The sequence below is a fragment of the Cervus canadensis genome, chromosome 27 (assembly GCF_019320065.1).
Source record: "Cervus canadensis isolate Bull #8, Minnesota chromosome 27, ASM1932006v1, whole genome shotgun sequence".
In the NCBI taxonomy this organism is placed as follows: domain Eukaryota; kingdom Metazoa; phylum Chordata; class Mammalia; order Artiodactyla; family Cervidae; genus Cervus; species Cervus canadensis.
The window spans coordinates 40979866-41051954 of NC_057412.1; the positions used below are offsets into that span (position 1 = coordinate 40979866).

The window sequence follows — 72089 nt, forward strand, 5'->3', positions numbered from 1 at the left end:
GGCAAACTTCTGGAGATGGTAAGGGACAGGGAGGCCTGGCGTGCTGCAGTCCAGGGGGTCACAGAGTTGGACATGACTGGGCGGCGGAACAACAACATCATTGTGTTGGTTTCTACCAAACATCAACGTGAATCAGCCACAGGTTTGCCTATCCAAGCTTCAGTTTGATGAAGTGAGTGTTGTAGAGAATAGGGAAAATACATAGCTGTTTGAGGGTTGAAAAAGTCAGCTTAAATGTGTCCTCTTCTGTAAACCCTCTTCTACTCTGCCAGGAACTGAACTCTAATTACAACCGACTATAATTGCAGAGGTGGGTATGCATTCATTCATTCTTTCCATTGAGGATGGAGAAGGGTAGGGAAGATGGGTCCGTGGGCAGGAGAGGGTCAGAGTAACAGCAGCAGAGACACCAGCTGACCGTGACTCAGATGGTGGATTCGTTTGCTCGAGCTGCTGTGGCTTAAACAACAGAAATCATTTGTTTTGTAGTTCTGGAGACTAAAAGATCAAATTAAAGGCATTAACAGCATTGGTTCCTCCTGAGGGCTGGGAAAGAAGGTTCTGTCCCCATCCTCTTTCTTTGGCTAGTAGATGGCCATTTTCTCCCTTTATATCTTCTTCCCTCAAAGCATACTTGTGTCCAAATTTCCTCTTCCTATAGAGATTGGATTAGGGACACTTTGATGACCTCACTTTGACTTGATCACTGCTGTAATGACCCTATCTCCAATTATGGTCATGTTCTGAGGTACTGGAGTTTAGGACTTCAGTATGTGAATTTTGAGAGGAATACAATTCAGCCCATAGCAGATGGGTTGTAAGGCTGGGCTTCAGTGCTTTTCAAAATTCACACTGTGCCAGTAATACCCACTCACCAACTGTCACTGGCAGAAGTGTGGGCTCCTTAAAGAAGCACCAGTACTGGAATCACGTGTGGGCATCACTGTCAGGTCTCTAGACAGCTGGGAGAGCCTGCTGCTCTACCCTTGCTTTTGTTCTTGTTGTTCAATCTCTAGGTCACGTCTGACTGTTTTTGACTCTATGGATTGTAGCACATCAGGCTCCCCTCTCCTCCACTATCTCCCAGAGCTTGCTGAAATTGATGTCCATTGAGTTGATGATGTTATCTAACCATCTCATTCTCTGCCACCCCCTTCTCCTTTTGCTGTCAACCTTTCCCAGCATCAGGGCCTTTCCCAATGAGTCAGCTCTTCACATCAGGTGGCCAAGGTATTGGAGTTTTAGATTCAGCATCAGTCCCTCCAATGAACACCCAGGACTGATCTCCTTTAGCATGGACTGGTTTGATCTCCTTGCAGTCCAAGGAACTCTCAAAAGTCTTCTCCAACACCACAATTCAAAAGCATCAATTCTCCAGCACTCAGCCTTCTTTATGGAAAAACTCTCACATCTGTACATGACTACTGGAAAAACCATAGCTTTTACTATATGGACCTTTGTTGGCAAATGGTATCTATGCTTTTTAATGCACTTTCTAGGTTTTTCATAGCTTTCCTTCCAAGGAACAAGCATCTTTTAATTTCATGACTGCAGTCACCATCTGCAGTGATTTTGGAGCCCCAAAATATAAAATCTGTTACTGTTTCCACTTTTCCCCCTTATATTTGCCATCACCTTCCTCTTGAGAAATCTTTATGCAGGTCAAGAAGCAACAGTTAGAACTGGATGTAGAACAACAGACTGGTTCCAAATCAGGAAAGGAGTATGTCAAGGCTGCATTTTGTCACCTCCTTTTATTTAACTTATATGCAGAATACATCATGAGAAATGTTGGACTGGATGAAGCACAAGCTGGAATCAAAATTGCCGGGAGAAACATCAATAACCTCAGATATGCAGATGACGCCACACTTATGGCAGAAAGCAAAGAAGAACTAAAGAGCATCTTGATGAAAGTGAAAGAGGAGAGTGAAAAAGCTGGCTTAAAGCTCAACATTCAGTAAACTAAGATCATGGCATCTGGTCCCAGCACTTCATGGCAAATAGATGGGGAAACAATGGAAACAGTGACAGACTTTATTTCTGGGCTCCAAATCACTGCAGATGGTGACTGCAGCCATAAAATTAAAAGATGCTTACTCCTTGGAAGGAAAGTTATGACCAACCTAGACAGCATATTAAAAAGCAGAGACATTACTTTGCCAACAAAGGTCTGTCTAGTCAAAGCTATAGTTTTTCCATTAGTCATGTATGGATATGAGAGTTGGACTATAAAGAGAGCTGAGCACAGAAGAATTGATGCTTTTGAACTGTGGTGTTGGAGAAGACTTTTGAGAGTCCCTTGGACAGCAAGGAGATCCAACCAGTCCATCCTAAAGGAAATCAGTCCTGAGTATTCATTGGAAGGATTGATGCTGAAGCTAAAACTCCAATACTTTGGCCACCTGATGCGAAGAACTAACTCATTGGAAAAGACCCTGATGCTGGGAAAGATTGAAGGTAGAAGGAGAAGGGGATGACAGAAGATGAGATGGTTGGATGGCATCACCGACTCAATGGATGTGAGTTTGAGTAAGCTCTGGGAGTTGGTGACAGACAGGGAATCCTGGTGTGCTGTAGTCCATGGGGTTGCAAAGAGTCGGACACGACTGAGCGACTGAAATGAACTGAACTGAACTGATTTGCCATGAAGTGATGGGACCAGATGCCATGATTTTAGTTTTTTGAATGTTGAGCTTCAAGCTAGCTTTTTCACTCTCCTCTTTCACCTTCATCAAGAGGCTCTTTAGTTTCTCTTTACTTTCTGTCATTAGAGTGGTATCATCTGCCTATCTGAGGTTGTGGGTATTTCTCCTGGCAATCTTGAGTCCAGTTTGTGATTCTACCTCTGCTAGAGGCTCCTAACAAAAAGAGGAATCTAAGCTATAGGTGACCCTCCAGGTCCACTGCCTTCCTGACTTTTCTGGTTTTTGTTTTTTTCTTTGTTTTCCCCCCTCCCTAATTTTTGCTTGTCAGGACATTTGCACTTTGACTCTTTTAGCTATCCCCTCCCTTTCTCCTTTATTGCCCTGAGTTATCTCTCTTCCTCATAACACCAATCATTTTTTGCATGATCCCATTCAGTGAAGGATGAGGAAATAGCAAGCAGACTGTGTTCCTTTTATTAGGTGATTCAAACTGTTTTCTGCCTGATTAACCTCAAAAATCCTTTAAAAATTGAGGATATCTAACAGAACCTTGAGAGAAGGAATTGTGGTTTTTTTAGAAGAGTTTTTGATTAAAGTTCTTGGCTGAAGAAGAAAAGAAGCAAGTTGTCTTTCACCCAGACGTTGGTTTGTGATTTGGATTCCCCATGGCTTCCAGCCACGCTTGTAACCTCAGGGTGCTGGTGGCCGTCGTGTGTGGCCTGCTGACTGCCCTTGTTGTGGGACTGGGCTTCTGGAGGCTGGTGATCAGGATCCAGAGAGGTAATGTTGTCCTGCTGTTTTTAACTCAGAGCAAGAGAAGGCTTTGAGCCTCTGTGCTGCCACCTGACATACCAGTACTAGGCTGCCCGCCGTTTATGAAATATAAAAGACAAGGGTTAATTTATGGCTAGTATATGGTTGTAGATACTTGAATATGTGAGTGCATGTGTGTGTGTGTGTGTGTAAGTGTGCAAGTGATGAACAACACAGTTGAATTGGCCTCTTCATGCTCCTTTAACCTGATTAAATGAATAGGAGAGTAATAATTAAGATCATTAGTAGCACATGTTTAGATTTGTTATGCTAAATCCAAGGAAGGAAAATGGACTTCCCTGCTAGCTCAGCTGGTAAAGAATCTGCCTGCAATGCGGGTGACCTAGGTTCGATCCCTGGGAAGATCCCCTGGAGAAAGGAACGGCTACCCACTCCAGTAGAACTGCCTGGAGAATTCACTGGCAGAAGAATCTGGTGGCTACAGTCCATGTTGCAAAGAGTCAGACAGGCCTGAGTAACTTTTCACTTTCATTTTCTTCCAAGGAAGAAAAATAGTTTTGGACACACACATATGCACATAATTAAATATATGCAGAATGAAAGTTCATTTCAAGAAGAAAGTTTAGGAATGTTCTCACTAGGACTGTAAATAAAATGACCATTTTTTCACACAAAGTTCCCACTTTTCAGGTGTTGAAAGCTACTTAGAAATTAAGGTCATTTAGAAAACAATTTTCCTGTTTAGTCAATAGATATTTGTTAGTCACCTGTTACACGGTAGAGCTGACCCTGAGAGAGGGAGGTGAAGGGCAGCAGTGTTAAGCAAAGAATGATGTTAAAGGAAAGCCCTAGAACCTCATAACAGAGACTTTCCGTAATCCTAATGCTAGTCCTTTTCCATAAAGGGATTCAAAGCTGGATGTTCTGAGAATTCCCTTTTATTTAAAAAGAGATAGAGAGACAGAGGTGGTTTCTAACGAAACGGTGGGTGAGGACAGAAGATTTCAGGGAGAAGGTTGGGGGACCCACTAGGAACACAGGGCATCCCTGCAAAGATCCACTGTTCAGAGCAAAAGGAGCCGTGAATGTTGGCTGCTTATGGAGTGATAGCTGGGGATAGATTTGGTGTTTCTCCCCCAAAGACCATATTTAGAGAACACAGAATTGGTAGGGTTTAGAGAACAAGAAAAAGAAAATTTATCAGAACAAAGACAGTAAAATTTAAACTTGATGAAGATTTGTTTAAGGTTTGTAAAATAATTTGAGGTTTTAAAAAAAATATGAACTGCAGGTTTTATCCCATTAAGGCTACTAAATTTATAAGACCTTATCTAAAGGATATACTTTTAAGAACTGCCTCCCTTCCTTCCCTCCTACCTCCCTTCCTTCCTCCTTCCCTTCTTTTCTTCCTTTATAAGATATCTACTTTTAAAGGGAAATTTGTGGTGACTTATAAAGACCACAGCTATAATAGAACCATTAAAACAAGGACCAAAGTACAAAAACACTACAAGGAAGAGGACAAGACTGGGTATAGAAAGTAAATGAAAATCAAATGAGTTGCTAAAAACAAATACAAAACATATCCCTGTATTTCCTGAGGACTAAGAGTGAAAAAGTTGGCTTAAAGCTCAACATTCAGAAAACTAAGATTATGGCATCTGGTCCCATCACCTCATGGGAAATAGATGGGGAGACAGTGGAAACAGTGTCAGACTTTATTTTTTTGGGGCTCCAAAATCAATGCACATGGTGATTACAGCCATGAAATTAAAAGACACTTACTCCCTGGAAGGAAAGTTATGACCAACCTAGACAGCATATTAAAAAGCAGAGACATTACTTTGCCAACAAAGGTCCGTCTGGTCAAGGCTATGGTTTTTCCAGTAGTCATGTATGGATGTGAGAGTTGGACTGTGAAGAAAGCTGAGCACTGAAAAATTGATGCTTTTGAACTGTGGTGTTGGAGAAGACTCTTGAGAGTCCCTTGGGCTGCAAGGAAATCCAACCAGTCCATCCTAAAGAAGATCAGTCCTGGGTGTTCATTGGAAGGACTGATGTTGAAGCTGGAACTCCAGTACTTTGGCCACCTCATGCGAAGAGTTGACTCATTGGAAAAGACCCTGATGCTGGGAGGGATTGGGGGCAGGAGGAGAAGGGGACGACAGAGGATGAGATGGCTGGATGGCATCACGGACTCGATGGGCATGAGTTTGAGTAAATTCTGGGAGCTGGTGATGGACAGGGAGGCCTGGCGTGCTGCGATTCATGGGGTCACAAAGAGTTGGACACGACTGAGTGACTGAACTGAACTGAAGACCAAAAATGCATGATAATAAGTAACAAAGATCCAAGTAACATAATAACAGAGAACCCATGTTTACCAATAAAAGCGTACCAGCTCTTCAGAAAAGACAAACATTTCCTTGCTCTAGCAGATTTTTTTTTTAAGGTGGCTTTTTATGTAAGGTACATCCCTCAGTTTTGGGTAAACCCAGTGGAAAAGAAGGGGGTTATCATCTAAAGAGAATGATTGAAATACTGGTACTGTTTGCTGTTATTGTTTTGCCTTGTACACGATATTTGGACATTGCCTTAGTTAGAAGTTCTGCTTCCTCCACTTCACTCCTTTCCTCTCCACTCCTCCGCCACCTCTTTCTATCCTGTCCCATTCCATCTCATGGAAGTATCGAATGCTCTCACTTTAGTCCCTTTACTGGGTATAGAGATGAATTGTTGTTTTTGTTATTTTAAATTTTTGGCTGCACTGGATCATCATTGTGACGTGTGGGCTCAGTTACCTTGCAGCATGTGGGATCTTACTTCCCTGGCCAGGGATTGAACCAATGAATCCTGCATTGGAAGGTGGATTCTTAACCACTGGACCACCAGGAAAATCCCAAGATGAGTTGTTTTCAAACTTGTTTTTTTTAAGGGGAACGTCTTGGATATCTCTGAGAAACTGATGAAAACTGTGAATGTCTTACCTAGAAAAAATAAACATATACAATTTGGGGTATATTAACTTTATCACATTCAAAATTTATTTTCAATATAAACAGAATATGTTTCCATGGTTTTTGTTTAATATAATGTTTAAGCAATTATGTCTCTCTCAGTTTTATTTTTCATGAAAAAGTAATGGCCTCTGTGAAAAAGTAGAAAAAAATTTAAATTCTGCTGTAAGTAAATTTCAGTTAGGAGTTGCTGTTGCTTGGTTATAGAATGAACTTTAATGTATGTATTTCACTATTATAAAACTTACAGTTAAATTTTTTTACTGCAGTATGCCAAAAACTTCACATACCTTCTCTCATTTAATTCTGACAAGTATCTTTGAGGGAGTTTTTTTTTTTTTTTAATATCCATGTTAAAGATACTTGGCTCTGTTGTTGTTTAGTTGCTAAGCCATGTCCAGCTCTTTTGCAACCACATGGACTGTAACCCACCAGGCTCCTCTGTCCATGGAATTTCCCAGGGAAGAACACTGGAGTAGGTAGCCATCTCCTTCTCCAGAGGATTTTCCCAGCCCCGGGATCAAAGCCGAGTCTCCTGCTTGGCAGGTGGATTCTTTACCACGGAGCCACCTGGAAAGCCCTGGCTTTCATTTCACTCAAGTACATATTTGCTCAAGAGGCAATGATAACAAATAATAATACTTGATAATAAATCAAACTCAGATGACTGTTTGTAGAGGACAGACTCCATTTTGTGGTTAAAAAAAAGTCCAGAGAAGTGTTTTCAGTATGGAGGAAATTGGTTTTTAGGCAGCTATACTTTCATTTAGTTTTAATCCTGCTGTTGTACACCTCTGTTCTGCTCCTTTTCCAATCTCCCTTCTTGCTCCCTCATATAATCACTTTTTAAATCAAGAAAATAATTCCTATGAAAGGGGGGGAAGAAATTTTTTTGAGGAAGAAATTTTCTTATGTAATTGGCTGATGGGCATGCATTGTTTTAACATCAGGATTAGTGATGTTTAAATTGCTGATCCCATTTTACAAGTCACTTTCTAAAATTAAGAGACCGGAATCTTGGTTTAGTGAAGTTTTCCTTGATTTTTGAATTCTGAATTTAACTCCACCCATGGGTCTTTGATGACACATATTATTGAAGAACATCTGTTGTATAACATGGTGAATAAGAGTGTGTACATAATAGCTGTGGAAAAATTACATGAGTCGGGGAAAAAAAGTTGTGCAGCCAGACTGCCTGGTTCTTGCTAAGTAAACTGGAGCAAGTTTCAACATTTCTGTACCTCCATTCTCCTATTAGTTATATTATAAATATAATAAACATATAAACCCCACCTTACAGGGCTGTTATGAGGATTAGTTAATACATTTGCAAGTTAAAGATGATATCTAGTACACTATAGGCACTCAAATTTTCCATGTATATATTTTTAGATAATTTAGTGCAGTTTTCTCCACTCCCTGATATGTACCTTGAATAGATGCCCTTGATCTAGTTTGGACCTTTGGATTGAAACTCAGCTTATCAAGTTGGAGCTGCAGTGAATTTAACCATAAATTTCAACTGGCTAGCTCAAAATAGAAACAGAAACAGTTCTAAGAACTGCCATAGTTCCCTGCACTTGTTTTTCAATATTTATACTTCACTAGACCATAGGGGAAATTTTTATTCAATCATTTAACTAGTTTATTAGAATATGTAACCAGGTAGTTAATGTTGAACAAATTTCACCTTAAAGGCTATACTTTTTGTATATTATTTAAGTTTTTTAGTTTTTTTTCCCCCCACTGTGGAGTAAGCTTTCATAAACATTGTCCTCTCATTTAAGAACAGACTTTATCTTCACCCAAATATTTCAAATTCCTGGTGTGGGACAAATGACAGATCCCTGGATTTTTAAATCCCTAAAGACTCTGAGCTAGACACTAGAGTTTCCTGATGGAATTTCTTGGACTAACAAAAGATATTTTTATTCCCCCACTTACTCAAACTAGACTTTTCAAAATAGATTCTAACTTTGTCTAGTTTAGGAGAAGAAATTGACTTCATATTTTCCCTTTGGAATTTTAAGTATTTTTTTGCTACTTCTTCAAGCAGCATGAAATGTTGAATGTCACATATGTCCAGTATTTAATTTTCCCTGATGTGCAGTAAAGGCATTAAAAATAGGGCTAGAATTTCTGGAAGTATTACTTATTACAACTTAAAAGAATGTGAGGAAATATTACTATCTCACTGGAGTTATTAAAGAAAATTATAGAAGAAAAGTACTACTATGAAGTAGCATTCTTTTTTATTTCACAATTTTATCTATTTTAGTTTTGGCCGTGCAGGGTCTTCATTGCTGGGTGGTGTTTCTCTAGTGGCAACGCTTGGGTTTCTCAGTGCATTGGCTTCTCTCTTGTGGAGCGCGGGCTCTAGGGCAGGCAGGTTTAGTAGACGCAGCGCTTGGACTCAGTAGTCATGGGTCCTGGGCTCTAGAGCACAATCTCAAAAACTGTGGCATATGGGCTTAGTTGCCCGGTAGTATATGGGTCTTTCCTGGACCAGGGGTCAAACCTATGTCTCCTGCATTGCAGGTGGATTCTTTACTGCTGAACACCTGGGAAGCCCAACCCTGTGCCTATATCAAATAACACAGACTCATAATATATAAAACAAAACAGTCAAGCTTATTCAGATAAATTTACAACTGGGTTGGTTGAAAGTAATGCTTTCTTGTTAGAAACTGATAGATCAAGCAGAGACAATCAATAAAGGTTCATAAATTTGAAAACTATATCTAACAAACCGGACAGTAGATTTTACATATTTGAATTGCCAGAAAAAATGTCAATTTATTATTTTCAGAAGAAAGTCTTACTGAGTACCAAAGAATCAATCTCATAGATTATGTTCTGTGACTACAATGCAATACAATTAGAAGGTAACATATAAACTAACCAAGAAAATTCAAATAAATGTTGAAAAAACTGTTTTAAATAATTCAAAGAAGAAATCAAATGAAAATTACAAAATACTCAAAAATTCAGTGGAGGCACTCTCTATAACAACTGTGTGCACAGCTAAAAATATAGCTGGAATCAAACATTAAATATTAATTAATATGTGAGCCATCTAGAAAGATGGTATAGATGAACCTGTTAACAGGGCAAGAATAGAGAGGCAGACTATAGAACACACATTAAAAGATGCTTACTCCTTGGAAGGAAAGTTATGACCAACCTGGACAGCATATTAAAAAGCAGAGGCATTACTTTGTCAACAAAGGTCTGTCTAGTCAAGGCTGTGGTTTTTCCAGTAGTCATGTATGGATGTGAGAGTTGGACTATAAAGAAAGCTGAGCACAGAAGAACTGATGCTTTTGAACTGTGGTGTTGGAGAAGAGTCTTGAGAGTCTCTTGGACTGCAAGGAGATCCAACCAGTCCATCCTAGAGGAGATCAGTCCTGGGTGTTCACTGGAAGGACTGATGCTGAAGCTGCAAGTCCAATATTTTGGCCACCTCATGCGAAGAGCTGACTCACTGGAAAAGACCCTGATGTTGGGAAAGACTGAGGGCAGGAGAAGGGGATGACAGAGGATGAGATGGTTGGATGGCATCACCGACTTAGTGGACATGAGTTTGGATAGACTCCGGGAGTTGGCGAAGGACTGGGAGGTCTGGCGTGCTGCGGTTCATGGGGTCGCAAAGAGTCGGACACGACTGAGTGACTGAACTGAACTGAACTGATGAAGACACAGAGGATGTAGGAGAGGGTGGGCCCAATTCAGAGAGTAGCATTGACACGTACACCACCATGTGTAAAATAGCTAGTGGGAAGCTGCCGCATAACACACCCAGGTGAGCTGGGCTTGGTGCTCTGTGGTGACCTAGAGGGATAGGATGGGGAGGGAGGGGACGGAGCCTCAAAATGGAGGGCAATGGATGTATGTATACAGCTGATTCACATTGTTCTACCGCAGAAACAACCCTGTAAAGCAATCATATTCCAATAAAATAAAAATACAGTTAGAATGACATAGCTTTAGGTATATGTTAAAAATCAAGACAGTGAAATAATAAGCATTCTAACTTTAGAAGTTAAAAAAAGAGTAAATTCTAAAACTGTGTGTGGCAGTAATGAAAATAAGGACAAATTAATAGAAGGGAAATCAAAGAAACAAGAGCTGAGATGAACAAAACCAGAAGCTAGTTTTCTGGAAAGATGAATTTTAAGAAAAAAGATACATTTCCAGCGAGATTCCTTCAGAGCAGGTCTAACCCTCGCGCGCCTCTCTGCTTCCGGGTCCTCAGAAGCCCCGCCCCGCCGCCTGGGCCTGAGGCTCCCTGTCTCGTCACCCACTCTGGGGCCCGCCATGCTGCTCCGGCTTCCCTGCTGTGAGGGGAGGCTGTTCACAGTGTGGGGTGAGAAGAGGATGCGGGAGTGGCCTGGAGTGTCCGCCTGTGTGAGCGCAAGGCCCCCTGAACGTGGGGCCGGACGGACATGAGGCGCGAAGGGGTACCTTCCAGCCACCGGCCCTCTGAGGTGGGGCCCCGAGGAACCCATGGTTTCTAAATTCAGACCTGGGTCTTCAGTCCTCGTGAAGGTATGTTTATCACGGCATTAGAATAGGTTTTCTGTTTACTTTTATATAAATGGTAGGTAGGTCTTCGTTGTACCTTGTCCCAGACCTCGCCTAGGGTTGTGTTGCTGGCGAAAAGACAAATTAGTACTGTTATGCCCGATGTCCGAATCCCCGAGCGGGAAGAGAGAGAAGGCTTCCAAGACAATGCAACTCGCAAAAAGGGAAGTTTATTACTGTCTCGAGCCAGGGCTTTCTGCCACAAACATCACAGTGGTGCAGGGTCAGAAAGCGCCGAGCTCAAGCTTGTTACACAGATTTATAAGATATGCAAAAGCGGTTAGTAGCTGGCTTAAGCGGATTGGTTACATGTTTGCAAAGTAATTCTATCAGTACAGACTTTCGCGGGCTTTTCAGCTCTCCCTTTGTTCTTACTGGGCGCATATTGATTGGCTGGCTCCAGGTTACCTGGTGGGGGTAGGGAATCTTACCATTTCGGGGGAAGCTAAAACTTAGGTCCAGGCCGCCCGTCATGGTATTAACCCTGGCAGCCTCACAAGTACCACCCCTGTGGCGAGATGGTAATAACTGTCAGGATGCGACTGTGTACTCTTTGGCTTAGAAATTTCATGTCTGGAAATTTATTCTACAAATGGATTTGTACAACGGGCAAAGTACAATGTGTAGAATGCAATTTTGAAGCAACAACTGAAAACAACAAAATTGTCATCGGTAAAGGGTTAAGTAAGTTAGGGCACAATCAGATAATGGAATATAACGCAGCTGTAAAGGAAGATGGGGAAGTTCTCTGAACCACGTGAAAAGATTTTTGACATTCACTAAGTGTAAGAGCAAGCTACAGAAAATGGGGGAAAAAATGACTATAGATTCATATTTGCTTATCCTTGTGGAAAGAAAGATTGGAAAAAATGAGTAGAAATTGTTACTTGTGTATATTTGTGGATGGGGATAAGTGTTATTTTTATATTTCAACTCTGAAATATTAGCTATTAAAATAAGACAGTGCTTTGAAAGAAAAAGAAGACCACAGGAACTAGTGAGGAAACTCATAAGCAAATACCATGGAAAACTTTATCCTACTTTGGTAGGATACTTTGGTCATGTGGCAGTTTTCTTAAAGAAATGTACTCCAAAATGAAGAGACAAAACCAGAATAGAACTGTAACCATTGAAAGTTATTAGGTTTTTTTAAAATTAAGGAACTACATGCAAATGCTACACACTGACTATCTTAGATATAATTATAAACTGTGACGGGGAAGAATAATGTTTTGTGTAGGTGGGGGGTGAAGAAATATTAATATAAAGGAATTCAAAGGGTTTCAGCTCTTTCTGGAAAGTTTCACTGCTCATACACAGTCTATGGAATTCTCCAGGCCAGAATACTGGAGTGGGTAGCCTTTCCTTTCTCCAGGAGATCTTCCCAACCCAGGCCTCCCACATTGCAGGCGGATTTTTTACCAGCTGAACCACAGGGAAGCCCAAGAGTACTGGAGTGGGAAGCCTATCCCTTCTCCAGGGGATCTTCCTGACCCAGGAATCAAACCAGGGTCTCCTGCATTGCAGGTGGATTCTTTACCAACTGAACTATCAGGGAAGCCCTAATGTCTGAAGCAAATCTGAGAGAAAGTTATTCTTTTAAACCAGGATATGGTAGTTAGAGATGTCTTCTTATTTTCTGTACCTTGCATATTTTAAATATTTTATAATTTAAAAAAATTTTCACGTTTCCTTGGTTACACAGAGAAGTTTGTCACACAACAGTTACAGTTAAATTTCTCTTGCTAGATTGTAAGCTGTTTGAGATCAGAATCCATATCTCTTTAAAAAAAAAAAAACTAATTGACTATTTTTACTTTTATTATTTTTTAATTTATTTATTTTAATTGGAGGCTAATTACTTTACAATATTGTAGTGGTTTTTAGAGCAGTTTTAGGTTTACAGAAAAATTAGGCAGAAAGTACAGAGAATTCCCATTTACTGTCTCTCTCTCTCATCACCCCTCCCCCTCTATAGTTTCCTTCATTAATATCTTACACTGAAGTGTTGCTTTTGTTACAATATGCAAGCCAATGTTGATACATGATTATTAATATATAGGTTACATTATGGTTCACTCTTCCTGTTGTAGTGTTGTATGGATTTTCACAAATACATGATGACATATAGTCACTGTTACAGGATCATACAGCATAGTTCACTGTCCTGAAAATCCAGTTCACTCCACCTATTCATCCTACCCTCCCTTCCCCAACCCCTGATTTATTTACTGGCTCTATAGTTTTGGCTTTTCCAGAATGATATATTTGGAATCATACTGTATGTAGACTGGCTCCTTTCACTTAGCTAAATGTATTTAAGATTCCTCCATATCTTTTGTGGGCTTCATAGATCATTTCTTTTTATGGCTGAATAATATGCCATTGTATGGATATGCTACAGGTGTTTTCTTTTTAATCTATTCATGAAGGTCGTCTAGTTTGCTTCCAGTTTTAGGTGATTATATATACCGCTGTTATAAACGTTCAAGTACAGCTTTATGTGTGGGGGCAAGTTTTCACTTATTTGGGTGAATGCCTGGGAGCATCCTAAAGTTTGCAATATACATTTAGGATTAATCTAAATTCACTTTCTAGTAATAAAATATAGTCCCATGGGTAATGCCAGCACTTTATAGCAGATCTTCCCAATTCCTCATTCTCTTTCTTTATAACATTTGTCATTCATTTCATTTATCCATAAGCTTTAATCATCTCATGTATCATTACTACTATTACTTTGAACAAACTGTTATCAGATTGATTAAGAATAAAAAACACCTGAAAGACTTATTTTACCTTCATTTATTCCTTCTCTAATTCTCTTCTGATGTAGATCTGAGTTTCTGACCTGTATCATTTCCTTCTTTCTGAATAAATTTCCTTTAACATTTCTTGCAAGGCAAGTCTTCTGGTGACGAACTCCCTAAATTTTTCTGTCTGAGAATGTCTTTCTACTTTACTTTTAAAGGATAATTATTTGGATGCAAAATTCTTTGTTGTTTTCGTTCAGCACTAAATATTTAACTCTACTCTTTTTTGCTTGCATGATTTCTGAGGAGAGTTCTAGGATAATTTTTATACTTATTGCTTTATAGGTATTTTTCTCCCTTTTGACTTCTTCTGAAATGATCTTTTTGTCTTTGACTTTTTGCTGTTTGAATAGGAGGTGCCTAAGTGTAGGGTTTTGTTTTATTTTTAACTTTTATCTGAGTGAGTGTGTTCTCTCACTCTGAGATTGCTGATTCTGTGATTTGGTGTCTGTCATTTATTTTGGAATATTCTCAGCCATCAAAACTTGAAATATCTTCTCAGTTCTTTTTGCCTTTTCCTCTCTCTCTGTTGGGTTTCCCTCACAGCTCAGTCGGTAAAAATCTGTTTGCAATGCAGCAGACCTGGATTCGATTCTTGGGTTGGGAAGATTCCCCGGAAAAGGAAATGGCAACCCACTCCAGTATTCTTGCCTGGAGAACCCCATGAACAGAGCAGCCTGGCAGGCTACCGTCCGTGGGGTTGCAAAGTCAGACATGACTTAGCAACTAAACCACCACCACTCCTTCTCCTATTCCCATTATGTATATGTTATACCTTTTGTCCCACAGTTCTTAGATATTCTATTTTTAACAGTTTTTCTTTTCTCTTTTTAGTTTGGGAAGCCTCTACTGAATTCTTCAAGCTCACTGATTCTTATCAGTCTGCTGATGAACCCAGCAAAGGAATTCTTCATTTCTGTTAGTGTTTTTTGATTACAGCATTTCTTTTTGACTCTTGCTTAGAGTTTCCATTTATCTGCTTATATTACCTCCTTGTTCTTAAAGATTGTCCATTTTTTCGTTAAAGCTCTTAGTATATTAATCATAATTATCTTTAATTCCTGGTCTGATAATTCCAGAATCTCTGCTATCTATAAATCTGGTTCTGATGGTTGACTTGTCGTTTTTTGCCTGTCAGCATGCCCTGTAATTTTTAGTTGAGAATCAGACATGATGTATTAGGTAAAAGAAATTGAGGTGCCTTTAGTGTGAGGTTTTATGTTAGGCTGTGTTTTCTATTTATGGTAGCTGTAGGTGTTCCTTGCCCGTCAGTCATCCCATCCCTACTTCCCACCCTTTAGGCAAACACTGTTCTGATTGTATCAGCGTAGATTAGTTGTTACCCTTGAACGTCATAAAAAGAACCATATAAGATTTACTCTTTTATGTCTGAATACTTTTGTTAACATGTTTTTAAGATTCATTGATGTTGTGTATCTTTTTATTACTAAACAACTAATAGTCTATTGTATGGATATACTACAATTCATTTATTCAGTCTGCTATTGATGGTGGTTTCCTTTTTTTTTTTTTCCTTTTGACTACAATAAATAAAACTTCTGAGTGATTTCCCTGGCAGTCTGGTGGTTAGGACTGCATGGGACTTGGATTGATCCTTGGTCAGGCAACTAAAATCCTGCAAGCCACAGTGCGGCCAAAAAATAAAAAAAATTTTTAAAACCTGCAAACATCCGAGACTGGGTTCCCTGGGAAACAAATTCTGAGTTGAAGATTTTAGTTTTACTATATTAAATTTTTCAGCAGGTGTTGTAGGGATCAGGACTCATGGGGAATGACAGGCAGGATTGGGTGAAAGGAGAAATTGAACTGCAACACAGCTAAAGTTGATCTGGCCCTTCAGAGTTGTCCTCTGTGTATTAGTTATCTTGTTGTAGAAGAAATTACCCCAAAACCTAGTGGCTTAAAACCACAATTATTTATTATCTGTCAGAATTCAGAATTTGGAAGCAGCCTGCCTGCATAGTTCTGGGTTAGGATGTCTCATAAAGTTGCCCTCAGATGGTGGCTGGCTTTGGGGTCACCTGAATGCTTCTTCACCCGCGTGCAGTGCCTGGGCTGGGATGGGAAGACTCAGAAAGTTGAAAAAGCTGAAGCTCCTCCAGCATCCCTGTCTCTTGTAGTTCCCCACTTGATATCTCCAGCATGGAGGCTTCAGAGTAGCCAGGCTTCTTACACGTCTCTTGTAGTCTCAAGGCTTCTAAAGCATATCCCTCTGAGTGAGAAGGAGCTAGGTGGAGGCCAAACCACTTTTTATGATCCCACCTGGAAGTCACACAGCACATTTCTCCCACTTTATTAGTCAAGACAGACACAAAATTTCACTGGATCCAAGAAGAGAACACATACCTGCTTCTCAATGGAGAAGTGTCATCACTACAAGAAGAGTGAATGAGATGGAATATGTAGTACAGCTGTCTTTGGAAAATACTTTCTTTGAGGCATTGAGGCTGGGGAATGAGACTTCATTCCCTAGCATTGACTAGTCATGGCGTGTGTCACAAGGCTCTTGTATGAGCTGATTCTCTTCAGTTGAGGGCAATTCCTAGAAAAGGATTCAGCTATTTTCTTAGTTGCCAACATCCCTCAAAGCTGGGGGTAGCTCAGTCGGTAAAGAATCTGCCTGCAGTGCAAGAGACCCGAGTTCGGTCCCTAGGTTGGGAAGATGCCTTGGAGAAGGAAATGACAACCTACTCCAGTATCCTTGCCTGGAAAATCTCATGGACAGAGGAGCCTGGTGGGCTGCAGTCCCTGGGGTCGCAAAGAGTAGGGCATGACTGAGCGACTAACACTTGGTTACTTACTTACTCAAAGCTGGAGGAGTGAGTGCTTCAGTCCTAAAGGTGGCATACAATTTACTGCAGGTATTAGAAACATTCTAGTCTCTTTGTGAACATATGTTTCTGTTTATTTTGCATATTTATGTAGGCATTGAATTTCTCATCATATGTATGTGTGTCTTTATTTAGCTTTATGTTAGTACCAAACAGCTTTCCAAAATGGTCATACCATTTGAAATTCTTAGCAGCAGTTTGCTAAAGTTCCAGTTGTTTCACATCCTTAACAATATTTGGCATCATCCTTTTGTAATTTTGGCCATTCTAGTGGGGTGTGAGATGATATTTCACTGCGGTTTTAACTTGCATTTCTCTGATGACTAATATGCTGATCACTTTCATGTGATTAGTGCCCTTCCGTATATCTTCTTTTATGAAGTATGTATTCAAGCCTTTTACCCACTTAAAAAAGTGGGTTGTTTGTGTTACTAATAATGTGTACTGTCTACAATTTACAGTCCTAATTTATAGTTATAGCAACACTTTCTTTGACAGAGAATTACTGCAAATATTTTTTCCCCAGCCTGTAGTTTCTGTTTTTATTATCTTAATGGTGTATTTTGATGAGCAGTATTTTGTTTTAAGTACAATTTATCAATATTTTTTTTTCCTTCTATGTTTAGTGCTTTTTATGTCCTCTTTAAATAAATATCTTTGTCCTAAAGTTGTAAAGATATTCATCTCCTATTTTCTCAATGAAGCTTTGTAGTTTTAGCCTTTGTGTCTCAGGTCCATCTCATATTGTGTTTTTTAAAAAATATTAATTTTTATTTATTTTCGGCGGTGCTGGATCTTCCTTGCTGTTCAGGCTTTTCCCTAGTTGCAGCGAGCTGGGCTGCTCTCTAGTTGTGATGGGTGGGCTTCACGTTGTGGTAGCTTCCCTCATTGCAGAGCACAGGTTCTAGAGCTCGCAGGCTTCAATCGCTGTGGCTCCCTGACTCTAGAAAACAAGCTCAGTAGCTGTGGTGCCTGGGCTTAGTTGCTCTGCAGCATGTGAGATCTTCCTGGATCAGGGATGGAACTTGTGTCTCCTGCATTGGCAGGCGAATTGTTTCCCACCAAACCACCAGGGAAGCCCTGACATTGTGTTTTGAGCGTGGTATATCATCCAGTTAGTCTAGCACTATTTGTTGAAACGTTTTTCCTTTTCCAACCAGATTGCCTTGGAATCTTTTCAAAGAATCAACCAACTATATGTATCTTATCTATTTCTAAACTGTTTATTCTATTTCGGTGGTGTGTTTGGCTGTTTTTATGATGATCTCATAATGTTTTGATTGCTATAGCTGTAAAGTAAGTCATAAAATGAGTAATGACCCAACTCTTTGTTTTTGTTGTTTTAGTTTTTTTTAGAGTTTAGTTGATGTACAGTGTTGTGTTAGTTTCAGATATACAGCCAAGTGAATCAGTTACATACAACCACTTTTTTTTAAAAGATTCTTTTCCCATATAGGCCATTACAGAGTATTGAGTACAGTTCCCTGTTTCTTTTGGCTTTTCCAGGTCTTTTACATTTCCATAATATTAAAAAAATTTTATTTGACTGCACTGGATCTTACTTGCTACAGGTGGGATCTAAGTTCCCTGACCAGGGATTGAACCCAGGCCCCCTGCATTGGGAGTGCAGAGTCTTAACTATTGGACCACCAGGGACCAGCCCTCCATAACATCTTGAGTTTGTCAATTTCTACAAAAAAGGTTCTTTTGTTTTAGATTTTGGCTTTATCAATTTGCGGACAATAGACTCTTGAATGACTATGAGTATTTCATACATACATGGTATATATTTCCACTTATTTAGATATTTTTAAAGTACAATTTTATTTATTTGTTTCTTGGCTTTTCTGGGTCTTTGTTGCTGCATGAGCAGCACTCACGTTGCACTCTGGTTGCAGTGAGCTGGGGCTACGCTCTCGTTGTGATGCGTGGGCTTCTCATTGTGGTGGCTGCTCTTGTTGCTGAGCATGAGTCTAGAGTGTGGGCTCAGTAGTTGTGGCCCTTTGGCCTAGCTTCTAGCATGTGGGATCTTCCCAGACCAGGGGTGGAACCCATGTCTCCTACATCGGCAGGCAGATTCTTTACTGTTAAGCCACCAGGGAAGCCCCTTATTTAGACCCTTTAAAATTTCTTTCAGTAATGATGTCTTGCCCACATTTTGTTAAATTTATTTCCAAAAATTGTATGAGTTTTAAGCTAACTTGAATGAAAATGATTTAATCATTTTATTTTCCAATTATTTAATGCTATCATGTGGGAATAACTATAACTTCATTTATTTTTTATCATGAAACCTTGCTAAGTTTGCTTATTATTCTAGTAGTGTTTTTTTTTTTTTTTTTTTGAGACAGCTTAGGATGTTCTATGTATTTGATGATGTCATCTGCAACAGAAGATAGTTCTACTTCTCCCTTTCTTTATGGTTTTTATTTCTTTTTCATACTCATATCACTGATCAGCATCTTCGGCACAATGTTGAATAAAAAGTGGTTATAGCAGTTATATTAAACCATTTTCTGTCAGTCTCAGGGGTGAAAGTATTCAATGTGTGTGCATGCTCAGTTATGTCATGTTGCGACCCTAAGGACTGTAGCCCTCCAGGCTCTTCTGTCCAGGGAATTTTCTAGGCAAGAATACTGGAGTGGATTGTTACTTATTTCCTACTCCAAGGGGTCTTCCTGACCCAGGAATCAAACCCTCATCTCCTGCATTGCCAGGCAGATTCTTTACCATTGGTCCACCCAGAAAGTCCAAAAAGTATCTAATATTACACTATTAAATATGTTATTAGAGGTAGGTTCTTCATAGATGATTTTTTATCAGTTTGAAGAAGTTCCCTTTTATTCCTTATTTGCTGAGAGTTTAAAAAAAGTCAGGTGTTTTTTTGCCCCCTTTATTGAAATGATTTTTGAATTTATGATTAGTGAAATGACTATATGGTCTCCCCCCTCTGTTCTATCACATAGTGAATTAAATAATTGATTTTCTACTGTTAAACCACCTTTGCACTCATGGTATAAATCTCACTTTGTCATGATGGATTGTCAGTTTTATATACTGCTGGATTTGATTTGCTACTATTTCAAAAAGGTTTTGGCATCTGTATAAGTGAAGTTTATTGGTCTGTAATTTTTTTTCCCTTATGATGTTTTTGTCAGATTTTGGTATCAGGGTTATCCTGATTTTATAATATCATTTGGGAAGTTTCTCCCTTTCTCTGTTTTCCAAAAGAATTTATATAAGATGGGTATTATTTCTACCCTAACTCAACAGTAAAACTGTCTGGATTGGCAGTTGGTTGCTTTCAGGATTTTCTCCTTATTTTTGGTTTTAGCAGTTTTACCATGATGTGTCTAAATGTGGTTTACCCCGTGTTTATTTTGCTTGTGGCTTTACTGAATTTCTTGGATCAAGTTTAAGAAGTTTTGACCATTATTCCTTCAGATATTTATCTGCTCTATTCCTTCTCATCTCCCTTTCTGGGACTCTACTTGCTTATAGGTTAGACTTCTTGATATTTTCCCACATGTCCTAGAAAGTCTGTTTATTTTTTAAAATACATGTTTTCTTCAGCTTTGAGGGGAATTTAGAGCCAGACTTTGTGTCTCCCTTCTATATAGCTCCTTCCTTTCTGGGCTGTCTCCCTTCGATTTCCAGTTGTGTGGTAACCCCAGATCTTCAAACTTTCACCCATTACGTTTGTAGCTTTCTGCTGGTGTTTCAGCCACTCCTGCTATACAGACTGCATAGTGCCCTTAGCAGGGGAACTCTATAAACTTGCGATAGACTTCAGTTTCTCTCTGCTTCTTATTGCTGTCCAATGTCCTCAATTAGTTATTTTAAAATCTTTCTCCAGAGTTTAAACTGTCACCTATGGGATGATTAATATGGTACCATCTACTCCATCATTGGAGATTGGACCAGAACTCTGCCTCCTGTATTCTTAAGCTTGGTTAATTTGTTCACCATCCACCCTGTCTTTTGGTTTAGAATCCCAGTGTCCCCAGCTCAAAATAACCAGTCACTAGATCCAAATCTTGTCTCAGGAGTGCTCCTGAGTTGGTTGATCCCTAACTTCCTTAGAGCCACTGTTTTAGGTCAGGTTCTCGTTTAGCCTTTGCCTGGTCTCATTTGCCTCCCAGTCTCAGTCGCTTCCCATTCTGCTTGAGGTGTCTTCCTAAAAAACATTCCTTATGATGTTACCCCCTTGTTTTAAGACCCCCCCGGCTCCTGCAGGATTAAGTCTTGGTCTGTAGAGCCTCTCACGGTGCCACTTATGTTCTGCTGTTGGTCCACAAAGAACCAGTGCTCCCGAGGTGTTAGGCTTTTCTCTGTACTTGGACACATCAGAACTTTCCATGTTTTTGAATTTTTTGCTCTTTGTATCCTGCCTACATTTTATCTGACTTTTCTAGATTTAGTCTTAAAACCTGATGCTAACATCCCCTCTTCTCTGGAATAGTTACCAGTCTTTCCTGGATGGCCTGCCTCTGTCTTCATCTCTCTTCTGAGTTCTTATAGCACTTGTAAATCTGCATTGACATGGTTCGACTTTATCTATCTAATCTATTGACATAACTTCCTGTTTCCTTAAGTAGATTCAAATCTCCTTGGACAGGGTGTTGTATCTTTGAAATATGGTAGTTTTTTTTTTTTTTTGTATTCATAGCATTTAGTAAGCATTGTATATCCTGTGTAAATTCTGTGTTTTTTTGATCATATTACAAATAATATTTTTCAGCAGTGGTCTTCAAAAATAGTGATTTTACATATAGAAATCAAAGGCCACAGACTCCAAAAAAAGAAACGAATCAGTCAGTTCATATACTATTCTGTTATTTATTGTTTCTTTAGGAACAGTTACGCCTTCATCAAGCACCCCTATAGAGTTCTGCAAGAATGGTGGAACCTGGCAAAATGGCAGATGCATTTGTCCAGAAGAGTGGAAAGGACTGAGATGTACAATCAGTAAGTTACTTGGGATAATACTAGGGTGTGAGATTTAGGTGAATCTTCTGTTTCTAAGGACAGCAGCAAAGCTTAATTGCTACAGTAACAGTGGACATAATGATCACAAATTTAAGATTGTTTATTAGCTGAAGAGTAAAAACTGAGTTTTCTTGTGCTATTTACCTGCATGTTCAGTACACTGCCTTTCTTTTCCAACTGTAAAGTTTCTCTGTAAAACTAATGGTTGCTTTTCTTTCTGACTGCGGCATCTACTATAGGGCAATGGGTAATATGGTTTTCCCAGGTCCTTTCAAATGGTAATATGCCATGGTACACCATTTCAAATATCATAATTCTAACATATTTAACTTTTCTGAAGTCAAGATGCGTCTCCTTATCCAAATATCTACTTAGGTGAAGTTTTTGTTTTTTCTACCTTTCTCTTGGAGAGATGTTATTAAATCAGTGGCTTGACTTCGCTCAATGGTATCCCAGGTTCAAAGTTAAAAGCACGTCTTGATCTGCAGCGTGCTTCCTAACACTCTACACACTTCATGCTGCCTGCTTAGGATTCAGAGCCTTAGAAACTCACTCCTATAATTTCCAACATTCTGAACAGCCAGGGTACCCCCACAGAAACCCATGCCTTTGGCTGTTTGCTTTAACCTCCACCCTCGATCCCTTTGCCACTGTAGGCTCTATATCTTTGATTTTCAAGATTCCAACTAATGTAATACACTATCCTTTTTTTTTTTTTTCATACACTATCCTTTCTGATGTGTTAGTGATTACATCCTGCCTATACTGAGTTATATATTGTGCACATTTTAACTGAACCTGTTATGTAATGTACTAGTTACTGTAATGGTAGTAACTTAGGTAGATAAGAAAATACGTAGTTGCTGGGTGGTCAGTGAGGCCTATAAGCCTTCTGTTACCCTTCAAATTACACTCTATAGGTTTTGAACTTTGGCTTTAATTTGGTTTGAAATTCAGAAAGAAAAATGATGAAAATTAATAATGAAAAAATTTTGATAATGATGAATTTATGATTGAAAAATATTTTTTCTTTCCATTACAGTTAATTTCTGTGAAAACAGTACCTATGGGAATTTTACTTTTAACAGAATTCCCGTGGGAAGATATGGATCATCCTTGCAAGTATGTGACAAGAACACTCTAAATGGTATGTTGCTTTCCCAAGCATCTCCTCTGTCTAGGCATATGAATTGCTATGCGGGATCATACCTATCATCTCTCCAACTAGTTTTAGATCTCTGAAAGAGGCATCAGGGAAGATTTTTTTTTTTTTTTTTTTTAGGGAAGATTTTGTTGAAGGAATTGGCTCCCTGTCATGATGCCAGTGTTCAGAGTTTTGTGTGTTAACTCACATAATTCCGATTTTCCTAAAAACTAAAATATAGATCAGTAGTAAATTCCTTTTAATTCTTCTTCAATTGATTTATTCTTGAGGCCCCCTCCATCTCCTGGAGTTTGATCAAGTTGAGATCTGTTCTCTCAGTCACATAATTTATCTCAATTTTAAAGATTAGCTAGACTGTGGCTTTATGCCATATCTACTTTGAGACTTCATCTTTCTAGGTAGAAATGCAGTTGCGTCTGTCCAGTCCTTCACCTGTTTGAACATTTTAGGTTTTCATCTTGGAGCATTCTCTAGCTTCAGCATACCTTGCCTGAAGTGTGACAATGTTTTTTGCACAAAGGCTTTCCGAGAATAAAGGAGCAAATGGTATTTTCTGTTTCTAATATGCTTTCTGATGAGATCCAGGCTTTTGATGACATATGTGATTTTAATGCCAGATTGGGTAATATCTTCCAAGAGTAGCCCTTTAAATTCATGGACTCTTTTCCTGATAGCTTAGAGAGAGCCCATTGTGCCATGTGATTTCCCTAAATGTTTAAACAGCTCTTAGTTTGCATTGATTTTCATCTGTGGCATCTGGTGTCCTCCTGCCTCTCATACCTTCCTGGGGCTCATCATCCACTTCCTGCAGAACCAGATATCTCAGTAACTAACTCTGGCTTGTTTATGCAAGTGTTTGATTGAACTTCTGCCAATAATGAACCTGAGAAAATTTTCACATTTTATTTAGATATTTATTTCTGTGTGTGTCAGGTACTCTTTGAAGCACTGAATAAATTACATATGCTGCTCCTTCCGATGCCTTTCTTTGCTTTATTCTAAGAGATTATTGAGAGCAGCATCCCATTTGCTGAATCTAAATTGCCTCTGCCCACATATATCACACTTACTCAAGTATTCATTATTCTGTTCTTTACATAGTTCCTTCTAGCTTCTTAATAAGAGCTCAGAGATAAAAGAGGAGCTTCAACTATATTGGTACTTACTTCCGATGATATGTCAATAGATACATACTGTCTTAATTTTTATGTTTTTTATGTCTTAAATATTTCATTATAATTTATAAAAGAGATGTGGCTACAAAAAATAACTGTGCTATTGAGTTGGGAAGAGTAAAAATATCAGATATATACCTATCAAGGGATATCACAATTGCTTGAAATATATTACATTTTTGGAACAAGAGAATCACTACCTTTCACTTGGTTATGTATTTTTCTTTTCTTAGTAATCAGTATGAAAATGTTTGTATAGATTTCTAGGAAGGGAGGTTCAAGAGGGAGGGGACATATGTATACCTATGGCTGATTCCTGTTTATGTATGGCAGAAACTGATAAAATATTGTCAAGCAATTATCCTTCAATTAAAAATAAATAAATTTGAAAAACGATATAGATGTCAACAATTGGTAAATTTGCTTTTAGTATTATATTAATAATTACTTCTAATTAATTTGGCTTTATGTAGCAAATAACCAAAATACTTTTAATGATTTTGAGTGGATAGGTTCATACTTGTAAGTAATATAGAGGAAAAGATGCATTTGAACTGTGGCCACATAAAAAATAATATCCTACATAAATGTTTAAAATTTTCATTATGCCATAGAGTAGAAGTGGAGTGATCATATAAGAGTGAATTTAACCTTCTGCTTTAAGTGTTGTAGGGGCAACCTCTCGTTTTAGTGTTTCTAGTTGTTGCCCCTTAAGCAACTACCCAAAGCTGTCCTGAGAAGAGTTTACCTACTGATCAGCTGTCCCACTGATGACAACTGGTAGTGATTTTATCTATTTACAGGCTCTTAAGGACTAGTCAGCGGAGGACATCGAGATGCTGAGGCTCAGGTGATAATCCTAGGAAATAAACCTGATGATTTATTGAGAGCCAGTAACATACTCTGTAGATGCTGCAAAAACTGTAGAACTCTTTGCCTTTCATGTGTTACCCAGATTTGGGTAAAGAAGGAAAGATCACTATAGAATTCAGTATCTATACAGTCCATGAAATTCTCCAGGCCAGAATACTATGGTGGGTATCCTTTCCCTTCTCCAGGGGATCTTCCTACCCAGGGATCAAACCCAGGTCTCTCACATTGCAGGTGGATTCTTTACCAGCTGAACCACAAGGGAAGCCCAACAATACTGGAGTGGGTAGCCTATCCCTCCTCCAGCGGATCTTCCCAAGCCAGGAATCGAACCGGGGTCTCCTGCATTGCAGGCAGATTCATTACCAACTGAGCTATCAAGTAAGCCCATATAATTCAATCTCTAGGAGGAATTTTTCACATTGTTTCTGGTCTCTCAGACTAGTATTCTCTGTCACATCAAATTCAATGCCCTTATGTCCCTCATTTTTGGAAGGCAAACCTTCTTTGCAGACTTCAAAGGAAGAAAATAGTTGACTGATCTTTTGAATTCCAGATTTAAAAATCTAGACAAGTGGTATCTGCCTGAAATATTCATGCAGTGACTGTCTGATTCTCTTTTCCCTTGCTACTTATCAAAATAGCCCAAACTTACTGGCTGACAGCAATAAAGATAGAAGCTCCTCATAGTTCTGTGGGTTGACTGTGGCAGCTGGATTGTGTTGTAAGGTTTAAGATGATCTTATTCACATGAGGCTTTGGTGCTGCCTGTTAGCTGGAGGACTTCAGGTCTCTTCCACATGGCCTTTCACCCTCCAGTAGATTAGACCTGCTTCTTTATATGATGGTCTCAGGACAGCGTTCCAGGAGGGCGAAGACCTAAAGTTCAAGTCTTCCTGATGATCTAGGTTTTGGAAATCAAACAGTGTTATTTCTACCACATTTTGTTGGTCAAAGCAAGATTCAGGAAATGGAGGAACACACTTCACTTCTTGTGGGAGGAGCAGTAAAATCATATTGCGAAGGGATTATATGTACTGGAGCAGGTGGTTGCTTCCATTTTTCCAAGTATTCTTTATTTCTTCTTTTCTTTAAAAATGAAGTATAGTTGATGAACAATAATGTGTTAGTTTCAGATATATAGCAAAGTGATTCAGATATATATATGTGGGCAGAGGGGCTTCTGTGGTGGCTTAGATGGTAAAGAATCCATCTGCAATGAGGGAGAACTGGGTTCAATCCCTGGGTTGGGAAGATCCCCTGGAGGAGGGAAGGGCAACCCACTCTAGTATTCTTGCTTGGAGAATCCCCATGGACAGAGGAGCCTGCGTGCTGCAGTCCATGGGGTCGCAGAGTCGGACCTGACTGAGCGACTAAGAATATGTGTGTGTGTATTCTTTTTTTGTTTGTTTCTTTTCCATTGTAGGTTATTACAAGACATTGAATATAGTTTCCAGCGCTAAACAATAAACCTGTGTTTTTAAAAATCTAAATTACATATGGGAGTATGTACTTGTTAATCCCATAATCATAATTTATCCCTCCTTGCTGTTTCTTTTTATTAAAGCGGGCAATCCATTGGCAATTCGGCAGTGCATTAATGAAAATGGAGAAATAAAATTACAAAATGTGATGATAGGAAATTGTAATCAAAGTCTGGAAACCCTGGAAAAGCAGGTAGGCTATATGTTCCATGAGATGGGCAGTGGGAAAAAAGTTCAGACTGTACATACTCTCTGTTCTTCAGATACTTGATGCCAAACCAATGCTTTCAATACTCTCAGACTAGAAATAGCAAAGACTAGTAACTAAAACCATCCTTATAATTTAAAGTTGATATCCATTTGTGAAAGTGGACAGTTGGACGTGTTGGTTTGGCAAAGGTCAGCAAATGATAATTTATAGCATATTTTATTTTTTAGAACTATTTCAGTATTTTTAATAGCTGCATTTTACATTTGATATATATTATAAAGAAAATGAAAACATGTCTTTTCTCACTTTAGTTTTGGTATGGTACATTTTTTAATAAAATTTTATTTTTTGGCACCAAAAGCATTTTGTATTGGGGCATAGCCAATTAACAATGTTGTGGTAGTTTCAGGTCAACTGTGAAGGGACTCAGCCATACATATACATGTATCCATTCTCCCCCAAACCCCGTTACCATCCAGGCTGGCACATAACATTGAGCAGAGTTCCATGTGCTATACAATAGGTCCTTATTGATTATCCATTTTAACTATAGCAGTGTGTACATGACATTCCCTAGGTCCTTAACTATTTTTTAAATGGCCCAACATGTTTGACCACTGAAGTTTTGACTGAAAATAGATACCTAACATTTGATACCAAAAGGAAGGTAGTTTATGGTCTCTTGGATCAGAATAAAGAGTGTAAACAAACTATGATCAAAACCCCTTTGAAACAGGAAGTTCAAAACCTGATGCTGGTCTCAGAGCTGTATTCATGAGCAGGTGAAGTGGGAAATATAATTAACTATACTTTAATGCAAATTAGATTATTTTGACTAAGGATATACTCAAATGCAAATGCAAGGAATTGTAATACCTGGGATCGAGCAAGGGGGGGGAAGAAGAAATTTATTTTTATGTGTTCCTCTTGGCACTAGGCATGTTATGTGTGTTATCTCATTTAGTCCTTACATAACCTGTAGCTCAAACGGTAAAGAACCTGCTTGCAATGCAGGAGACCAGGGTTCGATCCCTGGGTTGGGAAGTTCCTCTGGAGAAGGGAATGGCAATCCACTCCAGTATTCTTGCCTGGAGAATTCCAGGGACAGAAAAGCCTGGTGGGCTACAGTCCATGGGGTCGCAAAGAGCCGGACATGACTGAATGACTAACACACACACAACCTCTGTGAGTTATATTTTCATTCTCATATTATAGATTATTCTAGCTAATCACACTTACATGTTTTTGAGTACTACTGCGTGCTAAATACTGTGCTGAACTTTTTATATGTGTTATTTTAATTTTAAAAGATCAGCATTGATGTGCCCATTCTATAGATGAGGAAAATGTCTCTGAGAGTGTCCTATTTTGCTCAGTGAACCACAGCCAAAAAGTGACGGAGACAGTCTTTAAAGTCCACACTGTACCACACTGGCTCCCTAATCTCAGTTGGGCAAGGGAGTGGGTGAGGATGAGGGTAGAGTGTGGAAATGGCTGCCAACCACATAGGTTGTATGGCTCAGACAGTAAGGAATCTGCCTGCAATGCAAAAGACCCGGGTTTGATCCCTGGGTTGGGAAGATCCCTTGGAGAAGGGGATGACAACCCACTCCAGTATTCTTGCCTGGCAAATTCCATGGACAGAGGAACCTGGCGGGCTACAGTCCATGGGGGTCACACAGAGTCAGACATGACTGAATGACTAACACTTGCACTTTCACACAGCTGGGGGAAAGGCTTCATGTTGTGGAGTCTGATAAGCCAGTTTTTGATCGTCATTTCTGTCATTTGTAAGCTGCATGAACTTTGTGTGAGCTCTATAACCTCTCCAAGCCTTTAAATAGGAATGAGGGTGCTCAACTCGCAATATTGTTTTGCGTATTAAATATAACACCTATAAAGCATCTAGTTAAATGCCTAACACATAGCAGAGACCTGGCCATTGAATGAGAACCTTGTTTCTACTGATTGGACATTGTTTCTGACTCTTCTGTAAGAGTAAATAGTCTGTGACCTTGGTTTGATTTTTGCAACGATGCTGCCATCTAGTGAAAAACTAAGCCACACAGACACATACGTATTAGCATTTGGCTCCACTAAAGATAATACGGATTAATATGTTTAGCCTCACAACCTAGAGCCTGGAGGTTCACTGGTGCCTGGATAGGTTTCCTAACTTCCCTAACACTATGTGCTGCAAAGCCAGCTTAAAAAATTTCCAGCCCATTGCAGGCTATAATTTTGTAAAATACTAATGAATTACTAGGAAAGTAAAGCAAAAAAGGCTTATAGGATAAAAATCCATTTTACAAATTACTAGATTCAACAGCGTAGAATTGTTATGTTTCTGACCGCTTTCAGTTTCCGTTTTTACCTCCCTATGGACCCTGTAGCAATCTGTGAACTACCATTGGTCCATGGGTTATACTTTGAGGTTATACTTTGAGGAGCCCTGATCTGGCATAGTTAATTAATCCTGGCAAGTATTAATAGTAAGGGCTGGGAAAGCCTCTGGCCTACATGTACTGTGTCCTTTATGCAAGGGAAAAAGCAGAACTGAAAAATGGAGTGGATGTGATGTTCATGAGGTTGGGGGTCAATTCAGTTCCAGCTTATTCAACTGTGTTGCTTACACAGTATTCAGGTGTAGTTTATAAAGTTAGGGCTTTTTTTTTTTTTTTTTAAACAGATTGTCAATATCTCAACACAGTCTCAAAGTATTTCTAATGAAGTCCAGATTTTAACATCGAATGCCAGTAAATTAACTCCTGAGAACATCATGTCTGCTACGAAAGTGGTTGGACAGATTTTTAACACATCCAGAAATGCTTCATCTGAGGTAAAACTCATATGGTTTTTAAAAAAGGGAGGGGAACAAAGAAAGACATCTCAAACTCTACTCCTTACTACAAGGTATGGGCTTGGGCAGGGTTTAAGTTGCTCAAAACCATATTGTAGAGCACTGTCTCTGAGAGATGTTCAAAGGAATATTGGTAAAAAAGGGCTTCTTGTCCAAATATTTGGGATAGTCACAAATGATTATCATGGTAAATCTTGTGGAAAGCCCTGGAATGAACAAGTCTGTTTCACTGTATTAATATGTTTATGAATTGTGTTTGACCTTTCACCTCTGTTCAGTTCCAAATAACTAGAGTTCCAAGAAACTCACTTTGGATCATGCTGTTTTAAACTGTGATCCCTTTCTGTTGAGCATATTTGAATTTTAGTCTTGGTTTTCCAAAAAATTGAGTTTAGTTTACATTTCTGATATCATAACCTGTTAAACTCTGGTACCTGAAAATGGTAACTGCAGGCAGCATTCACCAATTGGCACAGTTTAGGTACTGGCCTAGCAGGGTTTATAAACCACCAGTATGGAAGGACCCAGTGTCTGCTAGTTGGATATCAGCATGGCCTGAAAGCATCTGTTTTATTCTATTCTTTTTAAATAGTTTATTTTTTAAAAAATGTTTTTTGTTATCCTAGGTCCTTTGGAAAGAAAGTGGGATTCAAATTGCAAGTTAATAAATATGGAAATTGAAAGAAATATAATGGCTGCCAAACATAGAATTTATGACAGGATTAGCCCGTAAAGACAGAATGGTGTCACTATTCGTAAAGAAGGCAGTTAAAATGTAATCAGGTGTGGAGACATTGTGTGTGACATATTTCTGAGTTTTTAATTTTAAGAAAACTGGAAATAATTTCACTAAGCCTAATAGTTACTAGCAGTCAGAGTAAGTATAATTAAGGTCTTACATTAAGTATTGCGGACGGCGATGTTTGGAAGAGCCCTGTGCTCTTCTCATTTTGTTTCTGCCTCTGTGTCCAAGCGCCTGCTTTTGTGCTCTTGGGGTTGAGGGTGGAGGTTCTATGAAACACCTTGAGGTCAGATTCAGAGACCTGAGCCTCCTAATCAACTCAGTTTAGATCTTCACTGTGCCTTGCCTTTATTCTCTCTGCCTTCTTAGGGAGATTAAAAACCAAAGCTTTAGTTTTGAAAAACATCTCTAGATTACCATACCAACGGTGCCGCTTGATGCCGTGATCATTCATGGTAACTCTAATGATGATGATACTGTGCAGGGTGTCTTCTGTGATAATCAATACCTTCTTCCTCGCAGGCGAAAAAAGTTGCTGTGACAACAGTGAGTCAACTTCTAGATGCCAGTGAAGATGTTTTCCAAAGAGCTGCTACTGCTGCTGATAGTGATGATGCCTTTGCAACGTAAGCACAATTCCAGTTTGGAAGGAACACTTAATGCAGTGCTGCTTACTTTCCTAGGTTACAGCATTAACAGAGGTGTCTTTCTTTCTCCCGCGGATACACTAAACGGCTAATTCTCTGGAGTGCAGACTAAAGCCGTAGCTTTCTAACTCCTCATTGCAGGAGTGGCCATGGGCTGGGGCGTAGAGTAACTGGGATGATTCAGATCAGGACTTGTTTTCCCAGCCTGAGCCTGGCATGGCCACTGCGTACATAATTCTTCCAGCTCCTTTCTCAGTGCACAGAACTGCAAATAACAGTATAGCTTTGCAAGACACATTTCCAGCTCCCCTGCACCCCCAACCCCACCCTAGTTCAGCTCTTCCCGAGATCCTAGTGTAGTTTGATTAAGCTTTCCTTAGCTTTCCCAAGGCTACACTGAAAAAAAAAAAAGAGGATCCAACTCTGCCTGCTTTCTCTCTTTCGGATTCCTATGTCACGGATTATGTTTGGTTGCGCATTTATACTAAAACTTGTGTACTTTGTTCATAGAGGTCTCTCACTAGGATTCAATGTGTTTTTATCTTCTATACAGTTTTCTTAACTCTTTAAAAATTTAATTAAATATGCATACTCATTATAGAAAAAGAAACTATGTAGAGGAATGAAAATTTAAACATCGTCTCACCTTAACCTGTTGGTATATATTCTTCAAGATTTTTTCCTCTGTGTGTGTATATCCTACTACATACTCTTTTTTTTCTTTTAAGATTTTTTTGATGTGGACTATTTTTTAAAGTCTTTTGTTGAATTTGTTACAGTATTGATTTTGTTTTATGTTTTGTTTTTTGGCCACATGGCATGTGGGATCTTAGCTTCCCGACCAGGAATTGAACCCACATTCCTGCATTTGAAAGTGAAATCATGACCGCTGGACCACCAGGGAGGTTTCTACTACATATTTTTTTAATTTAGAACTTGTTTTTGTCACTTTATAATACCTTATAAACATCTTCTGAATATAAATACCTATGCATCTACATCATATTTTAGATTATTGCATAATATGAGTGAACTGTTATTTAAGCAGTTCTCTGCTGCTGAACATTTAGATAGCTTCAGGTCTTTTGATATTTTGAGCAATCAGCATTCTTGTACACAATCTTTGTTTGCATGACCTATTATTTCCTAGAAGTAGTTCTCAGTTCTCTAATAATTATGACCAATACCTATTTAGTGTTGAGTCTCCAAAGTGGAAGATGCACAAAAGCAGGAAGCAGAACATTCACAAGATTATACTTCTGAGAGATGGCGGTAGCGGTGTAAACAATTGAACTGGTATATTTCATGACTTCAGATTTCACTGGGAGTCTGGACCCTTCTCACTGGCAGTGTAGATGCTCCCATTTTTCTTGAAGCTGGAGAAGGAAGCACCCGTGAGATCCAGAGTCTGTGTTCAGTGAACTCCCGCCAGAGCTGGAGGCTCTGTGTTTGCAGTCTTGCTGGAGTCAGAGGGGAAGAGTGGATGTTTTTGGTGAGAAGGCTGAGGAAAGAGCCACTGCGGGATTCAGCTGAGAAAGTCACAGATCATGAGACAGATGAAAACACTGTCCCAACAATAAACATTTATGACTTTTATTGTCTTCTGGCATGGAAGGAAAACAAAAAAGGCTGTGTGATTTATGTGTTAATTCCAAATGGCATCAAAGAAGGTGTGTAAAGGAATAAATGAAACATTTAAATATAGGACATGTTGAAATATGAATTGATAAAACCACAATCAGACCCTCCTTCCTCCCGTTCTGAATTTCTAATCTACTTATTTTTCTAACGATGGGCTATCAGTTTACCCTGTCCCAGGTGATCTTTTGCGTAAACTGCTGTGGACTCAGGTCTTTATTCATATAGATAAGACTTCTATCTTCAGCTTCTAGCTCTAAGATCAGGTCACCAACCCTTTAGAAAAATCTTGGTGACCTGCCAGCAGAGGTACTCTCTCTCCTCTCTTCCTTGGAAGGAGATTGTTCCTTGAGGCAACTCTTCCACTGACCTGAGACCAGGGTGCAAATTCTCCTGATAGACACCAACCTTCGTGGTGTATCTCACTCTAATTTTCCATTCTTTCATTCCCAGGGGAGGGAAATAGCTTCCCTTATTTTCAACAGGAATAATTAAGCCTCTCATTTCAAATTTGTATTTGTTCTTACAATGATATGCTGTCTTTCCCCAGTATACATGGGAGGTTGGTTCCAGGACCACACTCTCTCTTACCTCATCTGCTCCTGACAGATACCAGAATTCCCAGATGCTCAAGTCCCTTATATAAAATGGTGTAGTTGGCTCTTTGTATCATCAGGAGGCTCCGCATTGGCAGATTCAACCAACCACGGATGTGAAACCTGAGATAAGGAGGGCCAGACATAATGACCTCTCTGGGCCCTGTTAAAGCCAGGCTTTTCTGATATAATTGCTGCACTAATGGAAGATTCCTGAGTGAAAGGGGATCTGATTGCTTCTTCTAGTCATTTGTACCAGGTTGATGGCCAGTCTCCTGACCGGCAACCCACCTATCATCCGATCATAATGACAAGAGGAGGAAAGAATAATATGGGAGGATTAAACGCCTTACACGTGGCCAAGGCTAGAGCAACCCTTAAAAACGGCAAACACTCCCACGCATCTAGCACATTTTCCCTGTTAGTCTTCAATGCCTGAAGAAGCTTCTCTTAGTGTCCCCAGTGTTTCACAGGTACTGAGCTTTTGGTGGATGCTCAGCAGATGCTGTTGGTGGAATGAATTATGTTCCTAGCAGGCTGGAGCCTTGTTAGGTGTTCCTCCTGTTGAAAGCAGCTCTGGGGTTTCATTGTTATTCATTAAGTGGGAAATATGTAGTGTGAATCGCTGAAAATTACAGAAAATAGTATTATGAAAGGAAAACTTTCGCAACAGTGACTTTACTTGACTGTTTCCTTATGAATGGTTACCACATTCTCTTTATGAAATTTCTTTAATTATTTAAAATTTTCTTTTTTTAATGTTACTTGGGGAAGGGAAAAGATATATTAATGGCAGGAATAAAGTTTCAGAATGAAGAATAATTACATTTTAATGAAATTTTTTCATTTCTGGGAAAATCAGATTGAACCTGTTGTCTTGGACATAGACATTTTGTTTTGTCGAGAACAGAAAAAGTGCAAATATTTTTATGGGAAACAGGAAAAAGAAACAATCTTATGACTTATTTTTGAAAGTCAAAGTCACTCAGTCATGTCCAGCTATTTGTGACCCTGTGGACTGTAGCCCACCAGGCTCCTCTGTCCATGGAATTCTCCAGGCAAGAAAACCGGAGTGGGTTGCCACTTGCTACTTCAGGGGATCTTCCAGACACAGGGGTTGAACCCAGGTCTCCCACATTGCAGGCAGATTCTTTACTGCCTAAGCCAGTTTATCTTTGGAGAACACCAAATTAACAGATGCCCTCAGCTCCCTCCCATTGTCCATCTGATCTATCTGTGAACTTATCCAGAGCAGAAACAAGCATTGTGAAAAGCTGCAATGCTTAGTTAATAGCTGAGGCAATGAGCTCGGTGTCCTGCTCCTCCATAATTCCCTATGAACTGTCACCTCAGGAGTCAGCACTTAAATGGTTTGAAATCCGTGGGCTTTGGGTGAGAGGAGAGAGTTAAAATACGTGGATATTGAGTCTCAACACTGGAGAAACAAGAATCACGTGACTGGTCAATGGGAGGGCGTGGCAGTGCTGTCCTTTTATGAGAAGATCAATATAACAAAGACTGTTTCTACTGGGAAATCTGTCCTCCTTGAATTCCAGCTTTCTGGCATCTGTATCCAAGGTACCCTACAGTAGGAGGAGTTTACCAGAAAACTTTCGGCTGTTCTTAACGGTACATTTGTAGTTTCATTGCCTCGTGGTCAGGAACCATGTCCTGTATAACTTTATTTTTTAATTTATTTTTAATTGAAGGATAGTTGCTTTACAATATTGTGTTGGTTTCTGCCATACATCGACATGAATCAGTTAAAAAAAGAAGAAGAAAGTACATGTAACAAAATAAGACTCTGATTAAAAAGAAAATCAATCTTGTTACAGGATCGTGCCAATATTGTGATTGCTTGAGTTCTGTGGGCATCCCTTGCTGCTGGAATGTGGGACACACACAACTGATTTTATAACAAGTCTCAATAATAGTGTGTTGTTACATTTTTTTTTCTATGCAGGCTTATTGAGCAAATGGAGACATATTCCTTGTCTTTGGGCACCCAGCCATTGATAGAACCTAATATAGCAATACAGTCAGTTAATTTCTCTTCAGGAGGCAATGAGGGGTCTACAGGTGTTCTGTTCACTGTACTGAAAGGTGAGCTGTTTGTTTCATGTTCTTGTAATAGCAGAGAATATTCTGCTACCAATAATGCTCTATTCATGAAAGTGTAGACTTTTATAAAATTCTGCTTTTTCTCCTTCTCATAGGAGCTAGCGATTCTCTGACTTTTGGTTCCACATCTGTAGAGGTAGACGTAGACAAACTGAATCCCGATGAACAGGCTGAACTTCAGATCTTGCTGAACACCTCGAAAAGTAGGTCTCAAATTACGTTACTTGAAAAATGCACTCAAATTCATGGAATTAACAGCTTAAAGTCCATTGAGCAAGAAATTATGTTTACTTAAGTTACATACTGAATAATTTGCATGTGAATATGTTTGAGCTCTGACAAATTTTGGTAATCTCAAGTCTATTATTCTAGGCCACAGAGATGATTTTTTCCCCCTGTCTTTCTTTTCAAAAACACTGGAGGGTGACAGAATTGAAATGCTCTGGCTTATGAACACAATCTGTTTTCCACCAAAAATGTAGCCAAATGGCTCAGTTTTATACTTAAAAATACACTTAAAAAGTACTCAGTCATAAACTTTGCCCATGTTTACTAGTGGAATGGTACTCACAGGCTTAAATTCATCCTATTGACTTGTCCTTGGGATACTTTATGTAATTGACAGTCATCATGTAGCAGTACTGATTTTCAGTTATCTCCTAGTATGGTGCCCATCATGAGCTCCTTATCATCTTGCATATAACCTTTTAGAAATTCTTGTGTCTAATTTGTCATGGCTGTACTATTCAAAGTCTAAAACTGACAATTTGACTGCAATAAAACAGACTGAATGCACACATTTGCTTTTATTTTCTCTCCAAATAAAAAATCCAGTGCCAAAAAGTACATATTTTAGAAAGACTAAATTCATAATTCTCATTGGTTATATAATTCTAATTGGCTAACTGATTCTTACAAATATCTTCCCTCCAGTCTTTTACTTGGTAAAAGTAAATAGTAGCTATCTTTTACTTGGTTTTTCATGTCATTTATCATACACAAATTTTACTTTATAATGCAGTCCAGTGCATCAATCTTTTTTTCTATAACTGGTGTTTAAATCCATTGCTCTACTAAAGTCACAATTATAGTCTTCTATATTGTCTTCTGAATATTTTTAGTGTTTAATTTTACATCTAAGTCTTTAATGAATCTGGAATTTGTGTTTGTGTTTGGTGAAAGGTAGATATAATTTTTAATTTCATATAAACTATCATTAGAATCAAATGGGTTGAAGTAACACTGTCTAGAGTCAAAGACTCAGGTTGGACTAAAAGGAGCATGTTTTTATATTAAGTTTTTTAAAAAGACTTCAAGATTGAAGTGTATGAGCAAAACTTATTGGAAATACAAGGTCACATCAACAACCTTGTGTTATAGGGAGAAATACAGAGTTACTCTAGAAACTGAAGATCAAGTAGACAAAATATAGCTAATAAATTTGACCTTTATATACATTTGTGTGTGTATGTAGTTTTATAGACAGAAAATAGATAATAAAAATTATTTTCAAATATCTATGGAGTGCTTCAAAAACTATTAGGCCAAATAGAAAAACTTACACATTTTACCTATGGCCGATTCATGTTGATGTATGGCAGAAACCAACAGAATATTGTAAAGCAATTATCCCTCAATTAAAAATAAGTTAATTAAAAAATAAAGCTATACAGGACATAGTTCCTGACCACAATTCAATGAAACTATAAACGTACCATTAAGAATAGCCAAAATTTTATCCAATTAGAAATTTTAAAATACCATTGTTAGAAAGGAAATTAAAGGACAGATTACAGATTACTTGAAAATTAGTAGCAATGAGAACTCCATAGATCGAACCCTATGGAATATGGACAAAGATGTAATTAAAGGAATGTGTATTTCCCTTAATAAATCTATTCGATAATAAGAGAAATTGTTAAAAAATAAGCATTCACCTAAAGAGGCATAAAAAGTAAAATAAATTGCTAGCAAATCTAGAAAAGAGGAATTAATAAAATGGCATAAATTAATAAAAATGGGACATAATTAACAAATGCTAGATGGATAAACAAAATATTGATTCCATGAAAGGCTAATGAAATATACACAAGCGTCTGATAAATTTGATCAAGAAAAGAGAGAGAAAATATAAGTAAACATCAAGGAGGATTATATCTTGAAATATGGAGATTCTTTTAGAATTATAAGATAATGGTAAGCATAATTTGTTCTAGTGAATCTAATTATCTAGATGAAAAGATAATTTTCTAATAAACAACCAGAATACTGTAGGAATGAGGAGAGGGGTGAGTAGGGAATTTCATTTTTTAAATGTATATACTTATATGGATTTGGGTTTTACATCAAGCATGTCATTCTTTTATAAAAATAAGATTAAAAAGCAGCCATACTACATTACGGTTAACTTTGTCACTTAGTGTGACAGAGAAGGAACAATTTGGCGGGCTCAGTGTGACGTGAGAGCTCTTCAGAAGCCAATGTCTTTATTTCCCAGAAGAGGACAGAGCAAAGTGGGGGCTGTGGAGGATGTGTGGGGGGCTGTCAGGGCCTTACCTACCAATCTCTCAAAGCGCAAGACTGATTATGCTGGTCCCATCACCACCATTCTAGTTTTCTCTGTACTTGTATATAATATCTATGTGTGTATGTATATACACACAGAGACACATGAGCACACACACAAATACATGCAAGCTTTTCACTTGTAAAAGATATCAGAGTTTAGGGAATTTATTCAGCTAAAATGTATCTTCATTGTTGCTTCTGTTGTTTTAAATCTGGCCCAGAGGTCTGTAAAGTGTCAGGAGGCAGCTCAAAGGGGGCTCTGTTTGACCATTGCCATGGCCAGCAGCCCCCTGCTGCAGCCATGCTCTGGTAGGGTCTCTGAGAAGCAGCGGACCACTTTTTCCAGTGTCCTGAAGGAATGTGTCCCAGTCATCTTTCAGCCTTGGGGAAAAAGCCTGTGATTGTCCTGAAATAGCGAAGACCAGTCGTTCAAGAGCTGATGGAAAGTATTTACTCCGTTGAAAGAATCCCTGCTATGCGTAACTTGAGCTGCTGGCTCTGTGATTTAATAAACTGGTCTCTGCTCAGTCCCTCTGAATAGGAGCCAGACCTCCCAGAGCATTCCTCTAGGCACTGCTGTCCTGATGCTCACTCTCTGCTGTTTCTTATTCGATGACTGTCAGTGGGGCAGCAACATGGTCTTGAGCTACCTGCACATTATGTTCACTGTCTCACTGCATAGAAAGCAAGGATGTTTACTTTATACATGAGATCCTTTTGGTATTTTTTTTTTAGGTGGATTAGGCAGAAATTATGGTTTCCATTTAGAACATAAGGAATCTTAGGAAAAAAATGAATGTGGGTGGAATGGCCAACCATATGTTATATGTGTTAATTAGATGCTACTGTTAAATAAAGGCAGCCAGCAGACCTTTATCTTCTGTATTTCACTTGAGTGTTAAGCAGTCAGGCAGCTTAGTGATGGCATGGGACTTTCTTACTTACCCTAGGGTTCCCTTATTGATTTTAGTGTCTTTTTCCCCCCTCACAGTTAATGTCAAGGCATGTGGCTTTGTAGTGTATCAAAACAACAAGCTTTTCCAATCAAAAACTTTTATAACTAAATCAGACTTTAGTCAAAAAATTGTCTCAAGCAAAACAGATGAAAACGTGGAAGATCAGAGTGCTTCTGTTGAAATGGTCTTTAATCCAAGGGTGAGTCTTCCCATTAACAGAAATAATTCAGCCCACTCTTGAAAAGCAGGGACAGTTTGGGCAAAAGAAATCCACAGAACACCTCTTTGAAAGTTTGTATGATAGGACTGACTTTAACTTATCCCCCATCCATATTTTTATCACACTAGCTAAGTGCAAAATTAATTGCTTTGAATTCTATATCCTCTTTCTTCTCCTTAATCTGTAATAAAGATGTTATGCTTTGTATCAGTACATATCGTACATAATCATACAATTGATTTCTCATTCGGGTAGCTCAGATGGTAAAGAATCTGCTTGCAATGCAGGAGACCTGCGTTCAATCCTTGGCTGGGGAAGATCCCCTGGAGAAGGGAATGGCAACCCATTCCAGTGTTCTGACCTGGGAAATCCCACGGACAGAGGAGTCTAGTGGGCTCTACAGTCCATTAAGTTGCAAAGAGTCAGACATGACTGAGTGACTAAAACTTTCACTTCAGGCTTATCTTAGCCTAATGATTTTTTCCACACAGTTAAGCATCTTGAAAAAATCACTTGCCATTGTTTTATTAATTCACAGTACAACCGAACAGAATTCCAGCTTCATTCCTATGCCTGCGTCTATTGGAATTTTTCCATGAAGGATTGGGACACACACGGCTGTCACAAACGGGGGGCCACTGATGGATTTCTATACTGCTACTGCAACCATACTACTAACTTTGCAGTATTAATGGTAAGGGTTTACATGGTAATCTCTTTCTGGACAAGAGTTTTACTTATACACGATTCTGTTGTGTGCTGATTGGAGATAACTTGGGGATTAGTTTCCATAGACACTCAACTCAACGTAGATTAAATGGGAAAACAAGGAATGAAGTTAGAGAATAGGAGAAAAAAGTGCTGGTAAAGGCAATTAGAATAGAGCTTTTTGCAAAATAGTCTCAAGATAGATGAAGTCAGTACTGTGTATTTAATAATGAGAAGGGAGCCCATGTGCAAAAGAGGAGCTGACAGACTCCATTCAGCTAACTTGCATGTGTAACTTGCATGTCTGAAGCATGAAGTTGCTACAGCCAGAGCTGAGTGCTAAAGATGGGTCAGTATGTACATAGCTGTGGGTGAGTTTGAATAAGTTACCCAAGCTTTTTCCATTATAATCATCTACGTTACTAAGTGTATGCCAGAAGGTAGGAGAGGAAGAGCTTACTTGTCCTCTAGTTACTCTATGTGTTCTTTTCACTCTGGTGCTACGCTGTGTGAGCAACTGGTCACGGCTTTGGTATGCAGGTGTTTACACACCTCTTGAGAGTTCTTGAACCGACCTTTTTAGGAAGAGGAGCTTCATTTATTGCATTTCCAGAAACCTATTATTCTGGCAAAAGGAAAAATATTTATTTTTCATGCTAGATGGAATGTTTTTATACTGCAGTGGAATGGGGAGGGATGCAGACTGTCTTCTCCTTATTAAGGGGCTCTTAACACTATAAATCTTCCAAAGAAGTGGATGTTTTAATTTTCTGTTAGCTAAGAAATACTCGTATTTGGGAAGCTAATGGGGATCACAACATACTGGTATAGCATAAAATATCAAATTAAAGAGTCTTGCTTTTGAAATATTTTTGATGTAATTATCATTTTAATTACCAAATATTTGAAATTCATTTTGATTATTTTATAACTTGCATTATAGAGAGATCTGCTTTCTCAATCAGAAAATGGTAAAGATAAAATTCTAATGTTTTTGATATCTTAAGATCATTAGTATTACTGAATAGCTGTGTAAAACTCAGATTGCTTTACATATTAAATGATACAGGTTATATGTTCATAGTTTTTTTCCTCCTGTTTTGAGGTCAGACTTTCAACTGTTCTTACTAATATCTGAATCTGCCTCAATGCCCACATATTAATATTTATCATTACTTTTGAGTTGCAAAATTTTTAAAAGGTGATTAGAATTGTATTAATATATAAAGTTTAAGAGCAGATAGACTCTGAGTGAACAGATGATTTCTAAGATCTAAATATCTATATATTCTATGATTCTTTGTCATCTACTTAGTATACTACATGTAGGAAGTAATGTGACGTTTTTGCCTTATAATTTTTTTATTTTTTTAACATAATTTTGTTTGTATTTATTTGTTTTTAGCCATGCTGGGTCTTTGTTGCTGCCCGGGCTTTTCTCTAGTTGCGGTACACGGGCCTCTCGTTGTGCTGGCTTCTGTCGCTGAGGAGCGCAGGCTTGAGGGTGTGAGGGTTTCAGTAGCTGTGCTACTTGGGCTCGTAGTTGGTGCCTGGGCCTAGTTGCCCGTGGCATGTGGGATCTTCCCAGATCAGGGATCAAACCTGTGTCCCTTGCATTGGTCCCTTGCATTGAATCTGCAAAGCAGATTCTTTACCACTGAGGTAAAGCCCTCAGGAAAGCCCTTATGATTATTTTTAAAATGAAGTTTATTTTTATTTTTTTCCTACTAAAGCAATACATACTCAATGCATATAGAGTGAAAGTCTACTTATTAAGCAGAAATATACTGATATGGAAAAATGTTTATGATATTTAAACATTAAAATAGCAATTTGAAAATAGTCTGATTATGTTAACAACACCCTGTATATTTGTGCAAGAGACGTAGATAATATTTGTAAACACATTAGAAAAGGTCGCCTCTGGGGAATTCCCTGGTGGCCCAGTTGTTACGGTGTGCTTTCCCACTGCAGGGGGCACGGGTGTGATTCCTGGTTGGGGAACTAAGACACCACAAGCCACCTGGCAGAGCCAAAAATAAAAATACACCTCTGGAGAAGAGATGGTAGAGTTTGATGTGGGGTAATATCAGTAAAGAGGAACTTGTGTGTTTTAAAATTATATCTCTATGTTTAAGTTTCATGTTTTATAAATAAGCATATACAGCTTTTCTAATAATAACAATTTTGAAAAATTAAAAAGTACAGGCAGGCAAAAATAATTCTGTACATATGTCTTTATTCACCCAGTGACCACCATTATTACCTCTCCACATTTCTAAGAGTACATACTCATATGGAACATACTTTTCTGAGACTGTAAACTAAAATACTGGGGTGATATAGATATATTTCACAAAGGTTAGGTCCCCCTTTCCAAAAGCAAAAATGAACAGAATCTTGTGAATATCTTTTCATATCCAGAAAAATATTTCTGCAACTTTATTTTTAGTACATGAGCTTAGATGTGCAGGTTTCCCCTTGGATTACAGTTGTGCATACAAATAATGTAACAGGTAAATAACACAACTCTAGCCAATTTAGATAACACAAACAACTTTGATTTTAGACATTGAGGAATAGTGTTTATGTCTTCCCTCACTGAATTAGATAACTGTTCTCAAGCTGCTATTTCATGAATACTGCTTAGAGATGAAGGGGTTGATTTATTTCCTTTTAAAATATATCTTTATATAAAAAGACATATCTGGATATTTTGACCAACATATTTGACTGTTTTAACCAATGTAACTCTTTACAATGTTGACTTTCATAGATATTTCAGAGTAGCTATTTTAAAATAATGAATCTTAACTTATTTTCCAGAGTTTCAAAAAGAAATATAAATATCCTGAATCACTAGATGTATTTTCCACATTTGGATGTGCACTGTCCATTGCTGGTCTGGCTCTCACAATTATATTTCAGATCGGCACCAGGTAAGAAGAGAAGCAAGCTCATCTCTTGAGAGAAATTGTTACCCTGATATTATTTCCTCTCAGCATATTTCCGTTAGAATACAGCCTCTTGGAACTAGAAAGGAAATGAGATTTAGTTCATCATTCTCATTTTATAGGACACTCAGCCCTGGAGAGGCTAAGAAATATTCATAAATAAATATATAACTACAAAATTTGTTAAGTGACTTGAAGGAAAATTACATACCATATTTATCAAGTAAAATTAATGTGGTCCTATAGCTCATTAATGGGCTTCCCTAGTGGCTCAGTGGTATAGAATCTGCCTGTCAAGTAGGAGACATAGATTTGATCCCTGGGTAAGGAAGATCCCCTGGAGAAGGAAATGGCAACCCACTCAAATATTCTTGCCTGGAAAATTTCATGGACAGAAGAGTCTGGTGGGCTACAGTCAATGGGGTCACATAAGAGTCAGATACGACTAAATAACAACACTAACTCATTAATGCCATAGTTCCTTAGTATTGAACACTTTCACTTTCACTTTCATACCATAATATACAGAGAACTATGATACGTCGTGAGTTTTAAAGAGTACTTGGATTTACACCCTCAAATTATATCTTCAGATGAAGGAACAGTCCTCTGGCATGTTTTACATTGTGTTTAGTTGCTCAGTCTTGTCCAACTCTCTGCAACCCCATGTACTGCAGCCCGTCAGGCTCCTCTGACCATGGGTATACTCCAGGCAAGAATACTGGAGTGGGTTGCCACGCCCTCCTCCAGGAGATCTTCCTGACCAGGGATCAAACCCAGGTCTCCTGCATTGCAGATAGATTCTTTACTGTCTGAGCCACCTGGGAAGCCCTCTTTTACACTCGGTTCAGTTCAGTCCAGTCGCTCAGTCGTGTCTGACTCTTTGCGACCCCATAAAGCACAGCATGCCAGGCCTCCCTGTTCATCACCAACTCCCGGAGTTTACTCAAACCCATGTCCATCGAGTCGGTGATGCCATTCAATCATTTCACCCTCTGTCGTCCCCTTCTCCTCCTGCCCTCAATCTTTCCCAGCATCAGGGTCTTTTCCAATGAGTCAGCTCTTTGCATCAGGTGGCCAAAGTATTGGAGTTTCAGCTTCAACATCAGTCCTTCCAGTGAACACCCAGGACTGATTTCCTTTAGGATGGACTGGTTGGATCTCCTTGCAGTCCAAGGGAATCTCAAGAGTGTTCTCCAATACCACAGTTCAAAAGCATCAATTCTTTGGCACTCAGCTTTCTTTATAGTCCAACTCTCACATCCATACATGACTACTGGAAAAGCCATAGCCTTGATTAGACGGACCTTTGTTGGCAAAGTAATGTCTCTGCTTTTGAATATGCTGTCTAGGTTGGTCATAACTTTCCTTCCAAGGAGTAAGCATCTTTTAATTTCGTGGCTGCAATCATCATCTGCAGTGATTTTTGGAGCCCAGAAAAATAAAGCCAGCCACTGTTTCCACTGTTTCCCCTGTTTCCACTATTTACCATGAAGTGATGGGACTGGATGCCATGATCTTAGTTTTCTAAATGTTGAGCTTTAAGCCAACTTTTTCACTCTCCTCTTTCACTTTCACCAAGAGGCTCTTTAGTTCTTCTTCACTTTCTGCCATAAGGGTGGTGTCATCTGCATATCTGAGGTTATTGATATTTCTCCTGGCAATCTTGATTCCAGCTTATGCTTCATCCAGCCCAGCATTTCTCATGATGTACTGTGCATATAAATTAAATAAGCAGGGTGACAATATACAGCCTTGACGTACTCCTTTTCCTATTTGGAACCAGTCTGTTGTTCCATGACCAGTTCTAACTGTTCCTTCCTGACCTGCATACATTAGAAGCTCTGTTTTACATTAGAAGACCTTGTTGTGGGCCATAGAAATATAAACATATTGTGGACTAAGCATCACTTTGTCCACAGATAATTTGGTCCTGGCTGCCAGGCCATCTGCTGCATTCCTTTAGTTGTATCAGGTCACTTGGAGGGGGATACACAGGGCCTGGAAATTCCTGGAAATAGAGTTAACAAAAGGGCATTTCTGGAGAACAGCTGTCACCTTTGATTAGAACACAGTTTCAAGAAAGGAGGTATCAACCTGTTTTCTTGAACTCACTTCTTTGTGGGAATCAGATGAGGAGAGATTGTTTCTCTGATGTAGTTGGGAAGGTCTATCTACCAGCTGGCCCAACTGGGCTATGAGCTAGGTTTACATGGGTAATAATATCCTTTTGTCACCTCACGATTTCACTAGAGTTTCTTTTTTTGTAGCTGCTTTGTTTATTTAATTGTATTTTTCATTTTCAGGAAAGTCAGAAAAACCTCAGTCACCTGGGTGTTGGTTAGTCTGTGTGCGTCCATGTTGATCTTCAACCTCTTCTTCGTGTTTGGAGTTGAAAACTCCAATAAGAACGTAGAGACAAGCAGTGGTGAGACCAGTGGTGCTAACCTGAGTGAGAATGAAATGCTCAGACAGGACACTGTTGTCGTCGCGAATCCCAAGTGCACTGCGGTTGCTGTCTTGCTGCACTACTTTGGGTTAGCGACCTTTGTCTGGATGGGACTCAGTGCGGCCCAGCTCTGCTTCCTTCTGATTAGGACCATGAAGCCACTTCCTCAGCATTTCATCCTCTTTACCTCTTTAATTGGATGGGGTAAGAGTTTGCTTCTCCACTTGCTCAGAAATTTAATTTTGTTGAAAGCATTTAATTTAGACAAACCCCTGTGGAAGACCTAGTAGTACCAGGCCTTCAGATAGGGGAGATGGAAAACCTAGCAATCACTGAGAGTGCCTTCTGTCTACTGAGGGAGTGTCTTCTGAGAAGAAGGCAGGTATGATCAAGGCATCTATCCTAAACACATTCTATGCTAACTTCAAAATGTTCATTTCCTTTAACATCTCTGTTAATTAGACTTGAAATTTAGACCACAGGTAATCAACCTTCTGGCTACTTTAAAAAAAAAAATATTTCAAGACAGTCAGAGGGTCTCTTTCAAGAAAAATAATTTGAAAAATTTAATGGGTTCCTGCAAAGGAGAGTTGTTTTAGTGTTATCTAAATTTAAATTTATTCAAATGAAAGAGGAATTGAGCCATTTAAGAGTGGACATTGTGTTAACAGTTACAAAAAGATTGGAAATGGTATAGGATTGGTACGCGTAGCCAACATTGAAAGGGGAAAAGAAAACACTGAAAAACTATGTCCACTGTTGAACTGCATCTGTAGATCACTTAGTACATTGTCTGTAGTGGAAAGAACAATACATCCTGAAAAAGATCAGATGTATAATTCATTCATAGTCTTTTATAATTAATCCCAGGCTTGAGTAAATTATTTATTCTGCGATTGTCTTTATCACCTAGGAGTCCCGGCTATAGTGGTGGCTGTGACAGTGGGAATTATTTGTTCTCAGAATGGAAATAATTCACAGTGGGAGTTAGACTACCGGCAAGAGGAAATGTAAGTTTTTATTTTTTTGAGTGTAGCTATTCAATGACATCGAGTCCAAAGGTCCTTGTAATATGCATCTCACCTTATAATTGTCATATTATAACTGTGTATTTTAAATTAACAAAGAGCACATTATATTTTAAATGTGATGACATGAATATTTCCTATGATAAATCCATTTACAGAAGAAGTAATTACCTTCCTTCTAAATTTATAAATGTGAACTTTTTAATATTAAATTTGTCTTCTTTCATTACCTCTGAAAATCATTGGGAACAAGAACTGTGATCCTTAGTAACCCCTTATCTTAGTCTCTTATCTAGAAAATGGGAATAACAATAATAGTAATACCTGCTCTGGGGTTACTGTGAGGGATCAAGCAAGTGTGAAAACAGTTTATAACTTGAGCACTCTCCATCCTTATGAACCAATTCTGTGTTGATACGATTATAGTGAGTGTTTCATGATGATTTATCATGCATAAATTCTCTCTGTGACTCCCGCATGAATAATTAACTGTCAATAATGGGAGTCCCTGCATGTACACATTGCTATATTTAAAACAGATAACCAACAGGGACCTATTGTATCACACATGGAATTCTGCTCAATGTTATGTGCCAGGCTGGATGGGGGGGGAGTTTGGGGGGAGAATGGATACGTGTACATGTATGACTGAGTCCCTTTGCTATTCACCTGAAACTACCACAACTTTGTTAGTCGGCTATACTCCAATACAACATAAAAAGTTTAAAATTTGGGGAAAAAAACAGTGGGAGTACCTGAATGCATGCTATTTGCTTGAGGAGATGGTATTTGTATGAGGAGATTGAGAAGAAAGCTAGGGTGAACTCTATGTGTAGTTCTGCTGCCAAATGGTAACGGCTTTTTAATTTATTTTTCCTTCTTACTTTATAAATGCAGTCATTCTTATTCTTGGATTCTGCTTTAATTCTCAGACCAACTTAGATCAGAACAGAGCTCTCGGAAATGTGCAAGTATACACAAGGGAAGGCTGTGGTGTCAGGGCGCTCACCTATTTCTAGGTCTGACCATGACCAAGTGTAAAATAGGGAGCTAACTGCCTGGCTTGACTTTAGCAGCCACATGCCCCAGACACTATTTTTTTTCCATTTAATTGAGATTAAATATCTTTTGATGAGTTTAAAATTTTTAATTCCACAATTGAAGATCAAGCAGATGCAGATATCTCATGGGAGAGGTAATTCACTCAAATTGCATTATTATTAATTTCCCACCCTAACTAGCCACAGGGTTAGACCCACGCCTATAGAAGTCTTCAGTAGAAAGAGGCCTGCTGTCTTAAATTTATTCACACTGAGATGTAAAGAACTGGGAGCAGATTCTTTCCCGAGTACAGTATTAGATGTTAGGCAAGACGCTGGCAACTGAAAATAAGAGTTGGGAAGAAAGGAAAGGATGTGTAACATGAATATCAGCGTCATCTTGGACCCTTATCCTCCCTTTCCACCCGGTACACATGCATCAAGGTTCACATTTCTTCAGGATATGTTTAGAAAGAGGAAGGACTTTTTGGGTTTTCTTGAGTCATGCTCCCAGAAGTTGCTTCTCAATATACCATACTCCCTGCCCCCAACCGTGGCTCCCGGTTGTACCAGTCATGTCTGAAATCCCTACCCCAGTTCCCTTGACGTGCTGCTGCTGCTTCTGCCAGGACCCAACTAAGGGGTGACTGCAGGACAGGCCACGCTCCTGCTTAACGCTCTATCCCCCAGATCTCTGTCCCACCATGTAGGCTGTTTCAGACTTCCCTGAAGGGTTATAGTAACCATTGGGACATTATCATGCTTGAGGGAGAATTTTCTGGAAGCTATGCTCTATCTGCTACAGCTATCTTTCCCCATGTTTCATGACAAAATCACCAGGGAGTTAAATGCTTCATCTGAGGTTCACCTATAATGCTCTTCAGACCTCAGGTTCATAGCCGTTCGTCAGATTCACCTTGGAGCTTGTGACTCTAATCTTAATTCTAGAAATCCCATTCCTACAAGGATTAGTCTCCATGTAGAATCCACCTGTCTTCTCAGCAGTCTCAAAATCTGAGTTACTAGTTTCAGAATAACTAAAGAGAGGCTCTTTTTGTGAGAACAAATCGATAATGACTATCTCTCCAAGTAACATGGAAGATGCGGGAGGGGAGGAGGTACCTCTTCCTCAGGCACACCTCTTCACGGCCTCGGGCATCCCAGCCTGTTCCCCGCCCAGGTCTCCCAATCTCTGTGAGGTAACTGAGGCCCTCATAGACATTTGTATGCATACACACACACACACACACACACACACCCACCCACAGACACACACACACAACAAAAGTACAAACAGTGATTCTTAGAAATCATGTTATCTAAACAACTCAAGACTCAAAGAGACAAAGATAAATCTTTGTCTTAATGGTTTCGTAACTCACAAGTCTGTCTTTATCCAATAGAGCTGGATGTTCATTTTCTTTCTCTAGCCTATCCTTCTCTTTTAAACTGTGTTTCTCTAGGCTGCTTGGGTCAGAAATCTGTCCATCTTTTTAATTTAAAACTTTGATGGCCACTTGTTTAGTCACCAAAGAAGTATCTTGAGATTTTACAGTACCTCTCAGTAGGATTTTATTAAATTCTTAGCCAAGTGCCCTCCTGTTTCTTCTGTGTAGGGGATTGTGAGGTTGGGGATGGGGGGGTGGGGGAGGGGGGTTGTCCTTTGGTTACAGATGAAAGGACAGGAAAACCAAAAACCCTGAAGATAAGTTTTGCTCTTTCTCACCATTTTACTTAAGGTTGGACCGAATTTATCTACTAATGGACTGTAAGCACTCCTTTTCACTTTTAAAATTCATAACAGAGATCTGAATATCATCACAATTTCCTCTTAAGTCATTCTTAGAAATATGATTTCTGACCTAGATGGGTGGGGTGGGGGATGGGAAGGAGGTCCAAGAGGGAAGGGAAGATATAAACATATAGCTGATTCACTTCATTGTACAGCAGAAGCCAACACAATATTGTAAAGCAGCTATACCCCCAAAAAAGAATAAAAAATAATAAACTTACTTCAATAAAAATTAATAAAATGAAAGTAAACTGAAAAACAAATAATTTCTAATAATTTAAACTGTAGCAACATTCCAGTGCAAAACAACTTAGAAATACTTTAGCATGTATAATAATGGTGTTTTACCTGCAGAAAACATAAATTAACTGATTGCCAAATATGTGCCAGGGCTTCTCACATTACTTCATTAATACCCCATTGTCTTCCTGACACTTTCCCATGACTGGGAGAAGTGGGTGGTGCATCTCCTGGGTTTCCTTCCCAAACTTGCTCTTCCCATCCATCATCTTCCCCTGCTCAGTTGGGGGTAACTCCATCTTCCAGGTACTCCAGCCAAAAGCTTTGGAGTCACTTGTAACTCTCCTATGTCTCTCATCTAACCTATCACTAGATCCTTTTGCTTTGCTTTTAAATGTATCTGGAATCAGACTACTTCTTGGCATCTCCTCTTCCTGGGTCTAGGCCATCAGACTGTTGCAGTAGACTCCTGGCCAACTTCCTCCTTTTGGATGCGCTCTTCTGTTATCCCTGCGTCTAAAATAACACTTTAAACACTAAAGACAGATCATGTCAAGTTTCTCTTTGTCGCCAGGAGTACATTCAGTCACCTATAAAGCCCAGACATAATTTGCGTCTTTTTACTAATCCCATCTGCTTACATTACTCTATTCCGGCCACGCTGGCCGCTTACCTGTTCCTTCAGCTCTCAGCTCAGAGCCTTTGTACTTGCTGTTCCCTTTGCCGAGAGCACCCTTCCCCTTCATCTACTTCAGACTTTTACTCAAATATTTTTTTTCCATAAGGGTTTTCCTGATCACTCTATTTAAAATGAAACTCTTCCTTCCCAATTCCCCTATGCAACACACACAGATACACATATATATGGTAGTAACTACCCTCACGACCTGTTTTATTTTTCTCCATAGCACTTGTTAACATCTGATATATAGTATATATTTTATTAATGCATCAGTTTTATTTATTTTTCCTGTACCAGAATAACTTCACTGAAGAAAGGAATTTTGGTATTTCATTCACTGTTAATATCTTGGTATCTAGAACAAGGTGGCACATAGCATGTACTGTATAAACACTTATTAAATGAATGAATTTATTCTTAAAACAATGCCAGGAGATGATTACTGCATTTCATAAATTAGGAAAAATATGCCACCAAACCTGCCACCAACAATAACGAGAAGACAAAAACAGATGTGATGAGGGCTTCCCTGGTGACTCAGTGGTAAAGAATCTGTCACTTGGTAAAGAATCTGTCTCCCAAGGCAGGAGACATAGGTTCAATCCCTTGTCTGGAGAACCCCACATACTGCAGAGCAGCCAAGCCTGTGCACCACATCTGTAGAGCCTGTGCTCCAGAGCCCGGGAGCAGCAACCGCTGAGCCCGTGGCTGCAACCGCTGAAGGCCGCGTGCCCGGAGTACGTGCTCTGAGACAGGAGGACCCACCACAGTGAGGGGCCCACATACGGCAGCGGGAGAGCAGCCCTGCCCTCTGTATCGAGAAAAAGCCCCCATAGCAACCGAGACCCAGCAGTCAGCACAGTCAGAAATAAAAAAATAACAACACAAAAACAGATGCAGTAAGATGAAAGAGCTAATCAAATAATTTTAATCATTAAACTTTTAAAAATGTCTATGCATGAGACAGTTTAAATAATTTATGGTATAATGAAATAATGGAATAATATGCAGCTGTGAAAATCATGAGGATAATCTTTTATATTCTGATATGGAATAATCTCCAAGATATGTTTTTAAGTAAAGTAAGAAGTATCATATGTTATCATCTGCTTCAGAATCAGGAAAATGTACACCTTTGCCAGTGTATGCATAGCCTAACTCTAGAAGAATACATAAGAAACAGTGAATACCACCAGAGATAAAAACTAGGTGACCAGAGATAGTTGTAGGAAGGGTCTTGTCTCTCTGTGATAATTTGTACCTTTAAAATTTTGAGCCATCTGAGTGTGTTACATATTCAAATATAAAATAAAATAATAATTTACTTAACATCAAACAGCTTGTAAGTGACAGAGAGGGACATTTAAATATAGGACTGCCTGACTCAGAAGTCCACTTTCTTTCCACTAGACCATACAGTCTCACAGAGAAATTTGGCAGAATCAATGGATTTCATTTTTATAGTCAGTTGAATTCTTGAAAATCATCTCCAATATATATATATAAGGCAAAGGGTTACTGACTTTTAGCAGATCTTTCAGCCAAGTGAATGTCAGTAGTGTGAACAGCATAGAAAAGAGTTTGTATACTTTTTTTAGTTTGCTGAAATCATTTCTTTTCTCTCCACAGCTGCTGGCTGGCAACTCAAGGAAGCAGTGGTCTGATAGCAAGTCCATTGTTGTGGTCATTCGTTGTACCTGTGACCCTTATCCTCATCAGCAACATTGTTATGTTTATTATCATTGTAATCAAAGTACTGTGGAAGAATAATCAGAATCTGACAAGGTAAGATTCCCAGTGAAAGAGAAGTTGTCAGGCGTGGTTCATATAGTACATAATATAGCACAGTAATACATTCACTGCTCCTGGAAGAGATTTCAGACTCCAGGAAAATGCAAGAATATGTGGTTTGCAGCACAGATTTTTTTCTTACACTTTGTCTCGGAAAGTGGATCGTCTCATCTTCCAGCATTGATACTATAATGTGAGTCTACTGCATTACTTAAGTTACTTTTGTGCTATATAAGCCTAACTAAAAACTAAACCCAGAGGCATCAAGGAAAAAATTTTATCTCCCAGTCCCAAATATTCATGAGATCAGATTTGAATAATTAAAAATATGAGAGGGTTGTGAGGAGATGCCAGTGACTGTATTTTCATTTCACAAACTGGTAACTGTAGGTTATATTTTACATGTATTGCCTGAATCACTTAATGACTTTAAATTTTTGAAAATTAGTTGCAAACATAAAAGCTGAAAGATTTCACTTAAAAATTATATTTCCTCTTGGAAAAAATTAGAACCCACATTGGGCCCACATTCCCTGCGGATAGGGTGTGCACTGTCTGGTTTATTACTTCCTGTGAACTAATTATTCCACTCTGTAACCTTTATGACCTCAATAAGTATTTTCATTGTCATCACTGATATCCAGAAAGAGCTTTGATTGGAGAGACAAAGAACAGAAACTATTAAACACATACAGTCCTCCCACTTCCATATCCTACAGAATGAATTGGTTAGAACACAGTGCTAATGAAGCTATGAATTCAGGCTTAATTCTATAAGACTGCTTAATGCAAGTAGACTTACTGTAAGTATATCTGTGAACTTTGTTGGTCACTAAATAGATCTATTTTGTATGAACAGATGGCTGAAAAACAATCATAATTAGTATGAATGTAATCTTCAATGTGTACTTTACCAGTCAGGAGTAATTATCATATTTCCTATATGGATGATAGCCTATATTGAGGGGAAGTGTGGGGAAAAGACTATCACTTACATTCATTCAAACATGTTTCTTAGCAGTGAAGAAAGCTTTGGTAAAGTCTTGTTAGCCTAACTGTGAATTCTTAAATTTCCTTTATACAGAGCAGTATCATTTAGGCCATAGCCATCAAACAGATTCATTTCAAAATTTTGACTGACAGCCCATGGTTCTTAAGTTGACTTATTACAATGAAGAGTGGGTTACAGTTTAATTTTTAACAAGTTATCTTCTATGTATCGGTTCAGTTTTGCTGTATAACAAATTACCCCCAAACTTAGCAGTTTAGCCTGACTGATGTTTATTGTTTGTCGTACGTTTGAGTGTTGGTCAGGTGGTTGCTTTGGTCTGGGCCAGTGTGAATGCTGGTGGATAATCCAGGACGTCACTTTCATGCTGATGTTGGTAGCTGACTGGGATTGAGTGGGAACTACTTAGATAGGGAAGCTTATCTCTGCTCCGTGTGGCCTCACTGTCCATTAAAAGCCAGTCCAGGTTTCTTAACATAGTACTCTCAGGGCTTCAGAGAGCAATATGAAAAGGCATACTCTGATGAGCAGAATGCTTTCAAGCCTCTGTTTGCCAAACAAATGCTGATGATGTCCCACTGATCAAAGTAAGTCATAAGGCCCAGCTCAGATACCAGGAATATGGACAGCCTGACAGGAAAGGCTACACTTTAAAGGCTTATCAACCTATAGCATGCAAAGGTCCCAGATCCCCGAAAAAGGAATTACTGATCCAGTAGTGATAATCACTAAAATCAGATTTCATTCCAAGTAAAAGTTGATTCTTTGTGAAATTTGCCTGTATTTAAGGAAGTGTTTATGCTTGAGCTTTTAAGCAGATATCATTGTTTTGTCTTCTTTCCTTCTCTTCCTTCCTTCCTTTCTTTCTCTCTCTTTCTTTCTTTTCATATACATATATTTCATCCAGGGTGGCATAGGTTTTTCTACCTGAAGCATAATGTTGTTTAATGAACAGTGTATATGTGGAGCTGAACATGTATTTTCAATAGGAGGTTAAATTTTAATGATATTAAAAAGTAAGAACCTGAATTGAACCCTATTTTCTTTCTTGCTTTCTCTTATTTAGCACAAAGAAGGTTTCATCCCTAAAGAAGATTCTTAGCACATTATCCGTTGCAGTTGTCTTTGGAATTACCTGGATTCTGGCATACTTAATGCTAACTGATAATGATGACATCAGGGTCATCTTCAGCTACATATTCTGCCTTTTCAACACAACTCAGGTATGGTATGGATTAGTCTGAAGGTAGCAGACATGCAGTGGCAGAGATGATACCACCCTGGATCAAACTTTTCTTGTCTTAAAACTCTCTGAAGGTCACTGCTTAGTTAACTCTAGGTGACTCTATTTTTAACGCACTTTGAGGAAAGGGGAAGAAAAATGTTTTTATGGCTTATCTACTACATCCTGTCCTGAGCTGGAGTTCATGGAATATAATTGCAATAGAGCTGGACCGTGTTAGTCCTTCTCCAAGCAGAGGAGGTTCTGTCGAGCAGCTAGCCTGGCGAGCACCTCCTTTCCTTCTCTCCCATGAAGCAGGTCCAAGGAGCCTCACTGTGGCTAGTATGGTCAGTGTGGCTCTGGTCCCTGGAGCCTGGACCCCTGTGGGGTTGGCTGAATTTTTTCTTTCTCTCTTTTTTGAAATTTTATGAATATTTAACTTTTAAAAAACTTTATTGAAGAATAATTGGCAATAATTGCTTTGAAAGGAACAGAACCTTATGAAGTTGTTTTTGTGACATACGTAGGATGTCACGTGTAGGACTGAAGATGCTTTTATTCTTGAGTCTTATCTCAAGAATATATTTAAAATAATAAATCTTCTAAAAATGTCATTCATACTTGCTTAAAATATCTGAATTGAAAATTTATATTCTTTCCTTCTTTGGAAACCATTCTCTTAACATTTTGCGAGTATCCACTGTGAGAAGCTCAAAATTTAGATTAAGAATTATGGTCACCTTCTAATTTTCATCATGAAAAAATAATCATATAGATGAATCCAAATGGTAACTGAAAATAAAAAATTTCGTTTGACTTCAGAACATTTTTGTTTTTATTCATTCATATTTGTGTATTATGTATTATTGTTGTTTAGCTCCTAAGTTGTGTCTGACTCCTTTGTTATCCTGTGGACTGTAGCCTGCCAGGTTACTCTGCCCATGGGACTTCCCAGGCAAGAATACTGGAACTGGAGTGGGTTGCCGTTTCCTTCTCCAGGGGATCTTCCTACCCCAGCAATCGAATCCGCATCTCCTGCATTAGCAGGTGCAGTCTTTACCACTGAGCCACCAGGAAGCCCATGTATTATATGGGGGGAATGTCAAAAGTTTAAGATAAAACAAGGAGGCATTATCGAAAGACTTACCTTAAGATCAGGAATTTCTCTCTGTGCTTCTTATTCTGTGCCTCTTCCTGTAGTGAACATTGACTTTTGCTCTGATGAAATATATTACAAGGGCTTTTCCATCAGTACACGGAGTTTCATCTTTTCTGAGCTGGCAGAGTGAATTTATATTTCAGTATAATTAAAGTACTCTTCTTTTTAGGTTGTTCCATATCTTGGCTATTGTAAATGTTGTTAATGAACATTCGGGTGCACATATCTTTTTGAATTATTGTTTTTGTTTTCTTTGGCTATATGCTCAGGAGTGAAACTTGTTTGATCGTATGGTCATTCTATATTTAGTTTTTTTGAGGAACCTCCATACTGTGTACCACAGTGGCTGCATCAGCTTACATTACCGCCAATGCCTTTTGCCAGTCCTTCTATATTGGCATGTCATGTTATTTTGACTTTTTAATTTTAATGAATTTCTCATTAATGATAGTATGTTTTTGGAGTAATTGTTTAATGGATAGTTAGTAAATACTAATGAGGACTTTTCTAGCTGATAAGTTTTCTTTAGGTACCATGGCACATGGATTCCAGATTAGCTTGGCATTTAATTCTTGGCAATAATTGTTTTTTTTTTCATTGACATTGCATAGACTTTACTGAGATTTTATGTTGTGGAAAAAAAGCTGAGACAGGTCAGAATTTTTTGTTCTTCTCACTCTTATATTACCCCTTAGAATATTTCTTGAAATAATTTTGAACTCATAAGAAGTTATAAAAATGGTACAGAGAGTTCCTATGTAGCCTTCACCCAGCTCCAGTGATAGTGTCTTATATGACTATAATATATATAATAACACCCAGGAAAGTGACATTGATACAATCCACATGGATTATTTACTTACAAGCTTCAAGTGTGGGGAGCTGTGTGCAGTGTGGGGAGCTGTGTGCAGTGTGGGGAGCTGCTTGGCTGTCTGAATTGCTGCCACCACGTTTAATGTTTGTAGGACCTCGCCCTCTATCCCAGGCAGCCCTATCAGGCATTTTTTGAGAATAATTCCATTAAACAAGAGATGTTTCAAAAGGGAGGGGATATATGTATACCTATTGGGGGCAGGAGGAGAAGGGGATGACAGAGGATGAGATGGTTGGATGGCATCACCGACTTGATGGACATGGGTTTGAGTAAACTCCGGGAGTTGGTGATGGACAGGGAGGCCTGGCGTGCTGCGATTCATGGGGTCGCAAAGAGTCGGACAAGACTGAGTGACTGAATTGAACTGAACTGATGGCTGATTCATGTTGAGGTTTGACAGAAAACAACAAAATTTTCTAAAGCAATTATATTTCAATTAAAAAAAAACAAACAAAAAAACAAAACAAAACAGTAGATGTGTGCCTGCCACCAAATTTGAATGGCTATAAGGCAGACCTTTACTGGTTGCAACACCCAAAGGAAACTCCCCAGAAGGACAATAAGTAGTGTAAGCTTAGTCTGGGATTGCCAGCCGAATCATGGAATTGTCACCTAAAGTGACTGGTAATTTAGAGAAGTATCTAAAGGAAGGTCTAGGCAAGGATATTTTCTCCTCTATGCACAGGAGAGACATATTACAAAATAGAGACTCATTACAAAATGTTAATACTTTATGGTAAAATTCAAGGCGGTCATTTGGCAAGAGCATTGAACTACAAGGAGATTTAAGCTATCTTTCAGCTTTACAATTAATGATTCATATGATTTTAGGAAAGTCACACAACCTTTCTGAGTGAGGCATGAAAAATATAAAATGAAGTGGGGCTGTTAACATTAACACAGTGTTTTACAAAGTGGGCCTGAATATTGCCTACACCAGAATTTACCTGATGTGTTAGAATGCTGATTCCCGAGCCTCACCCCTTACCTACTCAGTCAGAGTCTGTGACGTAAGAGCTAGAAATCTTCGTGCTAAACAAGGGCCCCAAGTGATCGTTACGGATACTAAGGAGTAGGAACAGCTAGCTTAGTTCACCTGGAAGGCTCCTTCTAGGTTTAGAATAATCTATAGTATCCCTTGCCAATATGTATTGATCCTATTAGTCAAACTCTTGGAGTTATCTAACCATAGCACCAGGAGTCTCCTGTAATGCTATTCATATGATATGATTCTAGAAATAATCTTTTTAAGTCTTGGGGCCTAGTAGATATCAATCTGGGAGACATCCATTGGTTTTTTAAAATAGCTTTAATATTTTGAAATAGTCTTACACAAGAAATTGCAGAGACAGTACAGAGTTCCCCTATACTCTTTGCCCAGCTTTTCCCAATGATAATGTCTTATATAACATTGTTAAAATCAAGAAATGAACATTGGTACAATACTCTCAACTCAACTATGGATGTTATTTATTTTCCACAAAGGATGTTAATGAGGAATTATCAGGGGTCTTTTAGATGCTATAATGTACTTTATATGACCTTTATATTACAAGCAAGAGGCAGAGTAGTGTATCAGATATTGGAGTTTTGGAGCCAAACATATAGTTAGTCCCAGACTCTACTGATTACTGGTTGTGTTCATTTTAGGCAAGTTACTTAATTTATCTAAACTGTAGTTTCCTTATCTGTAACACAGGGTAATAAACCTTATTTTATAGGGTTGATATTAGGACTAGATGAGAAGGATTAAATGATGAATATTGAATGAAAAGCATGTGTCTCATAAATAAGAATGCAAAAAGTGGTTCTAAACATTTTGAAAATGTATAGGAAATAGTGTTCAGTCTTCTATGGTTTAATTCCTTGTGCATATTTGGTTTTCTTATGTAAAGTACAGAAAAGCAGTGAATATAAGTGGCTTAAATTTTTTTTTGTCCTTAAATGTACCAAATTTCTAGTTATTTTACCAAAAATCCAAGAAATGTAGAATCATAGAATATTAGAACTGTAAGAAGAATTAGGGAACCCATGGTCAATCTACCCATGTTAGGAAACTGAAGATCACAGACATTAAAAAAAAGAACAAAGTTACTGTGGTATACTAAAATTAATATTTGGTCTTTGTCTTCAGTTCCTGGCACACAGGTCCTTTAATCTTTGGGCTCCCTGAGTGATGAGTGTTTTCTGCATGCTAATAAGATGACCAGTGACTGAGGTCCCTAGATAGCTTCAGGATGGAAGCTGGTCACCAGAAAGACCAAGGCTTGATTAGAAGTTTGGAACTTCCAGCCCAGTCCCCAACCTCCAGGGATGGGAGGAGGGTTGGATATTGAGTCATTCACCAACAGCTAATGATTTAATTGATCACATCTGTGTAATGAAACCTTTATAAAAGCCCCTAAATGAAGGGGTTTGGAGAGCCTGCAAGTTGGTGAACAGATTGAAGTGCTGGGAGGGTGATACACTCAGAGGGACCATGGAAGCTCCATGTTCTTGCCCTGTAATCTCTTCCGACTGGTTGTTCCTGACTTGTATCCTTTATAATAAAAATAGTAAGTAAAGCTCTGTCGTGAGTTCTGTGAGTCCTTCTAGCAAATTATCCAACCTGAAGTGGGGAGGCAGTAGTCAAGTTGAACAGAAGAGTGGATCGCCTGGGGACCTAAAACCCATGACCGGCACCATTATGAGGGCATTCCTGTGGGACTGAGCCCTTTGCCTGTAGGGTCTGAAGCGGACTCTGAGTAGTTAGTGTCAGAATTGAATTGTAGGACACCCAGTTGGTATCAGAATTGGTTGGTGTCCGGAGGAAAACAAGCCTGTCCTTTGCACAGCCAACATGTGGCAAATGGGGACCTGAACTCAGGTCTCTTAAGTCTACTACTTACATACAGCTCTTCAAATAGGACAAGAACGTTGCCTCAGCCTTCATAGAAAAAAATGTACGTAGTGGTTGCTGACTGGTAAACTCCGGTTCTCAGCCACAAAGAAGGGTGGGGTGGCAGGGTGAAATACAATTCCTTCCCTGATTCTGTGTCTCAATACTTACCTAATATTAAACTTTTATTCTGTCTGCCAGGGATTGCAAATTTTTATCCTCTACACTGTGAGAACAAAAATCTTCCAGAGCAAAGCTTCCGAAGTGTTGAAGTCGTTGTCGTCCACCGCTGGCAGAGTGAAGGTGCTGCCGTCGATGCCACTGAGGCTGCGTGTGAGGATGTACAGCATGATCAGGTCGTTTCCAGCCCTACACGAGCGTTTCAGGCTGCTGGAGCCATCTACACTTAGCGAGGAGATGTCTGAGAGTGATCAAGTAAACCCAAGCATCTAGACAGTAAAACTGTTCCCTTTTGTGGCCCTCTTTTTATTCAGCTCGCTTTTTCTATTTCCTTCCTTTATTATCCAGTCTTCTCATAAAATCTCCCTCAGTATATTTTGCTTAAAGTTAAGACTTAGATAAAACTTGTTGTTTATTATCATCAGGAATGGTGGGTTTGGTAGTTTTTCTATTATTTAATAGAGTCTTACCCCAGTGAAGTGAAGAATTCCACTCAGATTTCAAGATAAGTCAATTATCATTGCTCCCTACATCATAAAGTCTGTGTGACAAAGTTTGATAAAAATATAGAACCTAAAACAAATTATTTTACAATTTACCAAAAAGGACACGAAGAGAAAAATTTACTCCCCAGAACAAAATGGTTTCTGGTCAACACTACAAGGAGTTGCTTGTATGCATCATACTTCTGATCTTTGAATATTTTAAATTTGTATGTGCTTATACTTTTATTTCCAGTCAAGAACTTTGCACTTATTTAACCTCTGGAAAGGGTTTTTTTTTTTTTCCTGTTAAAACAAAAAGCATATTTTATGCCCAGAGGAATTGACTCCATGAGAATTGGGAAGTGAGACACAGAAAAATGAGCTGGTTGCTAAAGCCTCTATTTCCTTCCAGTTCTTGATACATCTATCCTTTTATTGATGAAATGACAGGCTCAAAAAATGAAAAGTTAGTCACTATCACCCCTTATGACTTCTTTTTTTTTTTCATTTATTTAATTAGTTGAAGGCTAATTACTTTACAATATTGTAGTGGTTTTTGCCATACATTGACATGAATCAGCCATGGATTTACATGTGTCCCTTATGACTTCTAAAAGATCCAGCTGCTCATGAGGTTTCAAACACTTGAATTATGAATGGCTTCCTAAATAAAAAATGACCTCCCCTGGGTTGGAAAGAGTACTCCCACTGGACTTCAGAGATAGAGTCTTTGAAATGCTATGTTCTGTTTTGTCATAAACGAGGCACCTGCTGTGAGTGCCCTGAGCTAAGGGACTAACAAATGTCAAGTAAGCCATGGCATACCATTCTCACCACGCCTCAAAGAACATGTGTTTTCTATAGAAATGGTTGTAAATGACTGTCAGATTTCTAGGTGAGCCAAGAGCCTACTCCATCTATAGTATAATTGAGACCTTAAAGGATAATGGAAAATGTAAGAGAATAAGTAAAGCAATTCTCTGAGGGCAGTGGTTTTAGTGGTGTTATAGTCACATCCCTAGACAGGGGCTGGACTTTGGGAAAATTACAAGATGTGGTTGACCTACTGATGTCCTGGAGTTTATATTCAGATGAAAATAAACCTTAAGTGGAGGCCACTTTAAATGTGGGAAAAAATCACCAAAGAGCGACATTTAGCCTGAGGGTGAAACATGTGTTCCCTTGGTGGTTTTAGTTTTCTATGTACTATTTCCAGCATTATGGGAGGTGCAGCAAATCGAAATTTCATATACCATTCCTGGGAAGGCTCTACCATAAATGCAAAAGAAACACGTACTGTGTGTGTTGTGGAGGCTAAGTCAGGCGAACATTAATGTTCCCCTACCTTCCCTGAAATTCTACCTCTTGGAAATAATTCTATTGATTTAAGCCTGCACTGGTTGAGAATCTTTTTTTTAGTTTAGTGCTCCAACTTGAGGGGAACAACCATCCTGACTTTGGGGTTTCCTTTCCTGGGTCTTAACAATTCAGAGATTACTGTTCGTCAGTCTGAATTATTTTTTCTCTTACCCTTTCCATTTTGAAGTTCATGTTGCCTCTTCTCCCCCCCACCCCCCCCCACCCCGTTACCAACAAAAGGAGATCATTCTCAAGCCCACTGTCATTGCCTCCTTCAGAAGAGCTTGGCATTCTTGGCCAATGCTTGGAAAACCTGGGCCAGAAGTGCTGACTGTATCATACCAGCCAGTCACCCACTGGGGCTCTCTAGCCCTGTGGGATCCCCTTACTGTGACCCTGGGATCTTCGGGACCTGGCTCCTCAGATGAGGCCCAAGTAGAGCCACCAGGATTGGATCCAACCCCAGGGGCGGGGGGTGCGGTGGGGAACATAGGGCTAGAGGGGGAAGGGCCAGTTACTAAGAGAGGAAGGAGCTTCCTGTTGACATTTTTAAAAACCTTGTGCTAACCATATTATGGCAATTTTAGATCTGTATAAATTATCTTTTTCAAAAAAGCAAAATCAGTAATTCCCTGACCTATCAATAATGTCTTTTTTTTTTTTAATGTTCCCTTTTACTCTTTGTGTGAATACATAAGAATTTAAACAGCTGTAATTATAGCAAATGAAATGTATTCTGATTTGTCCTGACAGTTGCCCACTTGTTGCAATAATTGCATAATATAGCATAAGTTACCAAGTGGTTCTGTTACTGAATGTCTGTGTGCTACATTGTTTCAGTCATGTCCGACCCTTCTGCCCACCAGGCTCCTCCCTCCACAGGATTCTCCAGGCTAGAATACTGGAGTGGGTTGCCATTTCCTCCTCCGGGATCTTCCCAACTCAGGGATCGAACCCCCTTACATCTCCTGAGTTGGCAGGCAGGTTCTTTACCACTAGCGCCACAAAATCATTTCAGTTTTTAATATTATAGTGACATATGATTAATAAACTGGTATATATATTTCCTTTCTTTTAAATTATTTCCTGAAGATAAATTCTCAGGATGATGATAAACATGTCAAAGGGATGAACATTTAAGTTCCTTGTGTATACTATTGTCTCGACAAAAATGTGACCAACGTCATGGAGTACCATAAACAGTTTTTTGTACACTGTTTACTTTGGTAGTGTTTAATTTTTTAAATTATTCATAGGTGTATGTGGTCCATTTATCAATTGAACTGTTATTTTTTCTCATAAATTTGTGTGAATTCTATTATGGCTATTAGCCCTTTATTACATTTAGTGACAATATTTTCCCCCAGTTTGTTTCCTCTCTTTATAATATAATAAAATGCTCACTCTGCATTTGATTCAAAATATCCAAAAGATTTATGGGAGCATTTAGCATTTCTTGAGTTTAAATGTCTTCATGCAGGCAGAGTATTTTGTATTAAGGAATGATTTTGTATTAAGGAGTAGGTTAGGGATTATGTAAAAACTTCTAAAATGAATAACAAGGGTATAAATATGCCAACCATGGCCAAAGGAATCATGTCTTACAGACACAGGCCATCTCTCACCCTTCATTATATCGTGTAACAGTTGGGTGGAGTTCCATGACAAAGTTATTCTTTCCTCTCCAACATGCTTTCTTTTTGCATCTATCCACCCTTTCTTAAAATAAAACACTAAATCTTGGAGAAGATTAGCAACTATTTGTTAACACACACAAAAACCTCAGGGAGATTCAAATGTTACACATGCATTATCTGTATTACTTCGCTTACATTAAAATGTCTATTTGAAACAAAATATATAAAAGCTGCTGGAAAAGAGAGTAAGAAAATCAGGAGGAAGAGAAAATAATCATAGGAGCAATAAGTAAGAAGAGAAGGACAAGATCAGTACCCAAGGAACATGGCTGGTGAGCTTATATTTTTGCTATAAAAAGTGCAGGAGATCTGAGTTCAATCCCTGGGTCTGGAAGATCCCTGGAGAAGTGAATGGCTACCCACTCCAGTGTTCTTGCCTGGAGAATTCCATGGACAGAGGAGCCTGGAGGGCTACAGTCCAAGGCGTTGCAGAGTCAGACATGACAGAAACACCTTAGCACACACGCATACAATACGAAAGTTACACAATACAAAGACAGTGCACCTTAGGAATCTTCAGTCTTTCAAGTGGGTCACTGAAAACTATTTTTGTTTGGTTTTTAAAAAATACAGAAGTGGTTTTCCTTAATTTTGGTTATTGGAGTTAATTTTGTTTTGCTTTTTCTTTTAATTTTTAAAATGAACTTCATTGCCATATAATTTACATGCAGTAAAATACACCCATTTTAAGTGTATAATTAGATGAGGTTTAACAAATGTTTCACAAATCTGTGAAACAAGATTAAGAACATTTCCCTCACCCTGTAACCTACTCTGCCCCAGTTAAAGCTTACTTCACCCTTCCCAGCTCCAGGCAACCACTTGTCTGCTTTCTGCCACCATTTGTTAATTTTGCCTGTTCCGGAATGCCATGTAAATAGGACCACATCCTCTTTTGAGTCTGGCTTCTTTCATTCAGCATAGGGTCTTTGAGATTCATCCATGTTATATATATATATATCATTGGCTTGCTTTTTATTGCTGAGTAAAATTCAGTTTGGATAGATCATGTTTTGTTCATGTATTTACTAGTTGAGGGACATTTGGTCATTTCCAGGTTTTGAAAACCATGAATAAAACTGATACAACCAATCTTCTCTAAGTCTTTGTGTAGATGTTTTCTCTTGAAATATCTAGTGTAGTGTAATACTGAGTCGTAGAGTAAGTGTATATTTAACTATGCAGGAAACTGCCAGTTTTGCAAAGTAGTTTTGCCATTTTATACTCTCAGTAGCAATATACGGGAATTAGTAAAGTCCTGATTTTTGAATTGTTTCAAAAAGTGGGAAAAGGTCATAAATTCCTTTTGCAAGCGGTTGACCATGTTTCTGAAAGTTCCCATTGCTTGATATGTTAGCCCTTTATTTTAAAAAAGAAGAAAAAATAAAAACAAAGCAGAGTGGTATGATCTTATGCTGTTATCTCTTAAAAGCTGTATTTCCCAGAGAACTATAGTCCAATTCTTATCTTCTTCCGGTAGAGTTTCGTTACACGTGGAAGTATCACACTGATAATTTGCTGAACTTTGATATAATCTGCTATGAAATCATGACATATTGAGACCTCTTGGACCTTTGCAATGACAAAAAAATTTGATTTTTCTGCCATGGTACCTACCAAGTAATAGCAGACTAGGGCAGCATTCTGGACTGGCAGTTGTGGTTTCAGCTACAAGTTATATGACTTAAAGCAAGACATTTGCCTCTCTGGGCATAAGCCTAGGCGCAATCTACCTTTGTAATAGGCAGGACTGGTGGCTCAGATGGCAAAGAATCCCCCTGCAGTTCAGGAGACCTAGATTTGATCCCTGGGTCAAGAAGATCCCCTGGAGAAAGGGAATAGCTACCCATCCCAGTATTCTTGCCTGGAGAATTCCATGGACAGAGGAGCTTGGTGGGCCACAGTCCATGGGGTTGCAAAGAGTTGGACACAACTGAGCAATTAACATTATTACTACTACTAGGTAAATTCTAAACTCTGTACCAGCTCTAGAATTTTCTGACTCTAAATACAGGATGAAATTATTTTAAAATTATTTTTTCACCTACATATTACATGAGTATATTCCTTTAAAAAAGAAACTAGAGCATGCCAGATAAAGCCAAAGTTCCAGCCCCTTCATCTATACAGAACAGCCTTCAAGGAGCAGTTTCTCTACAGAGGTGGACGTAGCGCCCTCATGGTAGGGCAGAAACATTTTTGGGGTCTCAGTGGATGTGCAGCTGGTAGGACAGACTAAGTATTTTGCTAAGAATGACTAACTCAGAGGTATACAGTAAGAATATAATTTTCTCCCTTGTTATTTCTACATGGGGTAGCAGCTTCCGGTGTTTACACAAATTAGATCTTTATGTTTGGCCAGCGGTGGGGAGGCTCACCTGGCAAACTGGCCCCTATCCGGTCCTCATGAGTTTCCCCTTCTGTTTGGAGTTCTCTTATTTAGCCAACTGCTGCCACACACAGCTGACTCTCAGGGAGGGATCTAACTTCTCCTATGAAATTCTCACCCTGGAAGGAACTTACGTCATTTCTTTGGTTCCTCTGAGGGTATCGGAGATGATTGAAATTTTCAAAATTATTTACACTAACTACTAAAAGAGAACACGATGAAACAGATGTTTCATCCAACTTGTTTACAAGGCTCCTAATCTTGGTCCCGCTTCCTATCAGTCAAAGAATCTCCCCTTTTCACCCTTAGGATTTTTTCTTTTCTATTAAATGTGAGCCACACTGACTTATGAAGAGAAAGATCAGGTGATAGGTAAGTGAGTTGACTACATTTCTCAAAACCACAGTACAGCTATAATCCTTCTTCAGATATCTGTGAAACTTGGGCAGTAACCTTCAAATGTAGAGTTCTCATTTCTCCCCTTGCTATAGGCTAAGCTAAATGTCTTATACTGTTTCTCCTTTTTTCACATGCTTCCACCTTTCACATTTCTGATTCAGGGTTATTCTATGTGTTCATTTCAAACCAAATTCACCTGGACATAGGGCAGAGGACCAGGTGATCTTGAAGTTCAATTTATTCTGTCAGTACTTTCCAAATGCCACACACAACAAAAATAGATGGTGTTTTTAACTAACAGCACTTTAAAGGTGTGCTTATGGAGTTTCCAGAACAATCTTCTTGGTGGTTTGTTTGATGCTTATCCCAATAAATGTGACCCTAAGTGCTTAGGAAGTGGCAATTGTATAACTTATCTTTTCTGGTTTCTCTAATGAAAGGCAGCAGTAACTAAAATCAGTGTCTACACATGGAGTGGGAGAAAGCATGTTCTTGGTAAGAGGGGTAAGTGGCTCAATTCAGTCTATTGTTCTGTGGCCAATTATCACCAGCATTTATTGGGAGCCTAAGTACAGAGGCCTGTATTATCAGCAACTGTGGCACATTACAGAAGAGCAATAACTATTTCACTGACTCACCAGATATTCACTGAATGCCACATGAGAGGAGCAAAAAGGGAAATGTGATTTATGGGTAATGTTCTTACCTTTGGGTTGGGTATTGAGCTCCAGCTGTTCATGAGGCTCTTAAATTAATTTTTTAATTGTAATTTTTATATAGGATCAGGAACACAAAAGGTCATTGATGTTTTTGTGAACAGTTTAGTAATTTAGTTAAAAGAAGAAAATGGGCAGGATATGGTTTTGGTTATAAAGGTGTCTATTCATGAGCTCAGCTAAGCTAGTCCAGAAGCAGGGAAACCAGGTGTGAGCAGCCAGTTTTACAATCTGCCCAGCTGATTCAGGCAGGACACTTTTTGGGGCTCCTGCGCTTTGGGGGCTTAGAAAAAATAAAGAGTGAAATAAGCAATATCAGTAAAATGGCCCCCTTCACAAAGAGGGTGACTGAAGGTTGATGTGAACCAGCCTTTCTGTGAGGAAGAACGGAGCTCGCCAGTGGCACTTCAGCACTTTGATCCTTTGTTCATTCACTCAGCAAGGATTAATCACACAAGTGGTATATTCCAGGCCTGACTGAGGCACCGAGTCCATAACGTTGGTGCATACACTTTCCCCTCATAGGAACCGCTGAAGCAATGTGCTCTCGACAGGTTCTTAAAGAAAGCAGCGTTGAAGCAAACTGCTTCACAACCCTCAGGTGTTCCCATCTTCCCAAGGAGTCCAGACACTGCCCCTCAAGCTGTCTACCAACCATCCTAGCTTTGGGGTTTCTTTTGCCAAGAGCCATATTCCTCTGCCACATTTGACATCTATAGTCAAACCTCAAAAGCAACATAGTCAAACATCTAAAGCAACCTCAAGTCCGCCCTGCATTATACGTGGAGTCAGACAAACCTCAAAGAGGCTAAGCTTTACTGAGCAACAGAGTTGAAGAGTCATGATCTCGTCTGACATTTTTATTTTCTCAAAAGCTCACTTTTGCCTCCTACAAACACAAGACTATTCACTATCTTAAGGCTACTGCACTCCCAGTATGTTCACTGGTAGTGTTGCTTTAAAAAAAAAAAACGTATATTACTCCAATAAAAATTTTAAAAATTAAAAAAAAAAATAAATAAAGGTGTCTATAACCTAAAGGGGGAAATTTGACAAACTCCTAGTATAATTTCATGCTCTCATATAACATATTACTAAATGTAAATATCCTTGGTTTCATGCCCAATCACAATACTGTAAGCCTACATCCCACTGCATAGCAAGAAGCAAAATCTTTTACAAAGTTTTTCATCGAAAATTTCCAAATGTGTATTTCTGGAGAATCCTGGGGAAATGCTTTAATGTGGCATGGAAGTCTTTCTTGTCTCAGGTCACCTTAGCCTCTGATCTGGCTTCAAAATGATGCTTTACTAATCTGACGTCTCACTTCTTGCCCCAGGCAACTCTTGCTTTTGCTTTGACCAGAGGAATCATCACTACCGAATCTCTCAGTTTCCTCAGTACCTAGGGATAGTCAGTCAGTTCAGTCGCTCAGTCGTGTCCAGCTTTCTGCAACCCCATGGACTGCAGCACGCCAGGCCTCCCTGTCCATCACCAACTCCTGGAGTTTACTCAAATCCATGTCCACTGAGTCGCTGATGCCATCCAACCATCTCATCCTGTCGGCCCCTTTTCCTCCCGCCTTCAATCTTTCCCAGCATCAGGGTCTTTTCAAATGAGTCAGGGACAGGTTTAACATTAAATGAGACTTCACTGATTACTTGAGGATGAAGCACAAGGGAATTACAACATAAAGAACTTTAAGTTGCTTTCAGAGTCCACAAGCCCTAGTCCCTCTGAAGGCAAATGTACGGGTGCCTTTCTTAGCAGCTTCCAGCTGGCCCCAGTGTAGCAGGGATCCATTTATTTCTTCTCAATGGCAAGCCCTTTGTCCAGGAGCCTAGAGAGAGGAAATGCTTTCCCCTCATGCCAGGCTAAGGTTCATCTCCTTATCCTCTGCCCCAGGCTCTGACTTCTCTTTAGGGATACTGACAGTGGTGTTATTCACTGTTTGCCGGAATTTTATCTCTGTCTGTATTTGTGTGGTTTAATCCAATCTCAAACCATCTCAAATACATCAGAATACTATTACCAACAGAAGTTAGTTTCCCCAAATCTGCATCATTCAGTGCTAAATTACAAGCAAAGAAGAACAAGTCTTCGGAGAAAATCTGGAACTTTTTTCATTCTTACTACAGTCTTTTGCTCCCCAAATGCTGCCAAGCAATTGCTCAAAGAATAATACATAGAATGTTGGAAAATACATTTCAGAGGCAAAGAATTCTAAAATCATATATTTCATTCTCAAACATAATTTTTCAGACTCACAACTGCAAAAATGTCACTCCACTTAAGTACATAACTTCTCACCTTAAATTCACTTTGCCTATCTGGTGAACAACTGAGGACCAAGTAAGTTCAAATTGATTTTTGCTGAGTCTTATATGCAGAGTACATCATGAGAAATGCTGGGCTGGAAGAAGCACAAGCTGGAATCAAGATTGCCGGGAGAAATATCAATAACATCAGATATGCAGATGACACCACCCTTATGGCAGAAAGTGAAAAAGAAATAAAGAGCCTCTTGAAGCTCAACATTCAGAAAACTAAGATATTGGCATCTGGTCCCATCACTTCATGGAAAATAGATGGGGAAACAGTGCAAACAGTGTCAGACTTTATTTTCTTGTGCTCCAAAATCACTGCAGATGGTGATTGCAGCCATGAAATTAAAAGACGCTTATTCCTTGGAAGGAAAGTTATGACCAACCTAGACAGCATATTAAAAAGCAGAGATATTACTTTGCCAGCAAAGGTCCATCTAGTCAAGGCTATGGTTTTTCCAGTGGTCATGTATGGATGTGAGAGTTGGACTGTGAAGAAAGCTGAGCACCGAAAAATTGATGGTTTTGAACTGTGGTGTTGGAGAAGGCTCTTGAGAATCCCTTGAACTGCAAGGAGATCCAACCAGTCCTTCCTGAAGGAAATCAGTCCTGGGTGTTCACTGGAAGGATTGATGTTGAAGCTGAAACTCCAATACTTTGGCCACCTCTTGTGAAGAGCTGACTCACTGGAAAAGACCCTGAAGCTGGGAAAGACTGAGGGCAGAAGGAGACGGGGACGACAGAGGATGAGATGGCTGGATGGCATCACTGACTCGATGGACATGAATTTGAGTAAACTTCGGGAGCTGGTGATGGACAGGGAGGCCTGGCATGCTGCAGTTCATGGGGTCGCAAAGAGTCGCACATGACTGAGCGACTGAACTGAACTGAATCTTAGAAAGCAAAAGTTTCCAGCAACTTTTAAAATAGCACTCCCCTCCCCATGCCCAGATTCCATCACCTGTTTCCTCTTCCCAAATATCAGGCTTCAGTCTAAAGCCAGCATAATTCTTACATAAAGACACATATTCAAAACAAATGCTTTAGATAAATGGAAAGAGTATATAAGGCACGCTCAAATATCTTATTTCCAAAATGGCTCTGGGATCCTTAATCAGTCTTAATTTCCTAGCCTTTACCTTTTACACACCCATAAAATCTGTCCTGTCTCGTAAACGCTGTTGGAACTCCTTGTTCACAAACTGATTCATTCCCATTCCCCGCACAGCGCTTGACAAAGCGTAGGCGCTCAATAATGAATGAATGAGTTTGTAGAAGGAAGGCGGGGAAAAGTTTAGTTTTTCCGAGATAGGACTAGGAGAACTGCAATGGCTACAAAACAACAAAAAAACCCAAACTTGGACAAACGCCTACTCTTGGCTCTCAGAGTCCAGAAGACCAAATTACGTCCCGCCCACGGGCGAGAAACGGGAAATACTACTGTTCAGGAAAACCGGAAGTGCTTGGTCACGCCCCGCGCATGCGTGCATCCGTTCTGCGTGCACTTCCTACACTTATCCAGTCATCCAGTGAGAAAGCAGAGACTCAGACCCCTGCAGACCCCGGCGTCGTTAGTCCCCGCCCTACCGACGTTGCGCATGCGTTCTGGGTCGGTTCGCGCTCTCGGAGGCGGAGCGAAAGGACTGATTTTCTTCTTATTCCCGCCCCTCTTCGCTCCCCACCTGCCACGTACTGGGCCCAAGCTCTCGCTAGGCTTGGTGGGTCCGTGCGATTGGCCGGGGCCCGCGCGAGTCTGCCAGCGAGGTGCGGCGGCCCCGGAGGGCAACCGAGTGGGCTGTGACCGCAGCCTTCCCCCAACGCCCCAGAGCCCGACGGTGGCGGCCTCGCACGGGTCTGGTCAGCGGAGACCCGCGGAGGGCTGCAGTGGCGGCCTCGGGAAAACGGTATGGCCGCTGAAGACGGGGGCGCGGCCGATTTCTCGGGCCAGGCGGGCCGGCAGACGTGGAAACGCTGCGAGGGCCTCGTTCGAACCGGCGAGCGCGGGGCGGGTGGGAAGGCCCTGGAGGCCGAGGACTGAGGCTGGGCCGGGCCTCGCCTCGAGGAGAGGCCACGGCGGGGGAGGGGAGGCCTGGGCGGGGGGGGGGGGGCTCCACAGGCCACCGTGGCAACCACGCGGACCTAAGGGGGGGCTTTAGGACGTGTTTGAGCCAGCAAGGGCACTTGTGTCGATCCCGCCTGGCTCCAAGGATTGGGACAGCCGGAGGGAGCGGAGAGGGACTTTTGGAGATCAAGGGTGGTCCAGTGCCTAATTCTCAGAGGGGCTTGGAAGGGTGAGAAGTGGGGAGAATGGCGCCTATGGGAATTAGTTGATTGGGGGTCACCTGGGGAAGCCTTGTTCCTTGACTCTGTTAGTGCTTCATCAGGCGCCGTCTGGAGGCCAAACCCAGTCTAGTAGTGGTGATGACAACTAACTTTTCAAGAGTTTACTTTGTCAGGCAATGTGCTTAGTAGTTTAGGTTCACAGTCTCATTTAATCGTCACAAGGATTCTTCCAAATTTAGATATTTCCATTTTGCAGTCGGCGAAAGTGAGATTTGGAGAAGTATTTGCCTGAGGTCACACAGCTAGTGGGAGAAATCTTTACCATCAACGCTGGCCCTGGTCAGGCAGGATTTGAGCCCCCTTGCATTCTTTGGAGTACTCGAGGGTTGGTTTTGCTTAGGGTTTCTTTTTCTACCCTCTGGAGTTGCCTAAGCAAATTTACTGAACGGGGCCCTCACCACAGGGCTCGTGGAGGTTTGGTCCCTGAACCTGGATCCTGGTTCAAAGAGGCAGGCCTTTTACATGTTTCCTTGGGCATGTCACTTTACTCTCCAGTTCTGAGAACAGTGTTCCTGTTGGAAGATTTCATAAGTTAGTGGCCAAGTCATTTCTGGACTTCAGAGGGAGTAGGGCAAAGACGATGAAAGGAGAAATGGGGAGCAGAAAAAGCTGTGAGGATGTCACCAGTAGCCCTGGGAACTAGTAGTTCATAGTAGTCTCTACTTTGTGATTGAGGCTAGAGAAAAAGAGGACCTGGATTCTACGGTTACATAAAAAATAGGGGGAAGGATTTTCCCTGGAAGGGAGAGAGTTTCGTGGTGCTTTTATTTTTGTGATAACTTGTTTTATACCATGCCTTATGGAGATGACTGTACAAAATGGAGACGGCCTTAGGAAAGAAGAGCTGGTTCCTGGCCACAGGTAGTTTACAGTCTAGGGGAAGTACTAACCAGTAAGTGAATTTGCAGGCAAACATGGCAGGTGTCAAGTATTTATAAAGAGGCTCATATTTTCAGATTCATTGGAACTGGGCAACAATTCCTTTATGATCAAAAGGATTATATCAATTATATTCATTGTTGAAAATGTCTCTAATTAGGGTTATGTCAGTTGTAGGGGGTCACCTCTAGCTAGTGTGAGGGCTTGACTTAGGAACTGACCTGATGGTACTGCCTTCTTTTAATCTCTTTATCAGAACTTTATCACTTGTCATTCATGTTTTGTTTAGGGAACAAAAAGTATTAAAAGTCTTTACTTACTGTATGTCAGGCGCTATTCTAGAAGCTACTGAGAATAGGTAGAACTATCCTGCTGAAGCTAAGCCCTGGTCCTTCAACTACATTATTGATGGTTTACACATCCTGTAGGGAAGAGAAGATTACATAGATTGATTTGCTGAAGTTCTTTATTGCTCTCAGGCTGCAAGGCAAACAAAGTGAAATCTTAACCGTCTTACTGAAGTAATTATATTCGGAACTTGGCATGTAGCAGGTATTTAAGT

General features: G+C 39.4%; 2 protein-coding genes and 1 non-coding gene across 9 annotated transcripts in view; 2 read left to right on the top strand and 1 right to left on the bottom strand.

The window, feature by feature from the left end:
• Nucleotides 1-3085: 3085 nt before the first annotated feature.
• ADGRG7 (adhesion G protein-coupled receptor G7) lies at nt 3086-59656 on the top strand. 2 transcript variants are annotated; one of them, XM_043448810.1, is made up of 16 exons: nt 3086-3428; nt 21543-21656; nt 22720-22824; nt 26455-26564; nt 29272-29421; nt 30707-30810; nt 35029-35168; nt 35282-35389; nt 38746-38909; nt 39469-39624; nt 42465-42577; nt 44899-45245; nt 45955-46051; nt 51453-51608; nt 53690-53846; nt 58958-59656. In XM_043448810.1, the coding sequence occupies exons 1-16, from the start codon at nt 3314-3316 to the stop codon at nt 59207-59209; spliced, it is 2388 nt and encodes a 795-aa protein (XP_043304745.1). In that variant the 5' UTR covers nt 3086-3313; the 3' UTR covers nt 59210-59656. The 2 variants fall into 2 exon arrangements, with proteins under 2 accessions (XP_043304745.1, XP_043304746.1); XM_043448811.1 differs by lacking the exons at nt 3086-3428; nt 21543-21656; nt 22720-22824; ... (2 more) ...; nt 35029-35168; nt 35282-35389 and having other exon boundaries at nt 30747-30810.
• Nucleotides 18272-18344, bottom strand: TRNAG-CCC. Its single transcript has one exon. It is a non-coding gene; the product is annotated as a tRNA-Gly (tRNA).
• A 10256-nt stretch (nt 59657-69912) lies between the features above and the next one.
• The window catches only part of TFG (trafficking from ER to golgi regulator), a 31093-nt gene continuing 28916 nt past the window's right edge, over nt 69913-72089 (top strand). For 5 of the 6 annotated variants that reach the window (XM_043448813.1, XM_043448816.1, XM_043448814.1 and 2 more), the window contains exon 1: nt 69946-70209. The gene's annotated coding sequence lies outside the window, so the exon portion shown is untranslated. Of the gene's footprint in view, nt 70210-72089 lie in introns of all 6 variants that reach the window. The other variant, XM_043448812.1, reaches the window with a different exon arrangement.

Coding starts and splice junctions, on each gene's coding strand:
- ADGRG7 (XM_043448810.1), top strand. CDS start 3,314: ATGGCTTCCAGCCACGCTTGTAACCTCAGGGTGCTGGTGGCCGTCGTG. Junction 22,825..26,454: donor TGACAAGAACACTCTAAATG/GTATGTTGCTTT, acceptor TTTTTATTAAAG/CGGGCAATCCATTGGCAATT. Junction 46,052..51,452: donor GACTACCGGCAAGAGGAAAT/GTAAGTTTTTAT, acceptor TTCTCTCCACAG/CTGCTGGCTGGCAACTCAAG.